This window comes from Loxodonta africana, chromosome X (assembly GCF_030014295.1).
Source record: "Loxodonta africana isolate mLoxAfr1 chromosome X, mLoxAfr1.hap2, whole genome shotgun sequence".
NCBI lineage: Eukaryota > Metazoa > Chordata > Mammalia > Proboscidea > Elephantidae > Loxodonta > Loxodonta africana.
The window spans coordinates 119,901,579-119,973,667 of NC_087369.1; the positions used below are offsets into that span (position 1 = coordinate 119,901,579).

The window sequence follows — 72,089 nt, forward strand, 5'->3', positions numbered from 1 at the left end:
ATTTGAACTGCCGACCTTTTGATTAGCAACCTAGCTCTTAACCACTGTGCTACCAGGGCTCCATGTTAGTGGATATTTCTACAAAATTCAGCTTAACAGGCTTTACCTGACTGTGTACTATGGACCAAGCACCATGCTTGGCTCTAGGAATATAATGGGAAATGAAGCAGTTAATAATACACTATCCTAGCCCTGGGGCATCTCCTACATGATCAATCCTCATCTTTTGATATTTTTTCTTTGAAGATTTCTCTCTGTCTCTTCCCCCCACCAAAGGTTTGTTCTGTTTTTCTCAACAGCCTCAGCCTCACTCAAAGCCCTGCCAACATCCTCATCACCTTAATGTGAACAGGAAGTTCCGTTTGTGCTACCGATATACTTCAGCCTCAATAGCACCTTTACACACTAGTGTGTACAATCAACCACATTTGTGGTCTAATAATAACCTTTAAAGGATGACAGTTTTACTGCTGATAGGTAGGGTACCATGATGGATTATTAGACACTGCTAGCCATCACTGCTGCTTGCAGTGCTTTAATGGATTGGTAGGGGCTTTGCCTTCATTTTTCTTCCTGAGCCACAACTTTAAGACCTACAAAACAAAACGCTTCAAGGGTTTGAAATTAATAATAAGGAGGGAAAAACATGATTGAGTCAATGAGCACAACCTATAGTCACCGAGTCCTATAAAACTCATTTATTTTATACAACACTGCTCCTGGAATTTTTTAACTGTGCTTATCACAGGACATTCAAGTTTATGGAGTCAGCTGTTTACTGGTGACAGTAAATTCTAACCAGGTACCTGAACTTCTCAAAGTCCTTCTGGGGAGTGTTGCTTTTTAACATATTTGAAAAAAAGTCTCTGGGTTTCTGGGTCTCATTGCTTTGTGTTACTGGGCCCAGGAGATGGGTGTCTATCCTACTGATGAACCATAATACCCCTTCCATCGTATGCCCATTCATGCAGGTTTTGATCAACTCTGCATGTTGAACACCTTAACTTTTTCCAGTTATTCAGGCAGAAAAATGCCTGCTTTCATCTTTCATGTAATAGAATGAATACTAAATATATTTGTCTGAGACTGGTTTGAAGGTATGATAATAATAATAATAATAGCTGACAATTAATAAGTACCCATTATATGCCATGTATCATTGTATCATTCTAGGTCCTTTATATGGGTTTTCCCACGTTAATCACCACAACAGCTCTATGAGGTAGGTAGACTCAAAAGAGATTGTATTTATTTCTCAAGATATTAGAGCTAGCTATTTTTTTTTTTTTATTGCAAAGGTGAGATTCAAGCCACAGCCCTTGGCCGAATCCAGTTTTTTCTCAGAGAGTCCTGCTGAAATAACAAAAATTATTAAGGGCCACCCAATCCCAGCTTGAATGTCAATTTGAGTTAATGTGGCCTCCTAATGATGCAAAGTTAAGGGCATCAGGAATGGTGAACAAAGCAATGAAACACATTCTGAGGTACCTGAGATTACTAAGATTTGAGAACTTTTTTCTCTGGGTAGACAAGCCAAGAACATCAGATGATTTTTCCTTTTTAGTAAGGGCTTGTTTGACCTGCTTATCTGAAGTTAGAACCAATTGTGCTGAAAGCTTTAAGTAATTCTTCATGTTTCATCATATTAAGACAAGGCCCATGGCTTCATCTGCAGATAAGACATGCCTATCTCCAAGTAGGCCAGTTACAGAATATAGACAATAAAAAGTTTGCATATACGTATTAGCAGGTACCTAAAGACAAATATATAAGAATAATTATCTGGACTGAACCAAAAAAAATTAGATTGAGTATTGTGTATGAATGATTATTGAGCCTTACAATAAAATTTGCAGAAAGGAAAATTCTATAATTTTTGTTAGCAATGGTACCTTTAGGGAGCTTATTAATACCATTAGACATCAAGGTCATACATTGGCTCTGAAGACGTGTTGATTTTGGGGGGAAATTACCTTCTAAATGACAGTCTTTCACATAAAACCACCAGCTTTATCTGAGGCATCTATTATTCTCCGGTTCTTTACTGTGGCTACAGGGAATATAGATGATACAGTTTCTAAAGAGTGAGAAGATTGCTACCTTGATAAGTATGTTGACATCAACCAAAAGCCATTGATTGCTCCTATACGATATAATAGCAAATTTCTTATATCTCCTTTTAGAATGAGCTAATAGTCATCTCTGTTTTTATCACTGGACATTATGAGTCACAAAAGTATTTTATTAAAGAAAAAACCTTCTTGGGGTGGAGGGAGAAGGATTATATTTAAAATTCTAGACCTCATTTTCGCAAAATATATCACTCATGAACCTCTCAGTGCTTATATGTAATTGTAAATTGTAAGGTGATGAAAATAGGGTAAATTGGTCAAGCTATCTGATTTTGATATAGAAATTATGGTGAAATTGGCCTCAGCATACAAAGAGGCAAAACATAACCAGTACAGAACCTCTAATCAAGCCTGACTGGCTCTCTCACCAAACTGAACATCATCACATAGACTTACGTATTTTCAAAAAAAACAAAATTTTAAATGGCCTCAATGCTCTTGCATATCAAGTCTTTGGGCTTTCATACAGGAAGAGAAGATAAGAATCTGCTATTTGCCAGTGTGCCCATTTTTCCTTTCCCCACCTCCCAAGGGCAACAGAGAAGTAAAGGAACTAGTATTAACTAATATTTACTGAGTTGCAATTTTGTGCTAGACATTGCCTCTTTTAATTCTCACAATAACGCTGTAAGGCAGGTGCTATTACTATCCATGTTTTACAGACAATGAAATACAGATAAAGAAAAATATATAAGGAAAGTAAGTAGCTACCTGGTTTACCTGAGATTACACAGCTAATAAATACCAGAGCCAGATTTTGAACTCAAGTCCAAATGATAGCGCATCTCAGAATGAAGTAAATAAAGGAATAAACATGTGCAGAATGAGGAGAGTAGCTGAGTTAGCACTCTTGTTGTTGTTGTTGTTAGGTGCCTTCGAGTCGGTTCTGACTCATAGCAACCCTATGCACAACAGAACGAAACACTACCTGCTCCTGCGCCATCCTTACAATCATCGTTATGCTTGAGCTCATTGTTGCAGCCACTGTGTCAGTCCACCTCGATGAGGGTCTTCCTCTTCTCCACTGACCCTGTGCTCTGGCAAGAATGATGTCCTCCAGGGACTGATCCCTCCTGACAACATGTCCAAACTATGTAAGACGCAGTATTGCCATCCTTGCCTCTGAGGAGCATTCTGGCCACACTTCTTCCAAGACAGATTTGTTTGTTCTTTTGGCAGTCCATGGTATATTCAGTATTCTTCACCAACACCACAATTCAAAGGCATCAACTCTTCTTCGGTCTTCCTTATTCATTGTCCAGCTTTGACATGTATATGATGTGATTGAAAATACCATGGCGTGGGTCAGGCGCACCTTAGGCTTCAGGGTGACATCTTTGCTCTTCAACACTTTGAAGAGATCCTTTGCAGCAGATTTGCCCAATGCAATGCATCTTTTGATTTCTTGTCTGCTGCTTCCATGGCTGTTGATTGTGGATCCAAGTAAAATGAAATCCTTGACAACTTCAATCTTTTCTCTGTTTGTCATGATGTTGTTCATTGGTCCCGTTGTGAGGATTTTTGTTTTCTTTATGTTGAGGTGTAATCCATACTGAAGGCTGTGGCCTTTGATCTTCATTAGTAAGTGCTTCAAGTCCTCTTCACTTTCAGCAACTAAGGTTGTGTCATCTGCATAACGCAGGTTGTTAATGAGTCTTCCTCCAATCCTGATGCCTCGTTTATGTTGGTGAAAGAAAGTATTTGCAATGAAGAAGTCGTTGGTCTTGCAAAATTCTATCATTTGATCTCCAGCATTGTTTCTATCACCAAGGCCATATTTTCCAACTACTGATCCTTCTTCTTTATTTCCAACTTTCGCATTCCAATCATCAGTAATTATCAATGCATGTTGATTGCATGTTCGATCAATTTCAGACTGCAGCAGCTGATAAAAATCTTCTATTTCTTCATCTTTGGCCCTAGTGGTTGGTGCATAAATTTGAATAATAGTTGTATTAACTGGTCTTCCTTGTAGGCACATGGTTATTATCCTATCACTGACAGCGTTGTACTTCGGGATAGATCTTGGAGTGTTCTTTTTGACGATGGATGCAACACCATTGCTCTTCAAGTTGTCATTCCCAGCATAGTAGACTATATGATTGTCTGATTCAAAATGGCCAATACCAGTCCATTTCAGCTCACTAATGCCTAGGATATTGATGTTTATGTGTTCCATTTCATTTTTGACGATTTCCAATATTCCTAGATTTATACTTCGTACATTCCAGGTTCTGATTATTAATGGATGTTTGCAGCTGTTTCTTCTCATTTTGAGTCGTACCACATCAGCAAACAAAGGTCCCAAAAGCTTTACTCCATCCACGTCATTAAGGTCGACTCTGCTTTGAGGAGGCAGCTCTTCCCTAGTCATCTTTTGAGTGCCTTCCAACCTGGGGGGCTCATCTTCCAGCATTATATCAGACAATGTTCCTCTGCTATTCATAAGGATTTCACTGGCTAATGCTTTTCAGAAGTAGACTGCTGGGTCCTTCTTCCTAGACTGTCTTAGTCTGGAAGCTCAGCTGAAACCTGTCCTCCATGGGTGACCCTGCTGGTATCTGAATACCAGTGGCATAGCTTCTAGCATCACAGCAACACACAAGCCCCCACAGTACGACAAACTGACAGACACATGGGGGGTAAATAGCACTCTTAGGTCAGTTTAAAACGGGAAAATGTTGAAATTAATTTTTGCATGGAAATTAAGTTGGCCCATGTGGTGTTTATTTAAAACCCTAGACTGTAAATCCATTTGTATTCCCAATGTCCATCTCAGTGCCTGTAATATAATAGATGCTCACAAAATATTTGCTAAATAAATGCCTAACAGCCTGATAATAAATGCCATAGTGATTTTTAAAAATTGCTATCTGGGCCCTTACAGGGACAGACTTCAAACTCTTGCTCCCAGGTTTGAGCAGGATAATTGAAGTAGAAACAACAACGGGGGTTTAGAGGAGTCTACAGGTAGGCTATGCAATTTCTGAAGACCCTTCGTCAAGATGTCAAAGATAAATACTGAAAATTTATTATTAAAATCCTCCATTTGCAATGCAGACCTAGAGCTGTTAGATGAGCCTGCAGCCTTCTTTGCCAGATTTCATTTCTGTGGTGGACAGCTGATCCCAGCTTTAGTTTAGAGGTGAACTGACCTTCCTAACTCTACCTATTGATTAAGATATTAAGGACAAACCCTTATGTTCAGCTGAGGATAGCATCGTTATTTCATAAAGTTTTTTTTTTCTTTTTGAGTTAAAGAAAAAACACAGTATAAACTGAACATTTACTGCGCGGAGATTTTCTTCTCATTATTCAAGGATAAAATGTGAGGAGGATGATGGGGTCAGGTATTCTGTAGCAATACAAAACAATTTCTTTAAGTAGATCAAATAGGCAGAAGGTATTCTGCAGCCTTTGCTAGGCATGTAGTCACATCCATGGCAGAAGAAAGACTGAGTATATGTTGCATTGCCACAACCCCCATTTCCTTTTGATCGAACAACAGGGGACACAGATATTTTGTCAAGGTAAAATCAGTCTCTTTTCAATCCCATACAATATTGGTGCCAAATTGACTGTCGTGGATACAATCTAGAGAAAAAAAATTCTCTTCAAATCAGCTGGCCCTGAATACTTGTTGCTCCCTCCTTTCTGGAGGTCCTGGGTGTCCCAATCCTGGAAAAGCTTACCCTACTGCTACCCCGACCAGGTGAAATAAAAAGGAGATAAATTTACTTGGACATGAATTTTTGGAAAAAGAATCATCTGAAAGCCTCTGTGCAATTTACACAAGAGCCACAGATTTGAGAGCCAAAGCAGAACAAAGCCATTAAACATGCTGAAAGTGTTGGAGGCTTTCATTAAACACATTGCCACACACACATACAAGGCCATTGAAGTCTGACCAACCTAAGCAAAACCACTTCATTTTCAGCTTGCTTTGTCCAATTTTGTGGCCTCCTATAAAAGAGAAATCATGCAAATAGAGTTTGAGTTGGGATATTTAGTTTGCTGTTAAAGCTCAAAACATCACACTAAGGCTGCTGTTGTCTAAAACAATTCAGAGATGCCACTTACCTCCTCAATAACTCAATACTTCCCAACTCCTAGGAATCTTGCTTTGACATCTCAGCTTCTGAGTTCTAAGAAAGGCACAGCATTTCCCAAATGAATCCATGGAACCAGTATTCAAACTCAACTAGCAGATAGCACTGTCATCGTACAGTCAGTAGAAACTGAAAGCTTTCAGTTTTTCTACCTCTGGTGAACACACTAACACTGCAGCTCTCCTTAACCCAGTTGGTACATTGAGCTTGTAACGACACAAATACAAAAACAAAAAAAACAAATCCACTGTCGTCAAGTCAATTCTGACTCATAGCACCCTTGTAGGACAAAGTAGATCTGCCCCATAGGGTTTCCAAGGCTGTAAATTTTCATGGAATCAGATTGCCACATCTTTCTCTTGTGGAGCGACTGGTGGACTTGAACAGCTGACCTTTTGGTTAGCAGCCAAACCCTCAACCACTGCTCCACCAGGGTTCCTCCAAGAAACCCAATCCAACCAAATTGTTAGTTGCCATTGAGTTGATTCTGACTCATAGCGACCTTATGTGTGCAGAATAGAACTGCTCCATAAAGTTTTCAATGCTGTGACCTTTCAAAAGTAGATTGCCAGGTCTGTCTTCTGACGTGCCTCTGGGTGGGTTCAAACCACAAACCTTTTGTTTAGTAATCAAGCGCTTAACCAATTGCACCACCCAGAGACCCCTCCCAACTACATACTTATATATAAACATGAACACAGGTGTGCATACACACCACAAATCTTCATAGTGTCTTTATACATTATAAAGTTAAAATATCCCTTGGAAGACCCAAGTCTTTTGGTACACTACAAATATTCTTGCTTCTCCACTTAAATATAGTGACTGCTTGGTTAATATTTATCAAAACAATTTAGTTATATTTCCCCCAAATCATCTCCCCTCATCTTTTTTTTTTCTATTTTCCTCAGTCACGCAGTCTTGAAACCTTTAAGTCATTCTTTATCCCTCTTTCTTTTTCCTCTATAACCAGTCCCCGAGGCACAGCGATTCTTTAATTGTGATACCTGATTGCCTGTGGCTTCCTTTCCAACTCACCGCCACCCTGGAACAGGACATTTCACCTCCTGCCTGCACTATAGCAATAGTCATTCTGTTTCCAGTTTCTGTCCTCTCCAGATCATGTTCCACACTATTAAAAGATTAATTTCCTAAAATGGCACTGTGCACATGTTATTCCCCTATTCAAAAACTTTCAGTGGTTCCCCATAGCCTAAAGGATAAAATCGTTAGCCTGGAAATCAAGGCCCACAACTATACCGCTCTCTCTTCTACACTTACTCCTACTGCAGCTAAAGCAGGTAAGAGGAGAAATGACATTCAAGTAAAGCCTACAGGTACCAAATACTGTGTGAAACACTTTTTACATATGTCATGTAATCTTCACATCAACTCTATAAAATGAGTACTATCGTCACTATTTTGATTAAGAGGTGAAGGGTTTTGGCCAAGATCATATAGTACCTATGTGGCCAATCCAGGATTTTAATTAACAACTGCTTAATTCCAAAATCAGTGCTCTTTTCATGGCACCTACAACCCAATCTAGCCTTTTCACTTTTTTTCCAAAATAGGACATGTACTTTTCACCTCTGCTCTTTTGTCCGTACTGATTTTTCTGTCAGGAATACCCTCTCTACCTCCTCCCAACTCTTACCCCAAACACAAACTCAGCCCATCTTTATTTGATCATTCCTTTGAAGCCCAGCCTGCCTGTACAGGGTCACATTTGTTCAACTCATTCTGTTCCTACCATATATGCTATTTATTATTATTATTTCCAAAAGTATCATAAGCTCCTTGTGGGCACAAACTTGTCACACTTATTTATGCCCCTAACATATACTAAGCACTTCATAAATACTTATATAGTTCTTGGGGATGATGATGATTATGTCTAATTTTATAATTTTCTTCATCCAGCTTTTCTGATGTGATCCTAAGTTGAATCTTAATAACCTTACTCACATATAACATCAAATTCCAAAGTCGATTCTTATAATGGAAAAGAAGAGCCTCATCAGAGGTTGGCAAGGACCACTACATTCTCAAGAATTCTCAGCACTGGACTGGGCACATAGAAGATGTTCACAAACACTTGCTGAATGAGTGATTAATGTCAAAAATGCCAGGCAGGAAAGTATCAGATCTCTGAACATTAAGGGTTTAAAATCTAGACTGTGTCTGAAAGCTGAGACCTTATTGTCTCTATTATTATAACTGAAAAATATAAAATAGTTGAAAAACTCAAGGTGGAAAGTCACAAAGTTCACTTAAAATTGAGATGTAGTCCAACTACATATAACATTCATTATGCCACTTAAAGGAGTTTTAAGGTAGAAATGATAATGGGATTAATTAGAATTTTACAGTTTCTTTAGAGAAGAGGGACAGCTTGTTAGCATGCTGATATGCTTTCCTTATGGACAAACTCGATTTTTTATATTTGTTCATTTTTTATAATTTTTATCTTCATTATAAATTCATGTAATAAGAAGTATGAAACCAAAGGACACTCAACATTTGAATCTGTTATGTTCATTTCATCATGAATATGTACAAGCTAATAAAAGGGACCTTTCAACCACTTGTTGTAACTGAAAGAGCACACTGAACTAGGAGTCAGAGATCTGGATTCTAGCACTAACTCTAGGTATGTGATTTGATGCAAGTTATTTCATCAATCCAGGAATTAATTTCTTCTCTACATAAAGTAAAACGGTATCTGAGAAAAATTCCAGCTCTGATATTCCATGAATGTTTATGATTCCAGGATTCTCTTACATCATTAAGGAAGGGACAGAATAAGAGGACATAGGAGACTTCCAATAGTCAAAATGATAGTTACATACATACATACATATAAAGCAATAGCTACAGACTTTTCTAGGTATAGATTGTTATACTCCAAGCCTTGTCTCCAGCGTCGATTGCATTATTTTACCAAATTATACCCTCCAGAAGATAGGCTTGGTGATCTGCTTCTGAAAGGCCACAGCCTCGAAAACCCTACTGAGCAGTTCTCCTCTACCCATGGAGTTGCCATGAGCTGGAATCAACTCAATGGCAACTAATGACAGCAACATATCCTTCTCTAAATCAAAACTCTGCTTGAGACTCATTTCTTCTACAACACTAACTCAGACTAACTCCCCCTGACATCACAACTCTAACTCTTCAGCCACCTTTCAGAGTTTCAACATAGGAAGCTGATAATATAATGGTAATTAGATGGATTGCTACATAGCATCTGCCTCATGTGCCACATGCACTATGGATGAGAACTATTTTCCTTCCCTTGGGAAAACAGTGTAGTTTTGCTGAAAGAGCATGGCCTTTCAATAACATGAAGAAGTTACATATAAAAGCACATAGAAATAATGCAAGAAAATATAAGCAAACATTTATTTGACCTAAGAAAACACTTTCTATGCATAAAACCAGTGGAAAAAAAAATAAAAGAAATCCAGAGATAGATGGATTGGTTTGACATTGTAAGAAATTTAGAAGGCAAACAAAATTAAATTAGCTACAGAAGAAAATATACAAATGATTAATAAACATATAAAAATATCTACTATTCCTTAGCAAAGAAATGCAAATTAAAATGAGGTACCAGGAGTGGGGAGGAGCCAACATTGAGCCCTAGACAGATGCATCACCCCAACCCTCTGCAGCAAAGACCTGAAAAACTAAGTAAAATAGATACAAACATCAGTTCTGGAACCCTAAGCATCAAATGGAGGGATAAAGAACTAGACCAAACACCGAAATGGAAGAAAAAATAGAAGGAAAACAGAGAATGAGAAGAGATACAGAGTAGAGGTCCCCTGCCAACTAACATGGCACAGCCTCGCCATCTTGGAACAAATCCAGCAAGGACCTTGGACAGGAAGAATGTGTAGGCAGCATCATGGAGCTCCTAACAGGAGACAGAGTACCCAGTAAACAGAGAAACACGCTTTCCCACCCCTCACCCTTCTGCTCCATACACCACCTTCACCCCTTCCTGATGGGTCATGCTGCACCACTAAATGAATAATTTCTTTTATAAGGATCAGCACAAAGTTGGTTCCTATGGGGCGGAAGTTAAAGATGTTCCAAATGTCCAACTTTTCCAAGCTGCTCTACCACTCCATCAGCTCACATGGTTGTGGAGGCTCAGGAGTCCCAAATTTGTGGGTCAGGCATAGGCTTCCCCCTGGCAAACAGTCTCTGCCCAAAGGCACTCAGCTTTCTCATTCTGTGGGCCCAGAAGCCCACTGACCCGTCTCCTGAAATTCTGTCCTGCAGATCTCTCCTGTGAGCCCCTCCTGTGGGTCTCTCCTGCCAGTCTCTGCTTCCTTGGTGGTGCTGGACTCTTCTCTCTGCTTTGAAACCGGTTTTCTTTTAAGGCAAAACTGACCAGTCATTTTGGTGGGCTACAATTATCTTGTTTGCACAGCCCCCCACCCAATCACCTAGGTGGGAGTTACAAGACTATGGCGAGAAAGGCCATCCTAAGTAATTACTCACACTGCAGCCACTCAGCTACACTGACTCATCGGCTGGCACCCACTGTGCGATATTTTTTCTTTTTCCTTTCTGCTTCTTTCCCCTAGCGCTGTATGTCACCTCTACCCTTTCCCACCAGGCCATGCTGAACCACCTCAGCTAGAGAGCCACTGGCCCACTGCCACCACAGGTCCACTCCACCCATACCTACTGGCTCCTGCCATGCCAGCATTTTTTTTTCTTTCTCTTCTTTCTTTCCTTTCTCACTCCCACCTAGCCATTTATGCCACTGTTGGTGCCGGTCCCAACCATAGTCCCCACCAAGCTGCCAATTTTTTTCTTTTTCTCTTCTACTTTTTCTTTCTCCCTTCTACTTATCCTAGTACATCACCTAACCTCCCTTCCACTGTCACCCAGGTTTGCCCCACCCCCATAGGCCAGTTTCCACCACACCACCATTTTTATTTCTTTTATCTTCCTTCCCTTTTCTTTCTCCTTCCCATCTAGCTTCATATGACACTCCCTTCCCACCAGCCCCTGCTGGCCCCCAACAGCCCCCACCATACCACCATGGCTAGAGTGTCCTTGGCACTCACACCCACCACTGCACCTGGCCTACAGAGCCCCTCCCTTCCCGCCCCTCCACTGGCTGCTGAGTGGTGGGAGGCAAGGCCATACCACTTCCCATCTGACATCCCTGTCTATATGGCAAGGGGCTGTGAATGCTCCCACACCACTGGACCAACATCAAGAGGCAGACAGTGCCCACCCAATCTTTCCTCAGCCACCTCCCCAAGCCAGTGTACAATGAAGTGGGCTTGACTCCCTGTTGCTGCCCTGCCTGCCTGGACAAGGTGGTGAGAGTTATCCTGCCCACAAATGAGCAAGCTGCAAAGCATACCTGGCCCACCCATCCTGACTTATCAAAACAAAACAAAGAAGCAGGATGAGACAAACGAGGATACAATCAATAAATGAAGAAAATAATACCTTAATGTCTCGGAGACAGCAGATAATATCAAAATGTATTAAAAAAAATCAGAACAAGGTGGCTCCAACAAGTGACCAAAATAAATAATCAGATGACCTTTTGATAGAAGAAAAGGCAGTGGAACTAACTGATATAGAGTTTAGAGACTAATATTTAGGGCTCTCCAGAGACTAGGAAAGAGATCAAGGAAAACACAGAGAAAGCCAAGGAAAAAAAATAGACAAAATCATGGAAAACACAGATAAAACCAAAGGATAAAACAGCCTAAATCAAGGAAAACACAGACAAAGCAATAGAAGAATTCAGGAAAATAATACAAGAACAAAACACCAAAATAACTAAACAATTAGAAATTATACAAAAACAACAACTAGAAATCCAAAAGATAACAAAATTTCAGAAGCAAATGACACGATAGAAGGTCTTAGGAGCAAATTTGAAACAATGGAAGACAGAATCAGGGAGATTGAAGACAAATGCATGAACACCACTTTATTTAAGGAATAATCAGAGAACAGAATGAAGAAAACCAAAGAACAATCAAAAGCAAAAATTTGTGAATGATCAACGTTCCAGAAAAGGGGGAGAAAATGGAAAACACAGAGAAGATTGTTGAAAATTCACTGGCAAAAAACTTCCCAAATATGAAAGATGAAAAACTGACCACCCAAGAAGCTCAACGAACACCATATAGGATAGACCCAAAAGAAAATCACCAGTTCGTGTAGTAATCACACTTGCCAAAACCGAGGACAAAGAAAGAATCCTGAGAGCAGTTGAGAAAATCAAAAGTCACTTACACAGGGGAAACAATAAGACTAAATTCTGATTACTCGACAGAAACTATGCAGGCAAGAAAGCGATGTGATGACATATATAAAACCTTGAAAGAAAAAAACTGCCAAACACGAATAATATATCCTGCAAAACTCTCTCTCAAATATGATGGTGAAATTAGGACATTTCCAGATAAAAAGAAATTAAGGGAATTTGTAAAAACCACACCTAACTTACAAGTAATATTAAAGGGAGTTCTTCAGTTATAGAACCAACAACACCAGACAAGAACTGAAGTCTAGGACACAGGACAGCATCAGCCAGATACTGACCTAGGTAAAACCAAAAAACCAAACCCATTGCTGTCGAGTTGATTCCAACCCACAGCAACCCTATAGGACAGAGTAGAACTGCTCCATAGGGTTTCCAAGGAGCCCCTGGTAGATTTGAACTGCTGACCCTTTGGTTAGCAGCCATAGCATTTAACCACTATGCCACCAGGTTTTCCAACCTAGGTAAAGAACTCTCAATAATAAAACAAAGCTAAAAGACTTAAAACAGGAAAACACAGGCTTCAATCTGTAAATGGCAACCACATCAAAACAATAAAAGGGGGAATAAATGGTGTAGATATAGAACTTTCAAATGGAGAGGAAGTCAAGGTAATACCAAGTGATAAAAGACTGGTTCAATCTTAGAAAGATAGAGGTAAATTTCAAGGTAACCACAAAGTAAGCTAACCAGTCTACTCATCAATGTTTCCCCAACAGTAGGTCCACTTTACTCATTTGCATTATCTGCCTGGTGTCTGTTGATATTTGTGTTTATGACTGTCCAATTTAATTCACCAAGCTAAAAACAACCAAGGGAGAAAAATATTTCCTCTATACTAAGAAATACGAGTGAAATTTTAGGTTTGGTATTATGATTTGTTATGTCCATGTTTTATATTATTTCTTGTGAATCCAATATAAATATATTAAAATATTTAACTAAAAATTCATTTACATGCCAATATAAACATCACAATGTTAACCAAATTCTCTTCCCCTATCTGGAAATTGTAATGGTTTTTCAACAACTAAATATAGCCTCTATTGTTGTTAAAATAAAACTCTTTTACCTTTAAATTTTCTCACTTTTGGGGGATCTCTGAATTACTTAACACCATACTCAGTTCCACTGAGTATCCCTCACAAAGCCTAAGTGAGAAATTAAACCAATATCAACAATGGTAAGGCTGGTTTGGTCCAGAAAGCAACATCCTTTTGTTGAAAGACGGAAGGAAGGAAAAAAAGAAAGAAGGAAAATAGGAAGAAAATGAGAGAAAAGGAAAAAAAAATATCTTGACCATAGAGGAAGGACAAAGAGAAATGGAGGACAGGGATGATGGAGAGTCAATGATTGTCACAGGAATGGCTTGCCCAACCCTATTAAGTAATTAAAATGTTGACGTAGATTTTATTTGTTGACATAGAAAGATATCTACTATAAAACATTGTACTGAGTGGAAAAGAAAGGTCACAACAACATGTATAGCATGATGTCATTTAAGTAAAAATTTCTATTAATATCTATGCATATACTTGCATGGAAGATGTCTGGAATGGTGGTCACTGAAATATTAGTGGTTATTCTGGGGTTGTGATTTAGGATTTTTTGGCTTTCTTCTTTGTATTATATTATTTGAATTATTATAACAAGCATTTACAGATTTTTACAAAATCAGTATATTTATTTTTTTAAGGTAGCAGGGAAACCGTCCAGTTGCTTGGTTAGTATAAACAATGCATCATTGAGTCACACAATAAAGGTGGAGAAAAATATCTTCCTGCCTTTATTTGAGTGACTAAGACTGCTGGTTCAGGAAATTCCAGAGAAGAGACCAGCTGCATTTTCTTTATAGTTACTAGAATTCTTCTTTAGCTCCAGCAATCTCTTTTCAGCCTGTCTTAGTTATCCAATTTTTGTGAGCTCCTATTAGTTTGTTTCTTCATGAGCATTTTAGTGGAAATTGGGAAAGGTGTCTTAAGTGCTGCTTAGCCAAGTGCCATTTTAAACTCAAAATCTCCGTGGCAATTATTAGAACCTTTTTTTTCCCCCTTTGAGCCAGAGGACAGAATAATTGTGGTTATGTTGATAGGAAAGATAGAAATATAATTACTTTTTTAAATTAGGCTGCTGGGGCAAGGATGTGTCAGCTGCAATTACATTGCCATTTACCAGACTAGGAGGCATTTTCCAGTCTCACCTGCTTTTTTCACTCAAACAGCAGTTCTCAGTGTCTACGAGTGGTAACCTGATCTGGGAGAGAGGAAGAGCAAAGACAATTTCCACAATCAGCCTTACCTAGGAGGTTGGTCTCTTAAAAGTTTACCCCAAAACTCTGATTGGTCTTTGTAGATCACTTAGCAAAACACTTGGCACCACATCATCTGACTCTGGGTCATGGGACAATAATTAGACACACAAAAAACAGGTTATTGTAGCCCTAGCTTAGAATGTATACAGCCAACCCACTCTCGGCCCTCCAGTCTTGCTTATTACAGCAGAGTCTGACATATTGCACCTCAATATAATTAGGCTAAATCGAAATGGAATCAATTAGGGCAAGAAGAAAAGCTATCAAAAACAGGAAAAAATCATTCTAATTGTTACTCACCTTCAAATCAATGATGAGAGAGAGAGAAGAGAAAGGATAAAAGTTATTTGTACTGGCAAAAAAAAGTCAGGTGAAAAGATTTTTTCAAATGATCTGTAAGAATGGTTCATTATATACTCATGGTCTACTAATAAAATTTGAAAAACTCACTAATTTGATTTTCCACCTAGAACTAAAAATACATTAGTATGCTTTCCAAAAGTATATGACATTCATTGATTAGTACAAAATTTGTCACTCATGACAAATATTAAAACAATTTGTTTTAGCTGTGTACCATCTACTCTGTATCCTGTATCACTCAAAATGAGGCTATTTGGTTGTATGCTGTCTGAGGGATGGAAGGGAATAAACTCTTTTGGCTTAACCAAAATATTTAATAAGACTACCATAATAAATTATAGAAATTTAACCAAAAAATGTACTACAAAATACATGGTTCATGTTCCTTATAAAAAGAATCAAATCCAAAATTCATGAAAAGAGCCAAAGCTTTGAAACACAATTACAGTTACCATGATTAGTTAGAAGCAAAATGCCCTTTGGGACTGTAACCAAATTCTGAAGGCCTCAATGATTTTTCCTGAAGGGATAGGATGCTACAAAGAGCAATAATAGGGTACTGGACTCCAACAAAGAGAAAACAGAAATAGGCTTGGATCCAGGACTATCCAGATAAAGATCCTTTTCCAGGGCTTTAGTCACAGTAGAAGCCTTGTGGAAAATCTGTTTAGTTTTTGAAAATGAGTTTGGTCTGTATTTTCTGAACAGTCTCTTGACACTAACATCTCTTTTAAGTGACATTCACATAAAATCACACCCCAGTTGCAGTTTAATAAAATAATTGGCAAAACCCTGAAGCCCCTAACCCATTGTGAATCATGAAAAAAAGTCAAAGTCAACTTGCCCTCATTCATGGTAACAGAAGGCATAGAAAAAAGTAATTCCAAATGCTTCTCTCACTAATCTGCCCACGAGCTGCTGAATTACCTGAGTTGATTTTAGCCCCACTGGGATAATTTTAATGATAATCAAAATAACAAAAATGAATAATAAACTCTGATCACATGAATGACTTTTTAATACACTAGGGAGAAATAGTGTGTATATATACATACGCACAAGCAAAAAAAAAAAAACCATGACATTAAGCAAAGAAAGTCTTGTTGGTAGTCTCAAAGGACGATTTCTCAGCAAGTCAGAGTGAGAGGATGTATGCCAATGTCCAACTTAAACATGGCCTTCAGTACTTTCCACGATATCAGATCTGTACTCTAAACACCAAACTCTTTTGACTTCTGCTTGTAAACTGAAACTGGACACCATGGGATACAAGAGTTAGAGGGAAGATGAGCAAGCTCACTGTTATGATTCTTCCTTACAACTTCATCCCCAGCAATATTCACAATTCACTATCCCCTACATCTTTGGGATGCTCTGAGTAACTCACAGTCCATGAACTACCCTATTCCTTGTCACATGGTTTGCCATAATGAAACACAAAGTGCAACAAGCTTGTGCACAGAAGATACAATTTTCCTATTAATAGCCTACACTTCATTAACAAATCCCATCAAGAAAAAAATTGGTCCTGAGCCTGATCTTATTTACCATTTAAATCTATGAGTTGGATGATAGGAAACACTTTGAGTTGTGGTTTCTGTTCACCCCAACAAACACGGTTAAAAAATATCCATCTTTTTGAACTGTAAATGACCTCAGGGATCTTGAAACTGGATCAGAGACCTGAAGATAAAGACTCACCAGAGATAAGTCATCAGGATGGCAGACCAAAAGAAGAAAAACGAACTTCCCAACACACTCTTGTTCCCTTTCCTCTGATCATCCTTTACCCTTCATATTTTCCATTCCTGTTTGCTTGCCTACTTTCCCAGTTTTCAATTTTATTTTAGATGTGTAATGTTCGATGGGCCATGTTTTAAGTTCTCTGTACATTGCCTTAAGCTTTTAGGAAGGAAAGCACTATATAAATCTAACAATAAATAAATAATAAATAAGAGAAATAACTGGCTATATGTGAGTGGGGCTAAAAAAGATCTATGAGGTGTGGTGATGAATAGAGGCTGAAAATAAGTCAACAATGTAGTACCACTGTTTGTAAAGTCAGCCTAGTGCTGGGAGGCACAAATGAAAATGGACTTGTAATGCACCAACCAAGACCTAAAGGCACCTTGCAAATGAGTCTGTAGCTAAAAGGTGACAGCTAATGGTTGGTATCCACTGGCTGAGCATCCTTCCACCATTACTACATATTTTTTTGCACCAAATAAATTGGACAACTCCAATGTGAAGCATAACAAATTACTGAAATTGAAATCACTGAATTTGCAGTTAAGGGGGAAGACAAGTAGCAAATTTAACATGCGTTGAATACCTGCTATGTACCAGAAGCTTTACAGTCATTATCTCGTTTAATTCTCACAACAATCCTACAAGGTGGGCATTATTATCCCCATTAAATAAATAAGAAAACTGAGAATCAGGGAGGATAAGTCACTTACCCAAGATCACACAATTAGCAAACAACTGAGTCAGGATTCAGTCTCTAATCTGTATAATTGCAGAGCTTAGAATTTTTTACTCAGACATGATGCCATAATACAATTCTTTATTTTAAATCTAGGAACAGGAGTTGTGCTTCCAAGAATCACTTCCAGAATGGTGGAATAAGGACTTTCAAAAGTTTACTCTTCCATAAATGCAAGAGAATACTGGCAAAAATTGTCAAAATCAAGTTTTTCAGAATACTGGAAATTAACCAAAGTTTTGCAACAATCTGAGGAGCATTTATTCAAGAAACATGGCTGCATCTCTAAGAACAATGAGCATTATAGCATTTTAATTTGCTCTTATCCCCAGCTCCACAGTAGCCTTGAAAACCAACAGCCTTGCAACTACTGTAGTTGTGAACAGCAGCAGCCCAGAAGGCACTGGAAAGGGAAAAAATGAGTTTAAAGCTCCTAAAGGTTCTATTCTCCAGTAATTGTTATAAGTTGACCTGACTAGTAACTCCATGAAAAGCTCTTTTCTGAAGGTTTGTATTTATTTGACCTGACTCAGAGCTTACTCTGTGTGAACAGCCTTATCCCCGGGGTGTTTATAAAAAATGATCAGTGGCAATTGTTTAACATTGCAGCTGTCTGAGGTAACAATGCTAGGTGGGACTAACAAGAGGATGAAAAAAAAAGGAAAATCTAGGAAATGAAATGTCATCCAGGGCCTTGAAAAGTTTCAACATATTCCTATGAATCTAGAAAGCCACATGCATGTTCAGAGCTATGTGAAACCCCAGGAAAGACATGAAGAGATCCTAATCTCTCAATTCTGGATGGCAATGGAGTTCTGTGCAAGCATGGAGCATGTCCCAAAACACTCATAGAGCCCCTTGGGAAAAGCAGGGCAACAAAAATGGTTTAAGGCACTTAAGGAAACCTCTGTCTCATCATTAGCTGGCAACTAAAATAAGCAAGGAGAAACTTCAGAAGTCACACATAACAAAGAATACAGACTATAAATAATTAATTCAGAAAAGTAACTGAACAACAAAACAACAACAAACAAACAAATGAAAAATCCTGGAAAAGCATGAATCAGATTTCCAGAATTGCTTCATTATATTAATTGAAATATTCAGTTTTCAACAAAATGTTATGAAACATGCAAATAAAAAAGAAAGTATGTCGCATACATACACATGGGAAAAAGCAGTCAATAAAAACTGTCCAATAGGAAGTCCAGACATTGGACTTACTAGACAAAAGACTTTAACTGTCTTAAATATGCTCGAAGAGGTAAAGGAGATCATGGACACAGAATTAAAGGACAGTCTGAGAACAATGTCTCACAAAATGAAAAATATTGATAAAGACAGATATTATAAAGAAGAACCAAGTATAAATTTTAAAATTAAAAAGCACAATAACTAAAATGGAAAATTCACTAGTGGGCTCAACATCAGATTTGAAGAGAAGAAAGAATAAGCAAACAAAGTAAATTGAGATTATACAGTCTGAGAAAGAAATAGAAAAAAGAATGAAGAAAAATTAAGAGACTCCGAGACCTGTGAGACATCATCAAGCATACCAATATTTGCATAGTGGGAGTTCCAGAAGGAAAGGAGAGAGAAGAGGGGAATAAAGAATATTTGAAGAAGTAATGTTCAATAAATTACAAAATTTGGTGAAAAAAGGAACATAGTTGGAAGACACATATTCCTCAATTTCAAAACTTACTAGACTAAATTTCTACAGTAATCAAGAGGGCACATCATTGCCATTAGTATAGGAATATATATCAATGGAAAAAAAATGGAGAGTTCAGAAATAAACCCACATGTTTATGGCCAATTGTTTTTTGACAAAGTTGCCAGGCCCATTCAATGGGAAAAGAATAGTCTCACCAACAAATGGTACTGAGACAAATGGGTTTCCACACGCAAAAGAATCTGGTTGGGCACCTATCTCACACCATATACAAAAGTTAACTCAAAACAGATCAAAGACATAAATATAAGAGCTAAAACTCTAAAACTCTTAAGGAAAAACATAGGAGTAAATCTTCATGACCATGGATTAGACAATGTTTTCTTGGATATAACACCAATATCACAAGGAACAAATGAAAAAATAGAGAAATTGGACTTCCTCAAGATTTTTTTTAAAAAATTGTGCTTCAAAAACACCATGATGAAAGTGAAAAGACAGCCCAAGGAAAGAGAGAAAACATTTGCAAATAACATACCTGATAATGGACAATTGTTGTTGTTGGCTGTCATCAAGTCATTTTCGACTTATGGCAACCCCATGTGTACAGAGTAGAACTACCTCAGAGGGTTCTCAAGGCTGTGATCTTTCAGAAGCAGACCACTAGGCCTGTATTCTAAGGGCACCTCTGGATGGGTTCAAACCACCAACTTTTCAGCTAGCACTTGAGTGCTTAACTGTTTGTGCCACCCAAGGACTTAGATGATGTACTAGTATCCAGAATAGATAAATAACGTTTACAATTCTTCAACAAAAAGACAAATAACCCAATTAAAAATAGGAAAAGATTTGAACATTTTTCCAAAGACGATAAACAAATGGTCAATAAGCACTTCAAAAAATGCTCAGCGTCATTAGTCACTAGGGAAATGCAAATCAAAACCACAATGGAATACCACATCACAATCAGTATGATGGCTACAATCCAAACAACAGATGATAACATGTGTTGGTGAGAATGTGAAGAAATTGGAACCCTCATGCACTTCTATCGGGAATGTAAAATGATGTATCCAATACGGGTAACAATTTGGAAGTTTTTCAAAATTTAAACGTAGATTAGCATATGACTCAGCAATTCCACCCCTAGGTATCTACCCTACAGAAATGAAAATATACGTGCACACAAGAATTTGTACACAAAGGTTCATTGAAGCATTACTTATAGTATACGAAAAGTGAAAACAACTCAAATGACCATCAACTAATGAATTGAAAAACAAAATGTGGTATATCCATACAATGGAATATTAGTTGGTTATTAAAAGAATGAAGTTCTGATACATACTACAACATGGATGAACTTTGAAAGCACTATGCTATGTTAAGAAGCCCAGCTACAAAAGGCCATATACCGTATGATTCCATTAATTTGAAATGTTCAGACGCAGTAAATCCATAGAGACAGAAAGTTAATTAGTGGTTGTCAAGGGCCAGCAGAAGGGGGAAATGGGGATTGACTCCCAGTGGGTATGGGATTTCTTTTGGGGTGATGAAAATATTTTAAAATTAGATAGTGATGATGGTTGCATAACTCTGTGAATACAATAAAAGCCACTAAAATGTACAATTTAAAGGAGTGAATTTTGTGATGTGTGAATTATACCTCAATAAAGCTTTTATAAAAAGAAAATAAGAATATACACTTTTCGATTTTAACCATAAAAACTCCAGAGTCAGGAGTGTAGGTAACAAGTCATAAATGTACGAACAGGACAAAGATAGTTGAGGTAATTTTGAGAACCTAGAATATGAAATGAAATAGGCACTGGAGTGAACTAGATAAAAGTCATTGGAACCTTGTGTTCAAGGTGAATTCAAGTGTCTGGAGCCAATTGTGAAGTTAGAATAAGGGCATTAATTATAACCAATAATGAAGATGGAGTCAGGGCTACCCACTAAGATTTTCTTTGCCCTGCTGCCAAGCTTTTTACTCAGAAGGTGAAAGAAGCAAAGAGGACTTGTTACTCTGAATCCGATTCCAACTAACAAAAATCGGTGAAATGAAAATGAAATCTTGGAAGTGAGTGATCTTATCATTTTGAGTTTTATGATAGACAAGGAAGTAATGGGTGAGCAGATTTCAACAAATCCCATGATCTGAAACTCTAAGTGAATATGGCACAACGTGTATAGGAGGCTATTGGAAATGAAATCAAGAGTATAATGAAGATATAACAGAATACAAAATAAGTGTGTTAATTGCCTGAATAACATGGTGTGACTTATTAGATTTTAAAGGACTTTCACCAAAGGAACAGTAACCAAAAAATGTACTAAGTAATGGGAACACAGACGAAAAAAAAAACAAAAAACTGTCCCTTGGAGGAAAGAAGGGGATGAGGCACACATGATTAGGAAAGTCTCAGAGAGACGGCATTTTTTTGAATGATAATTAGAATTCAATCAAGGCTGGCAAGAGGGAGCAATTAAGGAAGCATCTACGAAGGATTTCTTTAAGAAATACTGCATGTTCTCTAATACAAGATTTACAAAGTATTTGCACGTGCGTTATCCTATGTGATAATCATCATAAGCCTGGGTGATAGGTAAGGCCATTATTATAATCCACATTTCACAGCCAAGAAAACTGAGGCTAGGGTTAAGAGAGAAAGCAACTTCCATACAAATGGCAGAGTCAAGTCTCAACCCAAGTCTTCTTTCTACTTCTTCAAGAGGAAAAAAAAAAGTTATATTAACCTTTGAAAGCCGAGTCAGAAAGATAAAAATGGGAGTAACTTTGGGCTGAGAAAAAAGACTTTTTGAGTTTTTGTAGAACAAGATGAAGAAATGAGATAGGGTCTCTGCATAGAGCAAATGATAGAATAATGACAGATTAGAAAGAAGTGCCCACTCCTAGCTTTTCCAACAAGGATAATGATTTTCAAACAGAAACAGGATTAATACACTTATTTAAGAGGAAATTGGAGTCCATAATAACAGAGAAGAAAACACCCAGTTGCTCTAAAGGAGTTTAATCCCCTGGTCTAGTGGAGTTATAGCTGAGGGTCCTGAGTGACCATGTAACTTCCATATAATCAAGGAACTACTGCTATTAGTTTTGAAAAATTATGGAAACCTAGATAGATACATACTGGAAGCCTGGAGCAGGCAGCTATCCTAACTTTCAGGTTGTACAAGAAGGCATATATCAAATATGACAAATTATGAGCTTGACGTTTATTCCTGGCAAGACCCTAAAAAGGATTATTAAATGAGCAGTGTGGGTACTTAGAAAAGAAAGCTGTGATTGTTCAGAGCCAACAAAGATTCACCAAGAACAGGCCATGCCAAGTCTACACAGCTTCATTTTCACAAAATACTTTTCTGATTATAAAAATAATACATTTTAGGAAATACGAAACTATAAATAAGAACAATAAAACCAACCACAATTTTCCCCTACCCCAACCTGAGATAACTACTTAATAACATTTTGGTGTACTGAAGATTTTTTTAACTACTTATTTTTGCACGGTTGGTGTGATACAACTTGGCTTGCCAAAAATGAAGACAACTTGAAGCAATTTCTAATGAAGGTCAAAGACCACAGTCTTCAATCTGGATTACACCTGAACATAAAAAAGAAGACAAAAATCCTCACAATTAGACTCACAAACATCATCATAAATATTGAAGAAATTGAAGTCAAGGATTTCATTCTACTTGGAGCAACAATCAGCACCCATGAGAACAGCAGACAACAAAGAAAACCACTTATTGCATTGGGCAAATCAGCTGCAAAAGACCTTGTAAAAGTGTTAAAAAGAAAAGATGTCATTCTGATGACTAAGGTGTGCCTGACTCAAGCCTCATCTGTATGTGAAAGCTGGACAATGAAAAAAGAAAATCAAAGGTGAATTGATGCATTTAAATTGTGGTATTAGTGAGGAAAATTAAATATACCATGGACTGCCAGAAGAACATACAAATCAGTCTTGGAGAAAGTACAGCCATAACACTCTTTAGAAGCCAGGATGATGAGATTTCATCTTGCTTACTTTGGACTTATCATCAGGAAAAACCAATTGCTAGAAAAGGACACCATGTTTGGTAAAGTAGAGGGTCAGCGAAAAAAGGAAACCGTCCATGAGATGGATTGACATGGTGGCTGCAACAATGGGCTCAAACATACCAACTGTGAGGGTGGAAGAGGACGGGGAAATGTTTCATTCTGTTACATATAAAGTTACTATGAATCAGAGGCAATTAAACAGCAGCTGGCAACAACAACATATCATAAATTTACAATTCAATAGCCTGCTTTTTTAGTTAACATTATTTTTATCAGTATCTATGCAATAAATATTTAATTTCTACTATGTGTCAGATACTGTGTTGGGCTCTGAGCATAAAATGTTGAATTATAAGCTATTTCTCTGTTTATTAAAATTTATCTATAAAAAATTTTTTTTTATCTATCATCATAAATTTAATATTTTAATGATATTCTATCATGCATGTGTGTCATTATTCCTTCTACCCTCCCACTACTGATGCTTTTTGAAATAATTTCCTATTTTTTGCTGTCATAAACAATGTTGCAATAAATATCCTTATAATAAAACCTTTTCTGGGTTTTGAATATTTCCTTGAGATAGTTGTTTGGGAGTGTAATTATAAAGTCAAGGGATATGAGCATTTTAATACCCTTGATATATATTGTCAAATTGCTTTCCATGAAGCAGCACCAATTTCTATTCTCACCATTATGAAAGGGTATCAATCTCACTGAACCCTTGCCAACACTGAGTATTTATTTCTTAGATAATTTGATTGGTTTAAAGAAATGACACGTCAATTTTAAAGTTTGAAATTGTTCTAACAGCAGTAAAATTTACATCTTTTTATTTTATTTATTATGTATCATTCCTCATATTTGATATGTCTGATCATGTTCTTTGACCATTTTTATTGGGTCTTAATATTTTCTTATTGACTTACCTAAGTTCATAAAATATAAATGAAAATAACTATTTTCCAGTCATATTTGCTGTAAACATTTCCCCAACTTGTCTTTTTATTATGTTTCTGTTTTCAGCATATGAAACTTTAAAAAAGTTGTGGTCAAATCTATTGGTATTTTCATTTGATATTACTTTCATTGCCTTTGTGCTTTAAAAGTCCTTCCCCATTCAAAGATCAGAAAAAAAAATCCTTTCTATTTTTGTCTGTCATTTCATTTTTTTTATACTCCATTTCCTTTTAAATGGAGTTATTAGTCAGACAGCTCATAGAAGTGCTTTAGACATAATGTATCTATCTGGATTTCCAAAAGTCATTTGTGAAAGTCTTCAATACATGCCACCTCAATGGCTTCTTTCCCTGTGGCTAAAATTATGTTCAATTTGTCCCTAATCTGAAAATAAAAACATAAAAAAAAAAACAACTTTCTCAAAATACTCTTCTTCCTTGACTTTCATGACAACATCACCTTCTCTGGATTCTCATTATATCTTGCTTGACCATTCTTTCTCTGTCTTTATATGACCCCTCTTTTGTCCTTTTAAATGCTGGTGTCCTTCTAAACTCTTTCATTGGTGGTCTACACAACCTCTCTGATTGTCAGAGATATTAAATCAATTGTCAAGCCACACAGTAAAAGAGTAATAGAGGCAAGAGTTAAATCCAGATCTGTCAAATACCAAAGCCTACATTCTCAAACTGGAGGACAGAACCAGAATAAAAAACCATCTGAACAGAGTAGAACAATCAAATGATGCAAATGAGAACAAAATCAATAGGAGCGAGTATGAATTCTCAGTCTTAGTTTCAGAAAATCGACTACACAAACCTTAAAGACAAGAAAAGTAAAAGAAAAATTAAAGACAAAAATTCAATACTGGGAAAGCACATATGTTTATATGTTGCTAGTGGTACCATCAATTAATAAAACTATTTTGGTGGGCAATTTGGCCTGTATACTTTATGAAACACTAAAATAGTCATATATAAATATGTTATCATTATAGTGCAATCCAATTTTTGTTTAAAAAATAATATATGGAGAGTTCCAGTTAAGATGGAAGCTTTGATAGACACAGCATAATGTCCTGCTACAACAAAGACTCAAGAAACTAAGTGAAAAGATACAAACAATGACCTGGCATACCTGAACATCAAACAGAAGGTTGAAGAATTGGACTGAGCACCAACCGGAAAGAGAGCTAGAATGAAAACAACAGGAATGAGGAGATTCTCAGATTGCGCTCAGCTTGCCAGCCCAGTGTAGTGTGTTCATTTTGAGACAGAAGCAAACAACACCCCCGGGAAAACACAGGGATGTACCACTGGAGCAAAATAAGATGAACGAGTTGTCAGAGCCTCAGGACGGGGGATTGACAAGACAGGGAGTGAACATCTATGGACAGACAAGGGCTATTCCTGCATACACAGGAGGTCCTCTCCCTCCCTCCTCCACTGGGATGCCAAGTCACCTAAGCAGAGGGCCTGCCTTGCTCATTTAAGTAGCACTGCCTCCCTGTGACTGCAAAGCTGACCCAACCTGCTCTCCAGAGGCTGTGTTAACAGTTCATACCAACATAGAAGACCCACGTTGCCATACAAAAGCTGCAGAAGGATCTTAGCCACCAGACACCTGGCGCCCCTCATCGGGGAAGGGACCTGCTCTTGCACCTCATCCTATGAGGGAATATATGTGTGCCAAACTTCCGAAAATTCCCAAACCCAAAATAACATCCACCCAACCAGCAGCACCAAAATCATACACAGACCAATATTACAAAACAACAATTAAAACAGTACAAAGGAAGATAGACAATCTAAAGGAAAAGTGAAGATATATCAAAGCAAAATCAAACAAACGAAAAATAAATAAAGACAAACATACAATTGATGAAGAAATATATAACTAAGTAAAATAAAATCTTACTGTCTCAAAGATAGCAGTCAATTACAAATCAGAAGACAAAAGCCATCATATTACTCTGCATGACCAAAAAAAAAAAGACTAAAGAAAAATGAAGAAAGCCTATAGGTTATGTGGGACACCATCAAGAGGAACAATATACCCATACTAGCAATCCCAGAAGAGGAAGAGAGGAAGAAAAGTACACAGAGAATTTTCAAAGAAATAATGGCAGAAAACTTCCAAGTATCATGATAGATGACAAGATTTTCATCCAAAACTCAACAAATGAGAAATTCACCAAGTCATATCATAATCAAACTTTCCAGATCCAAAGACAAGGAAAGAATTTTGAGAACAGCATGTGAAAAGTGAAATATCACCTACAAAGGGGCCTCAATAAGAATAAGTGCCAATTTCTCATCAGAACGTACACACCAAGAAGGTAATGGAATTACATATGCAAAGCCCCAAAAGAAGGCAAAAAAAAACTGCCAACCAAGATTTATATATCCAGCAAAATTGTAATTCAAAAATGAAGACAAAATTAGGATAGTCCCAGATAAGCAAAAATTAAGGGAATTTGTAACCACCAGACCAGTCTTACAATAATTATTAAAGGGAGTCCTTCAGATAGAAAACTAACATCAGACAACAACACAAGGCAAAGACAATAGCATCACTCTGTTACCATCCCAAGTAAAGATATCACAACAGTAATGTAAAGTTAAAAAATGGTTACAGGTTTCCATTGTTATCTGAAAGTTTCCCTTACACCTCTTTGCTTTTGTGAAAGATTTATATTAGTACCTATTTTCGCTAACCGAGAAACACAGGAAGAGGATTTTTGCTTTTACAAAAAACTGAAAAGTAAATATAGCATTCCTATATGTAAACTGCTGGTTTGGGAGCACACGCACCCCACTGATGGTGGCCTCAATATGTGAAAACCAGGTCAGTGATGCTAGAAAGGCACCAGTTCTCAACGATATCTCGGTAACATCGGAGGTACAGTAGTCTGGGAGCTCAAAGTGCAATGTACCAAAAGAGTGTAGCAGGTCCAGGTTGTGGTCCAGGTCGGCAGGGCCAGGGGGCAGGCTGTCCAGAGACTAATGGAGCATACCCAGAGGCCATCGAGCAAGGGGGCAGCAGCTACTGCCACCTCTCCAACACCGTTGGAGGATGAGGAGGTGGAGGAAGAGGAGGGGGTAGCAATGGACGAAGGTGAGGAGGAGATGGTGGCATTGGGGGAGGAGCTGCTGGGCTTTCTGACCAGGCTGCCCGCCCCACTGGAAACAGCCTCTACAGCTCTTGCTTGAATTTTATGTATTATTTGGTATAATTGTAAGTTATTTTCTGGGCCTTTGAATACTCAAAAAAATTTCCCATATAAATCACTTCTTCACTCTATGCCATTCATCTTATGAAAGGTTTCATAGGAATGCTCTACCTTTGACTATCAGGGGAAACCTGTACAGGGATTATAAGAAACAAAGATATAATCAATGACAACGCTAAAACAAAAAGGGAAATGAATGGTGTAACTATAGAACTTCCATATGGTGAGGTAGTTAAGGCAATTTCAAGATATAATAGATGGTTTTAAATGTAGGGTGTTAAATGTAAACTTCATGGTAACCACAAAGAAAAATAATAAATCTACCCATAAAAACAAAGAAGAAAATAAAAAAGACTCAGTAAACACAAAAACAGCAATAATAAATGAAAGAAAAAGAAAATCCATATACAAAAGGAACTAAGCACAGAAAAAAAGAGAACAAAAAACCATTAACACCACAAAAAAGTATAACAAAATGGCTGCAGTAAATTCTTACCTATTGATAAATCACACTGAATGTAAATGCATTAAATGCACAAATCAAGACAGAGAGTGGCAGAATGGTTTTAAAAAATGACTAGTCAATACGTTATCTACAAGAGATACATCTTAGACACAAAACATAGATAGATTAAAAATCAAAGAATGGAAAAAATATACCAAGCAAACAGTAACCAAACAAGAGCAGGAGTGGCAATATTAATATCTAACAAAATAGACTTTAACTCAAAATCCATTATAAGACACAAAGATGAATATTGTATAATGATAAAATGGCCAATTCACCAAGAAGACATAACAATTATAAATATTTATGCACCCAATATCATAGTACCAAAATTTATACAGCAAACGCTAACAGAAAAGAAGAGAAACAGACAGATCTACAACAATAGTAGGGAATTTTAATACAACACTTTCAATGACAGAACAACTAGAAAGAAAAACGGTAAGGATACAGAATATCTGAATAACGCTATTAAGCAACTGGACCTCACAGAAATAAATAGAACACACCACCCAACAGCAGAACAATACACATTTTTCTCCAATACACATTGAACATTCTCCAAAATAGACCATATTTTAGGCCACAAAGCAAACCTCAATAAATTTAAAAAGATTGAAGTCACACGAAGCATCCTCTCTGACCATAACAGTATGAAACTAGAAATCAATAGCAGGAAGAATAAGGAAAAATAAATAAATACCCCCCAAAATGGAAACTAAACACCACATTCCTAAAAAAAAACAAAAAACACCTACTGGGTCATAGAAGAAATCAAAAGTGAAATAAAAAAACTACTTAGAATCAAACGAGAATGAGAACACAGCATACTACAACCTTTGAGACACAAGAAAAGCAGTGCTCAGAGGTAAATTCATAACAATGAATGCATACATTAAAAAAGAAAAAAAGATACATGAGAAAATGCTCTCGATCATTAGCCATTAGAGAAATGCAAGTGAAAACTGCGATGAGATTCCATCTCACTCCAACAAGGCTGGCATTAATCCAAAAAACACAAAATAATAAATGTTGGAGAGGCTGCAGAGAGATTGGAACTCTTATACACTGCTGGTGGGAATGTAAAATGGTACAACCACTTTGGAAATCTATCTGGCGTTATCTTAAACAGTTAGAAATAGAACTACCATAAAACCCAGAAATCCCACTCCTTGGAATATACCCTAGAGAAATAAGAGCCTTCACACAAACAGATATATGCACACCCATGTTTATTGCAGCTCTGTTTACAATAGCAAAAAGCTGGAAGCAACCAAGGTGTTCATCAACGGATGAATGGTTAAATAAATTGTGGTATATTCACACAATGGTATACTACGCATCGATAAAGAACAGTGACGAATCTGTGAAACATTTCATAACATGGAGGAACCTGGAAGGCATTATGCTGAGCGAAATTAGTCAGAGGCAAAAGGACAAATATTGTATAAGACCACTATTATAAGATCTTGAGAAATAGTATAAACTGAGAAGAACACATACTTTTGTGGTTATGAGGGGAGGAGGGAGGGAGGGTGGGAGAGGGTTTTTTACTGATTAATTAGTAGATAAGAACTGTTTTAAGTGAAGGGAAGGACAATACTCAATACATGGAAGGTCAGCTCAATTGGACTGGACCAAAAGCAAAGAAGTTTCCGGGATAAACTGAATGCTTCAAAGGTCAGCGGAGCAAGGGCGGGGGTTTGGGGACCGTGGTTTAAGGGGACTTCTAAGTCAATTGGCAAAATAATTCTATTATGAAAACATTCTGCATCCCACTTTGAAATGTGGCGTCTGGGGTCTTAAATGCTAACAAGCGGCCATCTAAGATGCATCGATTGGTCTCAACCCACCTGGATCAAAGGAGAATGAAGAACACCAAGGTCACATGATAACTAAGAGCCCAAGAGACAGAAAGGGCCACATGAACCAGAGACCTACATCATCCTGAGACCAGAAGAACTAGTTGGTGCCCGGCCACAATCGATGACTGCCCTGACAGGGAGCAAAACAGAGAACCCCTGAGGGAGCAGGAGATCAGTGGGATGCAGACCCCAAATTCTCATAAAAAGACCATACTTAATGGTCTGACTGAGACTAGAGGAATCCCGGTGGTCATGGTCTCCAAACCTTCTGTTGGCACAGGACAGGAACCATTCCCGAAGACAACTCATCAGACTTGAAAGGGACTGGACAGTGGGTAGGAGAGAGATGCTGATGAAGAGTGAGCTAATTATATCAGGTGGACACTTGAGACTGTGTTGGCATCTCCTGTCTGGAGGGGGGATGGGAGGACAGAGAGAGTTGGAAGCTGGCAAAATTGTCACAAAAGGAGAGACTGGAAGGGCTGACTCATTAGGGGGCGAGCAAGTGGGTGTACGGAGTAAGGTGTATATAAACTTATATGTGACAGTCTGACTTGATTTGTAAACGTTCACTTGAAGCTCAATAGAAGTTAATAAAAAAAGAAAAAAAGGTCCAAAAGCAATAACTCAACCCAACAACTTGACCAAATACAAAAGGAAAAACAAAAGAAGACCAAAGCTACCAAAAGAAAGGGAATAATAAAGATCAGAGCAGAAATAAATTAAATAGAAAACAGAAAAACAATAGAAAGAGTCAAAAGACTGTAAGTCAGTTCTTTAAAAGGATCAATAAAATAGACAAACCACTGGCTAAAATGACAAAGGAAAAAAAAAAAAGATAAAAATAACCAAAATAAGAAATGAAACTGGAGACATTACAAGAGATCCAGCTGAGACAAGGAATACCATAATAGAATACTACAAAAATGGTACTGTAACAAATTTGAAAAGCTAGAAGAAACGGACGAATTCCTAGAAACACACTACCTACCTAAGCTAACACAAATAGGGGTAAATCTAAACAGAAGAGATTGAAGACGTCATAAAGAAACCTCCAGCCAAAAAAAAATTCTCCAGATAAGATGGTTTTACTGGGGAATTTTACAGAACATTCAGAAAAGAATTGATATTAATTCTATTCACACTCTTCCAAAACATAGAAGAGGGAGGAACACTCCCTAACTTATTCAATGAAGCCAGCATCACTCTAATACTAAAACCAGGTAAAGACATAACAAAAAAAGAAAATTACAGACCAATATCCCTCATGAATACAGCCACAAAATATTTTCAACAAAATTCTAGCAAACAGAATTCAACAGCATAGTAAGAAAATCATACATCACGATCAAGTGGGATTCATACCAGGATTGCACTGGTGATTCAGCATTGGAAATCAATGTAATTCACCACATAAGTGAAACAAAGGACAAGAATCACCTGATCATCTCAGCTGATACAGAAAAGGCATTTAATAAAATCCAATGCCTTTCCTGATAACAACTCTCAGTAAAATATGAACAGAGGGAAATTTCTCAACATAATTAAGGGCATATATACAAAACTAACAGCCAACATTATTCTCGAGAAAGACTGAGAGATTTCCCCTTGGGAATGGGAATGACACAAGGATGCCCATTATCACCACTTTTATTCAATATTGTACTGGAAGTCTTAGCCAGAGCAATAAGGTAAGAAAGGGAAATAAAGGGAATCCAAATTGGAAAGGAAGAAGTAAATCTACCTCTTTTCATAGATGAAATGATTCCACACATAGAAAACCCTAGAGATTCCACAAGGAAGTTACTGGATCTAATAGAAGAATTCAGCAAAGTTGCAGAGTATAAGATGAACACACAAAAATCAGTGGAGTTCCTCTACACTAACAAGGAGTACTCTGAAAAGGAAATCAAGAAAACAGTATCACTTACAATAGCCCCCCAAAAGATAAATACCTAGGAATAACCCTAACCAGGGATGCAAAAGACCTATGCAATGAAACCTATAAAACACTAAACCCACAAAAAAAAAAAAAAAAAAACACTACAAGAGACTAAAAGAGACCTACACAAACGGAAGAACATTCCATGCTCAGAACTGGTAGGCTTAACGCTGTGAAAATGTCAATACTACCCAAAGCGATCTACAATGTAATTCCAACCCAAATTCCAACAACATTCTTTACTGAAACGAAAAAACTAATCACCACCTTTATATGGAATTGTAAGAGGCTCCAAATAGTCAAAGCAATATTGAAGGAAAACAAAGTAGGAGAGCTCACACTCCTCAATCTCAAAACACACTATACAGTCGCAGTAATCAAGATGGCCTAGTATTGTTTCAATCACAGACATATAGACCAGTGGAAAATAATTCAGAACTCAGGAATGAATCCATCCATGAACAACAGATTTTAGACAAAGTGTCAAAGTCCATTCAATGGGGAAGAAACAGTCCCTTTAGAAAATAGTGCTGAGAAAACGAGATATTCATTTGCAGAAAAATGAAACAGGATCCACGTCTCATACCGTACAAAAAAACTAACTCAAAATGGATCAAAGACCTAAAAGTATAAAGTTCCTAGAAGATAACATAGGGACAAAACTATGTGACCCAATTTTTGTCAAAAATAGATTTTCAAAGACAACTGCAAATGCACAAACAGCAGAGACAAATTACATAACTGGGAGCTCATAAAAATTAAATACTTAAGCTCATCAAAAACACTTTTTCAAAAGAGTGAAAAGACAACTTACAGACTGAAAAAGTCTTCAGGAATGACATATCCAATGAGGGTGTAACCTCTAAAATATATGTTGTTGTTAGGTGCCGTCAAGTCGGTTCCGACCCATAGCTACCCTATGCACAACAGAATGAAACACTGCCCGGTCCTGCGCCATCCTCACAATTGTTGTTAAGCTTAAGCTCATTGCTGCAGCCACTGTGTGAATCCACCTCGTTGAGGGTCTTCCTCTTTTCCAGTGACCCTGCACTCTGCCAAACATGATGTCCTTCTCCAGGGACTGATCCCTCCCAACAACACATCCAGAGTATGTAAGATGCAGTCTCACCATCCTTGCTTCTAAGGAGCATTCTGGCTGTACTTCTTCTAAGACAGATTTGTTCATTCTTTGGGTAGTCCATGGTATATTTAATATTCTCCGCCAACACCACAATTCAAAGGCATCAATTCTTCTTCGGTCTTATTCAGCGTCCAGCTTTCACATGCATATGATGCGATTGAAAATACCACGGCTTGGGTCAGGCGCACCTTAGTCTTCAAGGTGACATCTTTGCTCTTCAACACTTTCAAGAGGACCTTTGCAGCACTTTTACCCAAAGCAATGCGTCTTTTGATTTCTTGACTGCTGCTTCCATGGGCATTGATTATGGATCCAAGTAAAATGAAATCCTTGACAACTTCAATCTTTTCTCCATTTATCATGATGGTGCTCATTGGTCCAGCTGTGAGGATTTTGGTTTTCTTTATGTTGAGGTGCAATCCATACTGAAGGCTGTGGTCTTTGATCTTCATTGGTAAGTGCTTCAAGTCCTCTTCACTTTCAGCAAGCAAGGTTGTGTCATCTGCATAATGCAGGTTGTTAATGAGTCTTCCTCCAATCCTGATGCCCTGTTCTCTTTCATATAGTCTGGCTTCTCATATTCTTTGCTCAGCATACAGATTGAATAGGTATGGTGAAAGAATACAACCAGGATGCATACATTTCCTGACTTTAAACCAATCAGTATCCCCTTGTCCTGTGCAAACAACTGCCTCTTGATCTATGTAACGGTTCCTCAAGAGCACAATTCGGTGTTCTGGAATTCCCATTCTTCACAATGTTATCCATAATTCGTTATGATCCACACAGTCGAACGCCTTTGCATAGTCAATAAAACACAGGTAAACATCCTTTCGGTATTCTCTGCTTTCAGCCAGGATCCACCTGACATCAGCAATGATATCCCTGGTTCCACCTCCTCTTCAGCAAAATTTTGCTTGCATGTGATATTAATGATATTGTTCTATAATTTCCACATTCGTTTGGATCACCTTTCTTGGGAATAGGCATGAATATGGATCTCTTCCAGTCAGTTGGCCAGGAAGCTGTCTTCCATATTTCTTGCCATAGACGAGTGAGCACCTCCAGCGCTGCATCTGTTTGTTGAAATATCTCAATTGATATTCCATCAATTCCTGGAGCCATGTTTTTCACCAATTCCTTGAGAGCAGCTTGGACTTCTTCCTTCAGTACCATCGGTTCCTGATCATATTCCACCTCTTGAAATGGTTGAACATCGACTAATTCTTTTTGGTATAATGACTCTGTGTATTCCTTCCACCTTCTTTTGATGCTTCCTGCATCATTTAATATTTTCCCCATAGAATCCTTCACTATTGCAACTCGAGGCTTGAATTTTTCTTCAGTTCTTTCAGCTTGAGAAACGCCGAGCGTGTTCTTCCCTTTTGGTTTTCCATTTCCAGCTCTTTGCACATGTCATTATAATATTTTACTTTGTCTTCTCTAGAAGCCCTTTGAAATCTTCTGTTCAGTTCTTTTACTTCATCAATTCTTCCTTTTGCTTTAGCTGCTCGACGTTTGAGAGCAAGTTTCAGAGTCTCCTCTGACATCCATCTTGGTCTTTTTTTTCTTTCCTGTCTTTTCAATGACCTCTTGCGTTCTTCATGGATGATGTCCTTGATGTCATTCCACAACTCATCTGGTCCTCGTTCACTAGTGTCCAATGCGTCAAATCTATTCTTCAGATGGTCTCTAAATTCAGGTGGGATATACTCAAGGTCATATTTTGGCTCTCGTGGACTTGCTCTGATTTTCTTCAGTTTCAGCTTGAACTTGCATATGAGCAATTGATGATCGGTTCCACAGTCGGCCCCTGGCCTTGTTCTGACTGATGATATTGAGTTTTCCATCGTCTCTTTAGACGTAGATAATTTGATTTCTGTGTGTTTCATCTGGCAAGGTCCACGTGTATAGTCACCATTTATGTTGGTGAAAGAAGTTATTTGCAATGAGGAAGTCGTTGGTCTTTCAAATTCCATCATTCGATTTCTGGCATTGTTTCTGTCACCAAGGCCATATTTTCCAACTACTGATCCTTTTTCGTTGTTTCCAACTTTCACATTCCAATCACCAGTAATTATCAATGCATCTTGATTGCATGTTCAATCAATTTCAGACTGCAGCAGCTGATACAAATCTTCTATTTCTTCATCTTTGGCCCTAGTGGTTGGTGCGTACATTTGAATAATAGTCGTATTAACTGGTCTTCCTTGTAGGTGTGTGGATATTATCCTATCACTGACAGTGTTGCACTTCAGGATAGATCTTGAAAAGTTCTTTTTGATGATGCATGCAACACCATTCCTCTTCAAGTTGTCATTCCCAGCGTAGTAGATTATATGATTATCTGATTCAAAATGGCCAATACCAGTCCATTTCAGTCCACTAATGCCTAGGATATCAATGTTTATGTGCTCCATTTCATTTTTGACGATTTCTAATTTTCCTGGATTCATACTTGGTACATTCCAAAACTCAAAACAGAAAGAAAAACAATTCTATTAAAAAATGGGCAAAGGACGTGAATAGATACTTCACCAAGCAGGCCAAGTGACCAATAAAGACATGAAAAAATGCTCATGGTCACTAGCCAGTAAAGTAGAGATGCAAATCAAAACTACCATGGGATACCATCTCACACCTGCAGAAATGGCACTGATTAAAAACAAAAACAACAGCCAATACTGGTGAGGATGTAGGGAGAATGGAACTCTTACCCACTGCTGATGGGATTGTAAAATGGTACAACCACTTTGGAAAACAATATGGCACTTCCTCAATAAACTAGAAATAGAAATGACTTATGATCCAATATTCCCACTCATAGGTATATACCCCAGAAATCTAATAAAAGAGACATGAACAGACATACACATACCTACGTTCATTGCAGCACTATTCACAATAGCCAAAAGATGGAAGAAACCTAAGTGCCCATCAACGGATGAATGGATAAATAAAATGTGGCACATACATACAATGGAGTACTACCCAGCCATAAGGAATTATGATGAGTTCTAGAAACATAACATGGATGAATCTGTAGGATATTATGCAGAGTGAAATAAGTCAGTCACAAAAGGACAAACATTGAATAACCGCACTTTTATAAGACAGGAATAGGTATATATACAAAGATCAACGTTTATTGGTGGTTACCAGAGATGTGTGGGGGGAGGCGGTGTTACATCCTAGATAGTAGACACTTATTGTTTTAGGAGATGGGAAAGGTAACACTCAATGTGGGTGAAGTGCAAAGAGCTTGACCAAGGTAAATGATGCCACTAAGAAATACACAAGACAAAAAGACATTTTTGGTAACCCAAATCAAACCAAACCCATTGCTGTCAAGTCAATTTTGACTCATAGCGATGCTACAAGTCAGAGTAAAACTGCCCCATAGAGTTCCCAAGGAGTACCTGGTAGATTTGAACTGCTGACCTTTTGATTAGCAGCGGTAGCTCTTAACCACTATACCACCACAGTTTCCATTTTTGGTAAGGGACATATATAATTTTGCGATAACACCAACAACCAAAAAATGTGTGTGGTTACATATCTATGCATATATGCATATATGTGTATGGTTATCTATATATACGTGTGTGTATACATGCATATATATTCATATATATAAAAAATCACACAGGGGGCACTGTTACAGATACTTCTTAGACATAACTAAAACACCTTGCGAATTTAGTTGTCTGGGTTTGAGGACTTAGAACCATAGTCTTATGGAATGACTCAGTCAATCGATATCATAAAGTTTATGTTCTACATCCTAGTTTGGTAAGTAGTGTCTAGAGTCTTAAAAGTTTGTGAGCAGCCATCTAAGATACAACTACTGGTCTCTACTCATCTGGAGCAAAAGAGAAAGACTCAAAGAAGAAAATAGTCTACAGGACAAATAGTCTACATGAACCATGGCCTCATCTACCCTGAGATCAGAACTAGATGGTGTTATGCTACCACTACCAACCATTCTGGTTAGGGCAACAATAGGTGGATCTTAACAGAATGGGAAACAAATGTGGAACAGAACTCAAATTCTTAAAAAGTCCAGACTTGCTGGACCACTTGATGCTTGGGAACTCCCCGAGACTATCACCCTGAGATACCCTTTAGACTTTAAACTGAACCTATCCCCGGAGGCTACCTTTTAGCTAAATAACAAAGTGGCTCTTAAAGAATATAACCCATGAGTACTGCACTCTTTTCAAAAAATCATCTATATGAGACCAAATGGTCAACAATAACTCCAAAGCAAAGATAAGAAGATAAGTGGGCAGGGAAACTAGATTACTGGAAATGGGGTAACCAGAATAAAATTAATGGGAATTTTGACACATTTTGAAATATGTAACCAATGCCACGGAATAATTTGTGTAGAAATTGTTAAATGGGAAACTAATTTGCTGTGTAAACTCTCACGGAAAACACAATAAAATATTTAAACAAATAAAACTTAGATGGGTAGGTAGATAGATGGACAGAAGAAAACAGACAGATAAATAGATAGATGGATTGACACAATAGCTGCAACAATGGGCTCAAGCAAGACAATGACTGTGAGTATGGTACAGGACTGGACAGTGTTTCGTTCTGTTGTACATAGGGTTTCTATGAGTCAGAACCCACTCAATGGCACCTAACAACAACAACAGGCATTAGTGAGCTGAAATGGACTGCTTTGACCATTTTGAATCAGACAATCATATGGTTTACTATGCCAGAAATGACAAATTACATTCATCATAAAAAACAACATTTCAAGGTCTATCCCGAAGTACGATGCTGTCAGTGATAGGATAATAAGCACATGCCTACAATGAAGACCAGTTAATATGACTACTATTCAAATTTATGCACAACTAATGACAAAGAGGAAGAAAGTGAATATTTTAACCAAATTCTGCAGTCTGAAATTGATCAAACATGCAATCAAGATGCATTGCTAATTACTGGTGATTGGAAGGTGAAAGTTGGAAACAAAGAAGAAGGATCAGTAGTTGAAAAATATGACCTTGGTAATAGAAAGGACACCAGAGATCACATGATAGAATTTTGCAAGACCAATGACTTCTTCATTGCAAATACCTGTTTGCACCAACATAAACAGTGACTATACACGTGGACCTCACCAGACGGAATACACAGGAATCGAATCGACTACATCTGTGGAAAGAAACAGTGGAGAAACTCAATATCATCAGTCAGAACAAGGCCAGTGCTAACTGTGAAACAGACCATCAATTGCTCATTTAAGTTCAAATTGAAGCTAAAGAAAATTAAAGCAAGCTCAGGAGAGTCAAGATACAACCTTGAGTACATCTCACTTGAATTTATAGACCATCTCAAGAATAGATTTGACACAGGCCATGGAAGCTTCATAAACACATCAATACTCCCTGAGAAACTGAATTATGGGGCTGAAGGCTGGGGACCATGGTCTAGAGGGACATCTAACTCAACTGGCATAACCTAGTTTATAAAGAAAATGTTCTACATCCTACTTTAGTGAGTAGTGTCTGGGGTCTTAAAAGTTTTGTGAACTGCCATCTAAGATACTCCACTTGTCCCACTCCATCTGAAGCAAGGGAGAATGAAGAAAACCAAAGACACAAGGGAAAGACTAGTCCTAAGGATTAATGGACCACAACTACCATACCCTCCACCAGACTGAGTCCTTTTACAACTAGATGGCACCCGGCTACCACCACCAACTGCTCTGACAGGAATCACAATGGAGGGTCCTGGACAAAGCTGGAGAAAAATGTAGGACAAAATTCTAACTCACAAAAAAAGACCAGACTTATTGCTCTGACAGACTGGAGAAATTTCGAGAATAAGGCCCCCAGACACCCTTTTAACTCAGTACTGAAGTCATTCCTGAGGCTCACCCTTCAGCCAAATATTAGACAGGCACATGAAACTAAATGGGCACTCCAGCCCAGGGGCAAGGAGGGGACAGTAAAGCTGATTATGGGGAACTCAACGTCAAGAAGGGTATAGTGTTGACACATCGTGGGGTTGGCAACTAATGTTGCAAAACAATATGTGTATAAATTGTTTAACGAGAAACCAATTTGCTCTGTAAACCTTTATCTAAAGCATGATTTAAAAGGAAATAGATTTGATGCATCGAACACTAATGACTGAAGACCAGACGAGTTGTGGAATGACATCAAAGACATGATACATGAAGAAAGCAAAAGATCACTAAAAAAAACTTGAAAGAAAGGAAAAAAACAAATTGGATGTGCCAGATGTGTGGGGGAGGTATTTTTAGGATTTAGCAATGTCTGGCACATAACAATAATACTCAAACTTATAGTGTGCCTATCGTGGTCTGGGTATATTCTGTGTGATTTATATATCACATTTGCCCCTCAAAACAATCCTATAAAGTAAATACTGTTCTTATACCCATTTTACAGATAAGGAAACTGAGGAACAGAGTCATAAGAAACTTGTTCAAGTCACATATCCAGTAACTAGTATAAAAAAAAAAAAACCACTGCCGTAGAGTCGATTCTGACTCATAGCAACCCTATAGGACAGAGTAGAACTGCCCCATAGAGTTTCCAAGGAGCACCTGGAGGATTCGAATGGCCGGCCTCTTGTTTAGCAGCTGTAGCACTTAACCACTATGCCACCAGGGTTTCCAATAACTAGTATAGCCAGGAATTAATCCCAGGCTAGCCTGACTCAATAATCCATACTCTTAACCATTATGCTGAACTGTGAGTTATCCACAAGTGAGAGCTCAAAAATTTTTAAGGGTCAGACATTCTTTGCAGAGAGTCGCTGAGATTCCCTGCTTCAAAAGCGCTTAGAGGGACTTGGTGCTTGACCAGGCCTGCCACTCAAAGCCAGCCCTTGCCATCTCCTCATAGTGCCTTCCAACCACCCATGGCACCCAGCTGCCACTCAAGTACTGGGCAGCCTCCAATGCCTCCCCACAGCCAGCTGCGTCCTCCTCATAGGTGCATGAGAAGTACAACCAGGACTCGGAGGCCACCATCAACCACCAGATTATCCTGAAGCTCTAAACTGCCTAGGTCTATCTGTCCATAACTTACTACTTTGACCGGATGATGTGGCTTTGAAGGCTTTTGCCAAATATTTTCTTCACCAATCTCGTAAGGATAGGGAAGATGCCAAAAAACTGACAAAGCTGCAGAACCAATAAAGAGGAAGAATCTTCCTTCAGCATATCCAGAAACAAGACCGTGATGACTAGGAGAGTAGGCTGACTGCAACTGAGTGTGCTTTACACTTGGAAAAATGCACGAATCAGTCACCACTGGAACTGCACATACTGGCCACTGACAAAAATAGCCCCCATTTCTGTGACTTCACCAAGATACGTTACCCGAATGAGCAGGTGAAATCCATCAAAGAATTGGGTGACTACTTAACCAACTTGTACAAGATAGGGGACTGGAAGGTGGCCTGGCAGACTATCTTTTTACCAAGCACACCCTGGAAGACAGGGATCAAGAGAGCCAAGCTTTAGCCACATAGCCACAAGGGTAACTTCCATGGCCAAGAAGACAGTTCAAGCATGTTGAGCTTACCTTTAACTTTTCTATAAATAATGCCAAACATTCACTTAAGTTCTTTGATTTGTATTGTTCTTTCAAATAAAGTAAGTCATTACCAAAACAGTAACAATTATTAGGTATTATTTTTTAACATAGCCAATAAAAACAAATGAGATTTAAATGTTCTTTCAATATTGTTTAAATAATTTTAAAACTAAAGTAAAAAAAAAAAAGACCTGTTGCCATCGAGTCAATTCCAACTCAAAGCAACCCTATTGAACAGAGCAGAATGGCCTTATAGGGTTTCCAAGGAGCAGCCGATGGATTCGAATTGCCAACCTTTTGCTTAGCAGCTGTAGCTCTTAACCACTGTGCCACCAAAGACCAAAGATTAACTGTGAAATTAAAAGGCAAAACTATACAATTAGAAAAATATGGCTTAATTCTAGCTAGAGTTTTTTTTTCTTTTTTTACTGTACTTTAGATCAAGGTTTACAGAGCAAACTAGCTCCTCATTAAAAAGTTAGTACAGAATTAAAGGAAGAGCCAAGATGGCAGAATAGACAGAAGCTTCCGGCGAGCCCTCTTTACAACAAAGACCCTCAAAAACAAGTGAAAGAGTATATTTGCGACAATCTGGGAGCCCTGAGCATCAAAGACAAGCTTAGACAACAAACTGAGGGGCAGGGGGAGGAAGAGACCATTCAGAAGTAGAGAGGAGTTACCAGACCTGAATCATGGGAAGCCCTCAGTCAACATTCCCCGAGCTGTGGCGGGCTGGTACTAGTGTTCGGTCACAGTTTCCTCAGGGAGAAACAGCCAGCCACACAGCCCACTCACATCTCCAGAACCTGAGGAAAATGGCGTTCTTGGCAAAAGCTAAGTACTTGCATATATTTTACCGTGCCCCCCCCACCCTCAAGCAGGCTTCAGTGACTCAATCCCTGGGCCTGAGATAGACCCTGGCGAGCACCTAGACCCATCCTCCCACCCTTGGGGAAGGAAAAAATTTGCAACTGTGGGGAAAACATAATTTGCTAGCTCCATTAACCAGGACAGCTCAGGACAGAAGCGGCTCCTGTCTAGGCATAAACAATCCATGGACGTTGAGCACCTTTCCCTTCTGCATGGACCTGTGTGGGCCTGTTTCAGGAGAATAGGCCCTTGTTGGCAGACTACAACTGTTTCAGCTGTGCAGTGGAGAGGTGGGTGCTTGATGTTTGACACCGCTTTGCCTATTAAAAGTGTCCTTACCTACCCACATCAGGGACCTCAGGACTGGTAGCTCCACTCAGGTCACCCAGCAACCCATGACAGGGGTCCAAAGATAACTGATACCTCCCAGTCCTTGCAACCAAAAATTTTGGGTGCCCATCTCCCTCTGCAGAACCCACCCACCAGCACACTCTAGAGAACAGAGATGCATTCTCCTCAGAGACACTTGGGGGTCAGTTCTCAGCACCCTGCCTTCCTCAGAGCATGACCCCCTGCTGCAATCAGATACCGGTATATATGCCAATCACCCCTGCCCCTCTAAGACTGTAGGACACAGCCTGTACCACACACTTGATGATCAACTACCTGGAAACCTGAGCTGAATTCATACAATAAAACTGAATGGACTCCTAGACTGATATACCTGATACCAAATCTAACCAGCTGGGGACAGGACACCAGAGCTCCAAAGGTGAAAATAATCAACCTAGCTCACTCAAGCAACCACTTTGGGTATATCAAAACAAAAAAAGAAAGAAGCTATGACACAGTAAGCAAGCATAAACTAATACAATAACTTATAGATGGTTCGGAGACAACAGTCAATATCAAGTCACATAAAGAAACAGACCATGATCACCTCAACAGGCTCTCAAAACAAAGAATCCAGGGATCTTTTAGATGAAAGTGCATTCCTGGCATTACCAGATGCAGAATACAAAAGTTTAATATACAGAACCCTTCAAGACATCAGGAAGGAAATGAAGCAATACGCAGAACAAGCCAAGGAACACACAGATAAAGCAACTGAAGAAATTAGAAAGATTATTCAGGAACATAATGAAAAGTTTAATAAAAAAAATTTTTTTAGATGGAAAAATCCATAGACAGACAGCAATCAGAAATTCAGAAGGTTAACAATAAAATTATAGAATTAGACAACTCAATAGAAAGTCAGAGGAGCAGAATTGAGCAAGTAGAAGCTAGAATTTCTGAACTCGAAGATAAATCACTTGGCACTAATATATTTGAAGAAAAATCAGATAAAAGAATTTTTAAAAATGAAGAAAACTTAAGAATCATGTGGGACTCTATCAAGAGAAATAACCTATGAGTGATTGGAGTACCAGAACAGGGAGGGATAACAGAAAATACAGAGAAAATTGTTGAAGATTTGTTGGCAGAAAACTTTCCTGATATTGTGAAAGATGAGAAGATATCTATCCAAGATGTTCATCGAATTCCACATAAGGTAGGTGTTAAAAGAAAGTCACCAAGATGTATTATAATCAAACTTGCCAAAACCAAAGATAAAGAGAGAATTATAAGAGCAGCGAGGGATAAAAGAAAAGTCACCTACAAAGGAGAGCCAATAAGCTCGGACTACTCGGCAGAAAACATGCAGGCAAGAAACCAATGGGATGACGTATTTAAAAAATTGAAGGAAAAAAATTGCCTGCCAAGAATCATGTACCCATCAAAACTGTCTCTTAAATATGAAGGTGAAATTGAGATATTTCCAGATAAACACAAATTCAGGAAATTCGTAAAAACCAAACCAAAACTAGAAGAAAAACTTGAGGGAGTTCTTTGCTTAGAAAATCAATAATATCAGGTATCGACCCAAGACTAGAACACTGGGCAGAGCAATCAGAAGTCAACCCAGACAGGGAAACCAAAAAAAATAAATAAATAAAGCAAGATTATTTAAAAAAAAAAAAAGCTCAAAACAGGGTAACAGTGATGTTATTACATAAAAGAAGACAACATTAAAATAATAAAGATGGACTAAGAAATGTAATCATACACGTTCCATATGCAGAGGTGATACAAAGAAATAAAAGTTAGTTTTAAATTTAGAAAAATAGGGGTAAATAAGTAGGTAACCACAAAGGAGACAAACTATCCTACTGATCAAAATAAAATACACGGGAAAAATACAGACTCCTCACAAACAAAATCAACAACAACAAATATGAGGAAAGGGCAATATATAAAGAAAATCTACCCAGCACATAAAATAAAGTGGGAAAAAGAAACTATCAACACACAAAAAAAGACATCAAAATGTTAGCACTAAATTCATACCTATCCATAATTACCCTGAATGTAAATGGACGAAATGCACAAGTAAAGAGACAGAGAGTGCCAGAATGGATTAAAAAACAAGATCCGTCTATATGCTGCCTACAAGAGACACACCTTAGACTTAGAGACACAAACAAACTAAAACTCAAAGGATGGAAAAAATGTATCAAGCAAAGAAAAATCAAAAAAGAGCAGGAGTGGCAATATTAATTTCTGACACAATAGACTTTAAGTTAAATCCATCATAAAGGATATGGAAGGACACTATATGATGATCAAAGGGACAATACACCAAGATTATAACTGTATTAAATATTTGTGCACCCAACGACAGGGCTGCAATATTCATAAAACAAACTCTTTCGGCATTGAAAAATGACATAGACTGCTGTACAACAATAGTAGGAGACTTCAACACACCGCTTTCGGTGAAGGACAGGACATCCAGAAAGAAGCTCAATAAAGACAGTGAAGATCTAAATGCCACAATCAACCAAATTGACCTCGTAGACATTTAAAGAACACTCCACCCAACAGCAACCAAATATACTTTCTTTTCTAGTGCACATGGAACATTCTGTTGAATAGACCACATACTAGGTCATAAAGCAAGCTTTAGCAGAATCCAAAACATTGAAATATTACAAAGCATCTTCTCTGACCATAAGGCCATAAAACTGGAAATCAATAACAGGAAAAGCAGGGAAAAGAAATCAAACACTTGGAAACTGAATAATACCCTGCTCAAAAAAGACTGGATTATACAAGTCATTAACGATGGAATAAAGAAATTCATAGAATCTAATAAGAATGAAAACACTTCCCATCAGAACCATTCGGACACAGTAAAAGTGGTGTTCAGAGGCCAATTTATATCAATAAATGCACACATCCTAAAAGAAAAAAGGGCCAAATTCAAAGAATTATCCCTACAACTTGAACAAATAGAAAGAGAGCACCAAAAGAAACCCACAGGCACCAGAAGAAAACAAATAATAAAAATTAGAGCTGAAATAAATGAATAGAAAACAGAAAAACAATTGAAAGAATTAACAAGACCAAAAGGTTTTTTGGAAAAATCAACAAAATTGATAAACCACTGGCCAAACTGACAAAAGAAAAACAGGAGAGGAAGCAAATAACCTGAATAAGAAATGAGAGGGGTGATATTACAACAGACCCAACTGAAATTAAAAGAATCATATTAGATTACTATGAAAAACTGTACTCAAACAAATTTGAAAACCTAGAAAAAATGGATGAATTCGTAGAAACTCACTACCTACCTAAACTAACACAAACAGAGGAAGAACAACTAAATAGACCCATAACAAAAGAAGAGATTGAAAAGGTAATCAAAAAACTCCCAAGAAAAAAAAAAAAGCCCTGGTCCGGACAGCTTCACTGCAGAGTTCTACCAAACATTCAGAGAAGAGTTAACACCACTACTACTAAAGGTATCTCAGAGCATAGAAAAGGAAAGAATACTACCAAACTCATTCTATGGAGCCACCATATCCCTGATACCAAAACCAGGTAAAGACACAACAAGAAAAGAAAATTATAGAAATATATTCCTAATGAATGTAGATGCAAACATCCTCAACAAAATTTTAGCCAATAGAATTCAACAACATATGAAAAAAATAATTCACCGTGACCAAGTGGGATTCATACCAGGTATGCAGGGATGGTTCTACATTAGAAAAACGATTAATGTAATCCACCACATAAATAAAACAAAAGACAAGAATCACATGATTTTACCAATTGATGCAGAAAAGGCATTTGACAAAGTTCAACACTCATTCATGATAAAAACTCTCAGCAAAATAGGAATAGAAGGAAAATCCCGCAACATAATAAAGGGCATTCATACAAAACCAACAGCCAACATCACCCTAAATGGAGAGAGCCTGAAAACATTCCCACTGAGATCAGGAACCAGACAAGGATGCCCTTTATCACCACTCTCATTCAACATTGTGCTGGAAGTCCTATCCAGAGCAATTAGGCTAGATAAAGAAATAAAGGGCATCTAGATTGGCAAGGAAGAAGTAAAATTATCTCTATTTGCAGATGACATGATCTTATATACAGAAAACCCTAAGGAATCCTCCAGAAAACTACTGAAACTAATAGAAGAGTTCAGCACAGTATTGGGATACAAGATAGACATACAAAAATCAGTCGGATTCCTCTACACCAGCAAAAAGAACATCGAAGAGGAAATCACCAAATCAATGCCATTTCTAGTAGCCCCCCCCACAACAAGAAGATAAAATACTTAAGGATAAATCTTACCAGAGAATGTAAAAAACGTATACAAAGAAAACTACAGTACACTTCTGCAAGAAACCAAAAGAGACATAAGTGGAAGAACATATCTTGCTCGTGCATAGGAGGACTTAACATTATAAAAATGTCTATTCTACCAAAAGCGATCTATACATTTAATGCAATTCCAATCCAATACCCAAGGACATTCTTTAATGAGATGGAGAAACAAATCACCAGCTTCATATGGAAGGGAAAGAGGCCCTGGATAAATAAGGCATTACTGAAAAAGAAGAACAAAGTGGGAGGCCTTACTCTACCTGATTTTAGAACCTATTATACCAGCACAGTAGTCAAAACAGCCTGGTACTGGTACAACAACAGATACATGGACCAGTGGAACAGAACTGAGAATCCAGACATAAATCCATCCACATATGATCAGTTGATATTTGACAAAGGCCCCAAAACAGTTAAATGGGGAAAAGACAGTCTTTTTAACAAATGGTGCTTGCATAACTGGATATCCATCTGCAAAAAATTAAACAAGACCCATACTTCACTCCATGCACAAAAACTAACTCAAAGTGGATCAAAGACCTAAATATAAAATCTACAACAATAAAGATCATGGAATAAAAAATAGAGACAACGTTAGGAGCCCTAATACATGGCATAAACAGTATATAAAACATTATAAAGAATGTAGAAGAAAAACTAGATAACTGGAAGCTCCTAAAAATCGAACACCTATGCTCATCCAAAGACTTCACCAAAAGAGCGAAGACTATCTTCAGACTGGAAAAAATTTTTTATCTACGACATTTCTGATTGGTGCCTGATCTCTAAAATCTACATGATGCTGCAAAAACTCAACTACAAAAAGACAAATAACCCAATTAAAAAGGGGGCAAAAGGTATGAATAGACACTTCACTAAAGAAGACATTCAGGTGGCTAACAGATATATGAGGAAATGTTCACAATCATTAGCCATTAGAGAAATGCAGATGAAAACTACAATGAGATTTCATCTCACTCCAACAAGGCTGGCATTAATCCAAAAAACACAAAATAATAAATGTTGGAGAGGATGTGGAGAGATTGGAACACTTCTACACTGCTGACGGGAATGTCAAATGGTACAGCCACTTTGGAAATCGATTCGGTGCTTCCTTAAAAAGCTAGAAATAGAACTACCATATGATCCAGCAATCCCACTCCTGGGAATATATCCTAGAGAAATAAGAGCCTTTACACGAACAGATATACGCAGACCCATGTTTCTTGCAGCACTGTTTACAATAGCAAAAAGATGGAAGCAACCAAGGTGCCCATCAACGGAAGAATGGATAAATTATGGTATATTCACACAATGGAATACTACGCATCACTAAAGAACAGTGATGAATCTGTGAAACATTTCATAACATGGAGGAACCTGGAAGGCATTATGCTGAGTGAAATTAGTCAGTTGCAAAAGGACAAACATTGTATAAAAGCACTATTATAAGAACTTGAGAAATAGTTTAAACTGAGAAGAAAACATTCTTTTGTGGTTACAGGTGGGGGAGGGAGGGAGGGTGGGAAAGGGGCATTCGCTAATTAGTAGATAAGAACTACTTTAGGTGAAGGGAAAGACAGCACACAATATAGGCAAGGTCAGCACAACTGGACTAAACCAAAAGCAAAGAAGTTTCCTGAATAAACTGAATGCTTCGAAGTCCATTGTAGCAGGCGCAGTGGTCTGGGGACCATGGTTTCAGGGAACATCTAAGTCAATTGGCATAATAAAATCTATGAAGAAAACATTCTGCATCCCACTTTGAAGAGTGGCATCTGGGGTCTTAAACGTTAGCACACAGCCATCTAAGATGCATCAATTGGTCTCAACCCACCTGGAATAAAGGAGAATGAAGAACATCAAGGACACAAGATGATTACGAGCCCAGGATTACTAGCCCAGAAGACAGAAAGGGCCACATGAACCAGCGACTACATCGTCCCGAGACCAGAAGAACTAGACGGTGCCCGGCTACAACCGATGACTACCCTGATAGCGAACACAACAGAGAACCCCTGAAGGAGCAGGAGAGCGGTGGGTTGCAGGCCTCAAATTCTCATAAGACCAGACTTAATGGTCTGACTGAGACTAGAAGGACCCCTGTGGTCATGGCCCCCAGACCTTCTCTTGGCCCAGGATAGGAACCATTCCCAAAGCCAACTCTTCAGACATGGATTAGACAGGACGATGGGTTGCAGAAGGATGCTTGTGAGGAATGAGCTTCTTGGATCAGGTGGACACTTGAGACTATGTTGGCATCTCCTGCCTGGAGGGGAGATGAGAGGGTGGAGGGGGTTAGAAGCTGGTGAAATGGACACGAAAAGAGAGAGTGGAGGGAGGGAGCGGGCTGCCTCATTAGGGGGAGAGTAATTGGGCATGTGTAGCAGGGTGTATATGGTTTTTTGTGTGAGAGACTGATTTGATTTGTAAACTTTTGCTTAAAGTACAATAAAAATTATTAAAAAACGTTAGTACACAAATTTTTTTTTTTTTTTTTACACATAACATTGGTTTACAACCCCACATGTCAACACTCTCTCGTCTCGACCTTGGGCTCCCTATCACCAGCTTTCCTGGTCCTTCCTGCCTTCTAGTCCTTGCCTCTGGGCTGGTGTGCTCCTTTAGTCTCGTTTGGTCTTACGGGCTTGTCTAATCTTTGGCTGAAGGGTGAACCTCGGGAGCGACTTCATTACTAAACTAAAAGGGTGTTAGGGGGCCATATTCTCAGGGTTTCTCTAGTCTCGGGCAGGCTAGTAAGTCTGGTCTTTTTTTGTGAGTTAGAATTTTGTTCTACATTTTTCTCCAGCTCTGTCCTGGACCCTCTATTGTTAGAATTTTTTTTAATTAAAAAGATAACTAAATTTGTTCCAACTCTTTAAAAATAATGTGCAGTCCTTTTCTGTAACTACATTTTTTGGGGTAATTAGTTATTTCTGTAAAGAAGCACTTCCTTCTTGTCTCAGTTTCCTTTATTCCTGCTTCAAAGGCATTCCAAAAATTTACAAACAAGTCTGGCCTTACATTCCCCATCCTATTTAGATTTGTCACGTCCCCTCTCAGGGTTCACCACTTCAGCAGAGTATTTTAGAAACTTTTTGTGGCATTTACTCTTGTCTTTTTGTATTTGGCTTCCAATACTCAATTTACCAACTGAAACCTGCCGCAGTACCTTCTTGCACAATTGGTGATACAACATTCAAATTTAATGTGCTCAGAGAGTCTTATTTAATCAGAGTTGTTTCTTCAACCCTCTGTTGTAATGCTCTAGGGCACATTCAACAATTATTTTATTCATTCTGGAACCCTTTTACTTTTAACTTTCAACAAAAATCCACCATCCTATTGGATTCAAGCTAGTAGGAGCCATAGGATCACTTCTCTATTAAAAATCACATTCCCCAAAGTGCCTCATCACCTATCAACCCCGTCAATTAAGAAGGAAAAAAAAAGTCATCACAAAATCCTTTGCCAAGCAATACTACTTGCCTCCTAGTCTTCACACCTATGTACTAGTGTTTAATTGCTTCTTCTTTCCACCTAGCTTGAAAACCTGAGGTAGGTGGTTTTTCTTTCCCTTTTTTTCCCCCTCTCTTTTTAGCCTAAGTAGCAACGTGTCTGCCTATCTGCTGCTTGCTTTCTAGCCTTCAGGTTTTACCGCACCTGCATTAGCCCATACAACTGCCATCCTGATTCTACCCTGCCATACTTGACCCTCACCTTCCTCCACCAAAATCTAATGGCTTCTGGAAGCAGGCACAGTGACATTATGGGGGCTAACGAGAATCTAGTGGACCCATGCTCTTCCTTCGGGTCTGAACCCAGGTATTCTTTCCCCAGGGAAACTTTGATTCCCTTCCTTGATAAGTCAGTTCCCACTACCACATGCTCTTGTGACATCTTATATCTCTCCTTCGCACCATTTACATTCTAGCAATTTTACATTCACTTGTGTGATTCTCTGATTAATGTCTGTCTCCTCCACTAGAATAAAAGCTTCATGAGGGAAGATATCATGTGTGTTTTTGTTCATCATTGAATCCCAGCATCTTGAACATAATATATCCTTAATTAGTATTTGCTGAACAAATGATGAATAAACTGATGAATGAATGATACTCTGCTTTTCATATATAGAGATTCAGAAAAATAGAGTGTTGCCTCTGTATAAGTACCCTCAGATCCCCAGAATGGCAGATAATCACACAGCAGGTTTGCCTCAAGATTTGCCAAGACTAGAAGCCAAACTGAAGCCATGAGGTGGCCATACAATTTAAGCCAGTGTAGGGATGCACTCAGAACAGTGCCATACATGTAGTTTTGAGTTTAATAAATCTTTGTTGAATCACTGACTTGGCAGGCAAGTGAAGACTCATTTGAATATTGTAGAAAATGGGATAAGTGAGGCAAATGTGCAGAGCAACTTTTCTGGGTTTTAAAAATATGGAAATAAAAAAATGGCCCATATCCAGACTTGGAATTTAGGAAGACTGAAACAAGCAGTGGTATTGGCAGAAACTTTTGTTTTCTCCATATAATTGGATTGCAACAATTTGGCGATGGTCTAAGTGGAAAAGTGCTTTGGGGAATTGAGATTTTGAGATTGTATTTATTCCCACCCAATACACATTTTTAAAGAGATATAAAAAACAAAGATATGCATCTGGAAAAGATTGACAAATGTGACTGAAATATATGCAAGTAAGGAATAGAGGAGAGGAATTGGAACTCTTTAGCCCAGAAGAGAGAGGGCTAAGAGTGGCTTCATAATTGTTTTCAGGGTTTTTGTTTTGTTTTATTTTCCCCCTGGAAAGTAACAATTCCCATATCTACTAAGGGCAGATTAAAAGGATCCGGTCTTAACAGCAACTTGACAAGCTTGTTCAACATAAAGAAGAATTTCCTGACAGTAAGGATTGTTAGTTACATCAGTGGGTGATTTATGGAGGTCAGGAATCTCCTTTCCAAAGATCTTTAAGAAAACAGACCAGCTCCTTGTACGTTAGAAGTCTTTGTGGTGCTTTGTAAAGCCAGGAGCTGAACTGGTGTGGCTGCTGTGAGGACTATATGACCTCTCAAGTCCCTACCAGCCCTGAAAATCTATAAGTAATGAAAAGTTAATCAAAGCATATGGTGCATTAAAATGCTTAAAAAACACAGCCATTCAGACAAAATCATCACGCTGGTTTTATGAAATACCTAGACATTAACTCTCAGTATCAATCAGTAGAAGCAAATATTTGTTGCAACCTTATGGGGATAGAAGTTACATTTAACTACAGATTGCTATGGAGTGTAGCTGCACTCCATTAAAGCTGCACTACCATTAAAGAAATGGTATTGAATATAAACTCAACAGGTTGAGCTTAAAAAAATGTGGGGCATTTCTACAACTCAGGAATGGTGCAAAGACGAAAAGGAATATGTGATATTGTATCAGGTATCTTATCCTAAACAAGATAAGATAATTAGACTAAAACACCTCAGAAGAAAAAGTAAATGGCTATAGGGTTGCTGTGCAACAGTGAGGCCCAACATAGATTCAATGGCTGCTTGGACAAACCATCACCAACGAAAAAGAAAAAAGACTCCAAATCGTCTCCCTAATGCAGTATTGATGGGTTCTTCACAGCATCCTCAATTCACATGCATAACTTGTTTCTATGTACACTGAGGTTCTGCCCATGTTAACTGTAGACAGCATATAACCCTTAGTATTCATGTTTCAATATAATTGAAGATGTTCATATTGTATTAACTACACTGTATAAAAACCTACAGCTCCAAGTTAAATTGCAAAAGTAAGTTTGTTACTGTAGCACTGAAATATATATATCACCACCACCACCCGGTGCCATCGAGTCGATTATATATATATATATCTTTCAAGACCCAATTATTTTCTGCTATGATTTTTTTTGTTGATACTCTATATTTTCATTAGTGGAAGCATGCTGAATAATTAAGTGTTGTTGAATTTTTGGTAGATAGTATGGATTTTTTTTCTCACCCTATCCCAAAAGCCTACTCTTAGAGTCCAGAGGTACATATCATTTCCCACTAATTCTACCCCCAGAGACACTCCCCCCGAGCCCACTGGGACATATATGCCCCCAAATTTTCTTGAAAATTTCTATTTTTCCTACCAATAATGCACACACCTCATCCAACACCTTGTAGAAACAATAATTTGCAGCACACGCTTGTTTTTTTCAGTTTCAAACAGTGACAAAGGCTCCTGCCTTGCAGCATGCATTGTCAATGGAAAAGAAGATTTCCAATGAACCTGAGAGGCAGAAAACATTGGTGGGTAACTGTCTTAGTTATTTAGTGCTGCTGTAACAGAAATACCACAAGTGGATGACTTTCACAAAGATAAATTTATTTTCTCACAGTCTAGTAGGCTAGAAGTCCAATTTCAGGGCATCAGCTCCAGGGGAAGCCTTTCTCTCTCTGTTGGCTCTGGAGGAAGGCCCTTCTCATCAATCCTCCCCTGGACTAGGAGCTTTTTGGTGCAGGGGCCCTGAATCCAAATGACAGGCTTTGCTCCCAGAGCTGCTTTCCTGTTGGTATGAGGTCCCCCTGTCTCTCTGCTTGCTTCTCTCTTTTACATCTCAAAAGAGATTGGCTCAAGACACAATCCAATCTTGTAGATTGAGTCCTGCCTCATTAACATAACTGCCACCTATCCCACTTCATTAATGTCAAAGAGGTAGGATTTACAACACACAAGAAAATCACATCAAATGACAAAATGGTGGACAATCACACAATACTGGGAATCATGGCCTAACCAAATTGATACACATATTTTTGGGGGACATAATTCAATGCATTACAGTAACCATATATCCCAATGGTCATGAAAAGAGTATATATATGTTAATAAATCTGATACTTATATATTAGATTCATTAACCATTTTTGTTCCATAGCTTTATACATAATAATATAACGATATGTATAATCAAACAGAAAAAAATTGAATTAACCCCGAGGGACTCACGGAATGTTGCCAAATTTTAAGCATCAGCTCTGGGGGTGGGAGGGGCTCCACAGCTAGTCAGCTTAAATTTCAGGGTGTTTTCTCACACCTTTTTAGCCAGAGAGTAATATTATAAAAAATCTTTATAAATCTGTGTTTGAAAATTCTCCATTTGCTTATCTTTGGTCATTTGACTCATAACATCTCATTTTCCTGGGGTCAAAGAGATTGCACAGACTGGTGAGTGAAAAATGAAAGTAAGTTTTAAAAAAAAAATCTCCAAGTCTTATTTTAAGCTCTGTCAGCATTGTACCAGATGCATCTACAGTAGTTTCCTCCAAAAGACTAAGTAAGCCTTAGGAAAATGTGTCTATCTTATTGGTTCTTTACCTCTAGATGCCTCATGTCAAAAAGAGAATTTTCAATGAGGGTGGTCTGTGAACAAAAATAATATAGAGGTTAAAGGTAAATTTTCTAGATTTCAGATTTGCTTTATCTCTGAGGGAAACACCCACACACACATCCTGACTTCCTAATCTGGTGATATACCATTTAACAAGAACTTCCAAGACTTCATTAAGTATTTCCGTCTGAGGTCTCAACAATCTGGATCCATCTGGAGAGCTCTAACTATAGACAATTAGGAACAAGTCAAAGAGCCACCAACCAGTAGAAAAAGGCCTCTGACCGTCCCTCACCAGAAAAACCTTAAGGCAGATCTACGGTGACCTAAAGCTCTGGAGCCTTCTCCTGGGATAAGAATCAGCCCTGTGATGCTCAAGGACATAAATATGATTTCCAACATCATTTATCTTCCATACATAGAGTAATTAATATGCTAAGAGAAATCATTAACAATATAAAAGCAAGCGACGTAAACCTACAGAACTGCCTCATCTAAACTTTCAGAAACAAAGATAATTTTAAACAAGAGAGACACAAATGTTGGTTTAATTTAGATACTGAGGCATTCAGTCTCTGCTATCCTTTGTTGGCAGCAGAGAAACCGAAATCAAAAGCAAGAGTTCTCCAAGATTTCATTCTCCTCATACAAAAAAACACATGTACACAACTCTTGCAAAGGCAGATTTGGCTTACCATTTTTTGGAAATGTAGCCCAGCATATCAAAGACAAATTGCTCTAGTAAGCTAACGTTATCGATCAAAATATATGAAAGAGAAGGAAACAGAGGGGAGGGTGCCAGGTTACTAAATTTATAAATGTATAACTCAGTGAGATTATCCCAATTCTCACTAGATACTCTTAGTATTGAATAGACCTGTGAGGCTCTGATTGCCTTTGCACAGATTTTGTTCCAGCTGTCTTCTGATATTTGAACACTCAGGTCTTGATCCCATGCTGTGCAAACAGTCAGCCTCCCACATATTCTGTACACCAGGAGTAATTTATGAATCTGTCTATAAATGCAACCACAGTGCATGCAATAAAGGGTTATGGAAAGCTTTAAGATTGAAAGGAGTAGCTCCAGTAAACTTAGTACAAATTCCAAACATCACTATTATGTTTGAGCTGATTTACAAATCCCACAGATCTTTGTCTGGTAGTCCATATCATTTGTGAATTTGTAAGAGGGAACAAAAGCTTTGATGACACAGTTCTACATAAATCTTAAGCTGCTGAAATTCCTTTATCTTGCTGCCTCATATTCATTAGACAACCTTGCAATTTGGGAATCTGAGAGAAGCAGCAAAGAAAGATAGGCACTGTGAGATTCAGTCAGTGCCAACCAGGTGGAGCACAAGATGAAACCTCCTAAATGCCTTTGCAATTTGTTCTCAATTGTACGTCTGAGGGATTTCCCTCAAAGCTGGCCCTAAAGGCCCGTTCAATTGAAAATGGCTGCAATTTTAAGAAGAAACTCCCTGAAACGGTTCAGAATGCCCTTTGAGTTTTGTAGCCAGCCCTTACCTGAGCCTTTTTTCACTTGGCTTTATCTTCATCCTCCTGCCATCGATGGTAGCTCAGCTTATTCCTCTTATATGCAATCCTGCTTTTAACAGGGAAAGATTTCACCTTGAGTTCCTACAGCTCTTTTCTCTCTTTTGCCTCTGTCTGCATCTTTTTCTCTCCTTTCCTCTTCCATTCCCACTTTCAAGTCCCTCCTTAAACAATTCTCCTTTTTCTTCTCATATTCTGGAAACTCAATGCACTCTACTCTTAAACAAGGTTATTGTGTTTACTCTGATTTTACAATTTGCAAGATCAGTACTTTGGGAACGATTTCCACCTAAGTAGACTGCCATCAATTCAGACATACTCTGCTCCTGGATCTTCTTGCTTAGTGGTAATGATGACCTTCTCTCTTTCTGCTTACTTCTTTCTTTATATCTCAAAAGAGATTGAGTCAAGATATAACAGAATCCTATAGATTTGGTCCTGCCTTATTAACATAACTGCCTCTAATCCTACCTCATTAACATCAGAGAGGTTAGGATATAGCATAATTACATCAGATCACAAAATGGAGGACAACCACGCAATACTAGGAATCATGGCCTAGCCAAGTTGACACACATTTTGGGGGACACAATTCAATCCATAACATTGTACTCTTTGGCCCTTCAAAATTCATGTCCTTGCCACATATAAAATACATCTACCCAATCATATCGTCCAAAAAGTCTTAAATCAACTCCAAGGCCAAAATCTCATCTTTTGCAAAATTTTTCTTCATCTGTGAAATCTAGAATACAAGTTAACTGCTTCCAAAGTACAATGGTGGAATAGGCACAAGGTAGACATTTTCATTACAAATGGGAGTAATTGGAAGGAAGGAAGAGATAACGGGCATCAGGCAAGTCCAAAACTCAGCAGAACAATTTACATTAGCTCTCAAGGCTTGAAAATAATCCTCTGTTCTCTGAGACCATTTAGGCGATGGCTCTGCCCTCCAGACTCTGGGTGTTGGGCACCCTCTTAGGATTCTGGGTGGAGGCCTCTTGGCCCTGGGCTTTAGCTTCACCTTCCAAGCCCACTGACCAGCAACTCTGTTCCCTCAGATTTCAGGGGCCCCATTCTCCTAGTCTGAGTGGTGACTCTACCCTCTCAACCCAGCAGGCCCCATTCTTCTGCCCTATGGGCATGGTAGCCCTGCCCCCTCAGCTTTGGGCAGAGGTTCCAGCCCCATCCTGCTTGCACTCGTGAAATGCAGCCGCACACTCCAAAACTGAGTTGGTGAAGATCTGACTCTTCGAAACCTAGAAGGCTGTGGTCCCACCCTTTGAGACTCCTGAGGTTGTGGCCCTGCCCTTTGAGACCAAGGTAGCTCTGCTTCCTATGCTCCTTGTCTCTTCAGCTTCTGCTTGCTGGTTCCTTGGCCTCTTGGCCCCTCGGGCCCTTGGACACTCAGACTTCTTGGGCTGGCCTGGTGTCTGCCCTGCTCAAGCAAGGGTTCCAAAGCTCTTTAGCTCTACCAATAAGTGCCTGAAGGCACCCGCTCCACCATTAAATCTAACCCAGAAGGCACTCAGCTCTCTTGCTTCGTGGGTTGGCAAGCCTTACTCCACCGATAAGTGCCTGGAGGCACACCACTCAGTCAGGAAGCCTCTTGCCCTAAAGGCATTCAGCTGTCTTGCTCCATGGGTTGGCTCCTGCACCATCTCACACTGGTCTCCTGGCTCTGTTGCTGCCATTTTTCTGATGCTACTTTTCACCCACCTGTGCCATCTCTAGTGTTACAGCTCTCCTTACTTCCTTCTGACCTCCCACAAGAATTGTGTTTGATGTCCATAATTCCACCAATAGTCTCTTAAGGGCAATCTAGGCTTTTACTATTAGGCACATTAAAACTCTTCCAGCTTCTACCCATTACTCAATTCCAAAACCGCTTCCACATTGTATCTGTTAGAGCAGCACCCCACTCTTCTTACCAAATTCTGTTTTAGTTATCTATTGCTGCTATAAGAGAAATACCACAAGTGGATGGCTTTAACAAACAGAAATGTATTCCTTCACATTATAGGAGGCTATAAGTCTGAATTCAGGGTGCAGGGGAAGGCTTTCTCTCTCTGCTGACTCTAGAGGAAGGCCCTTATCATCAATATTCCCCTGGTCTAGAAGCTTCTTAGTTCAGGGACCCCAGGATCAAAGTACATGCTCTACTCCTGTCTCTTCTTGCTTGGTGGTAACGAGGTCCCCCTGTCTCTCTGCTGGCTTCTCTCATTTATATCTCAGAAGAGACTGACTCAAAATACAACCTAACCCTGTAGATTGTGTCCTGTCTTATTAACATAGCTGCCTCTAATCCTGCCTCATTAACATAATAGACATTAGTATTTACAACACAGAGTATAATTGCATCAGATCACAAAAATGGATGACAATTGTGAAATATTGGGAATCATGACCTAGCCAACTTGACACACAATTTTGGGGGACACAATTCAATCCATAAAAATGATGTTCAAAAAAATTTTACCTTCCATTTTAAATCATCACACCTCTAAATTTGCCTCAATCTACTCCAGACCAGGTTTCGAGATGACAACATACAACTTGGGATCATCCCAAGATGTTAATGATTTTAACTCTTGGTAAATACAACATTGTTTGCTTAAATGTCTGGTATAGTAGACAAAGAGTCTTTACTCAATTGGCATTTTGTTTTAATTTAATTAAGTAATTTTTTATTTTCCCCCTTCTAGGGACCTGCACCATCCTCCCTTCCCTTTCTCCTCCCTTTAGTCTGGAAAGAAATAGAAGTATTACCAGTTTTCCATTTGTCCCTTACTCTGCGTGCACATGTATCTTTTTAATTTTCTTCCTTTTTCCCCAAGCTCTCCCCTGAAGCAAATAGCCCCAACTCTGTCCTCCATCTCATTACAAACATATCCCAAATGTCAAGATTATTCCCAGGAGTGACTATTTCCTTCCTCTCTCTCTTTCTCTCCCTCACCTCCTTCACTCTCTCTCTCCCTCCCGCCATCCCTATCTCTCTGTTTCCAGCAGTCTGTATCCTTGAATTTGAGTTTACAAATACTCATCTACTTTATCCATAGCCTCATTCCATTTGAAGCTCTCTTTTTTCCTCCTATGTGCTGCAAGCACTGGAAATACACACTTTCTGTCTCTCAACAATCCTGATATCCATCATCTAGGAATTTCGTCATCATCTCTAGAAACTGGCTTCAGGATACTTGCCATTAGTCAATCTTCTACTGCATATTGACAAACTGAATAACTCAGATGTGGTTCAGATAAAGTGACAATTATGACATGTGCAAAGTTTATGTCCCATGGTCTATTTCTTTTGAAAACATCCTTACTATTTCCCTTTTTAAACAAAACTTCTATTTTGCAATAATTTTAGATTTACAAAAAAGTTGCAAGGGTAGTACAGAGAATTCCTGTATACTCCTCATCCAGTTTTCCATATTGCTAGCATCTTGGGTTTGGGTAACATCTTATATAACCATGGTACATTTCTCATAACTAAGAAAATGAAGTTGATACATTGCTATTGACTAAATTACAGATTTTACTAATTTTTTCACTCACGTCCTTTATGCATTCCAGGATCCCACATTGCATTTAGTAATTATGTCTTCTTAGCTTCCACTGGTCTGGACAGTTTTCAGCTTTTGCTTGTTTTTCTTTATGACCTTGACAGTTTTAAGATGTATTGATCTAGTGTTTTGTAGTATGTCCATCAATTTAGACATGTCTCATGTTTTTCTTGTGGTTAGACTTGGGTTATGGGTTTGGGGAGGCATATCACAGAGGTGAAGTGTTATTTTCATCACATCATATGAGGGGTACCTGTTTTCAACATGACTTATCCCTGATGTTAACCTTAATCGCCTAGCTGAAGTAGTATTTGCCAGGATTCTTCACTGTAAAATTACTCTTTGTCCCCCTCCTTTCATACTCTATTCTTTGGAAATGAGTCACTAAGTAAAGCCCATACTCAGGGAGATTGGATTAAGCTGGACATCCTGGAAAGGGTAGTGTGTACATAAATTATTTTGAATTCTTTTGAATGGGAGATCTGTCTATGTTCCTTTATTTATTTATTTGTTTATTTACTCATCATGTTCGTATCTATTTATTTATTCGACTATCTATTTATATCAGTATGGGCTCACATATATTTATTTTATTCGTAGGGTTATAACTCAATCCTATGTTATTTATTTTGTTCCAGCTTTGGCCAACGGGAACCCTTACACTTGGCACCTGTGTCCCTTGACATACCCCCATTGTTTTGTTTTTTTTTTTTAGGGGGGGGCACTTCCTTACTTTCTAGCACTACAAGATAGTCCAGGCTCCTCTAATATATTCCTTGCCCAGACCTTAGAATAACCCATTTTTCCCAGGAATCCTAGTTCCCTTTATGGGAGAATGGTACTAAAAACCAAGATCCAGCCTACCATTGACTTTGCTCCCTTACTCAGATATACTCCATGACACAGGCCTTTCCCACCCCTCATAAGCCCAGGACTTTCATATTGATTCCGCATTAGCCACAACTCTACCAACTCTGTTGGAAAAGTGTGCCACTTCCAGCCTCAGCCATGACACTCTTATAATCAGTTTGAGTACTGCTGTGTCTAAAAGTGACAAAAGGCCATGAAGGAAAAGCAAGAAAGACTGGAAATAGAAAGATAGCACACTCCTGGATAAAACACAATTTATAGCTAAAGAGATGGATCGGAGATAAAATTAAATACCCTTTGTGGAAGAATTTTGATTACTTCTTAAAAGTATCATCTCTCACAACACAAATGATACAGAAACAAGTTAAGCCTGAGGAGTCAACTAACACAATCATATCAGCCAAAGTATTCAAATGATATAGGTGTGAAAACTGATAAGCAGAAAAAAATTTTAGACTTTCACTTTTTGGCAGAGATATTTTCAGAATATCCTTGTCCAATTTTTTTTTCTTTTTTTAATCTCCTTAAAATATGGATATTTTTGAGAGACTAGATAGCCAGTAATCTGTGGTTTTAAAAAAGGCATAACTTAGGTGTCACTGCCGGGAATACTAAGAGTCATGAATTAATGGTTATTCGAACTCCTTAAAGAGGTGCGGCTATTTAGCAAGCCTTTCAAAGTATAATTGCCATATATTTGCTAGAAGAGAACCAAATCTCATCAGAAGCCTTTCTTAAAAAATTGTTCTCATGTGGAAAGACTATTTCGACTGTGAAAGTCAAATCTCTTTATGGAAAATCCAAGCTTTCTCTATGTAATTCAACATACTTTGATTTTGAAACAAAGGAAGATGTTTTTGGAGGAAAAAGTTCTCTTCTTTGAAAATATTTTTTCTTATACATTTGCTGTCTGAGTTTTAACAAATATTCACTAATTTGCACCTTGTGTTAAAGCCAAAATGAATTTTGATTTGTTTCAAGTATCTTGATAAATCCTATAAACCTATTTTTACTTGTCATAACCAAAAAAGTAGAAACTTAAAGGAAGTCAGATCTGTTCTTAGCTCAGTTCCAGATTGGCACAATTCATTATTTCTTGGTTAAAGAAACCATGAAGGCACATTTTAAAGTTATTTAAAAGAAAGAAAGAAAACAGATTTGTTTTTATTTCAGTCTTCCTGTAGATGAAGTAGACTTGAATCAAAAAGGGATTTTACTTGAAACCTTGTGTTCCAGGACAAGAAATAAAGCTAACAAGGTGTCCCCTGCTAAAAACCAGAGAGGTAACATACAGACTTTCTTTAAAGACAAAGAAAAGGGAATTAAAAAAAAATCTTATCTGTTTTGTTATGTCCTTTTCTTAAACTAAATAAAGCTAAGTTAAAGATGGGTTTCATTTCCTCTTTGAAACTGTACATGATGAACAAGAGATGCATACTACACAGCATGTGTTTCAAATGGCATGCTGTAAACTAATCCAAGCCAGAAAGATTGAGACAAAAAGAATAATCACGCTTGCATTGAAACCTTCTCTCTGCATGACTGACCAAAATCATGAATAGTGTTTCTTTCTTTGGAGGGAAAAAGATCCAAACATCTTCAGGCTCTGATACTAATAGTGACTCTCTGAAATTGCAAAGAGAGTATAACATAAAGAAAACAAACATGTCAGAGAAGGAAGATGCACTGAACCTGGTGAGGCAGGAAAGCAAGTAAATAGGGAAGGACAAGCTGAGTCTCAGAAACAGTGTCCTCTTCCAAACAATGAAGAATGAACCCAAAGAAATGATGGCTTCAGGAATCCAAAGAAATGACAGTGAGAGGCAATCCCACGTGCAACTGGTGCATACTGAGAGAAAAACTGGGAAGTAAATCCAAGAGATTCCAACATGTTTTATTCATAATTTAGGTAGCATGAGAATGAGGTGGACATCTGTGATAAAGCTGCAAAAATTGAAGAGAAAAACACTTGATAGCTTTAAGAATGAAATTAACCTCTATATGTAATTGCTCACAATATACACGTCCTGATAAATACCTAATAATGTGTTGCATATTATGAATTCCTCCAGTATTGTTATTCCAGTTTTATAGCAATTTTTAAAATTTATTTGATGTCATTTAGAGTTCTTACTATATCTCCCCCCCAAAAAGTACATTTACAATTAGCCTTAGAAGCAAAGAAATAAGTGTAGATAGAACACTTCACTTTCCGAGAATTAACATCTATACAGTTTAGATACTCTAAGGCCTTTTGATAAGAATAGAAAAACTATTACTAAAATAAGACATTATACTCAGGAAGTGTTAGCATGGGCAATGCTTATTCATTTCATGAACACCTACATAAATGTCTTAATTCTCTTCTATTGTTTTTCCCAATTCCCTCCCTTACACATACCAAAAATATTTTGAGGCTAAATCTTTCCACCTTGAAGCCAAAGGTTCTCTCTTTGAATGCTGATTTTGAAAGATAAATCTTATCTAACATGCCTCATTTACAAAGATGTGTTCATTTGCAGACACACACACCCATCTGCAAATAAGCAAATTTGAACTAACTACTTCTAATTCTGTGGACTCCTTAGAGTCTATGTGAGGTAATGTTAACTTAAAAATCTATATTGAAAAGATATCTTAAATAGTTCATAAAAAGTTGGAGACATTTATTTGTAAATCAGAACTTCTCAAATGCTCCATAATGTTTTAAACTTATCTATGTAACATGTGTGTGTAAATATACACATCTATTATAGCCAATGTTCAATGACTGATTAATGGCTAATATTAACTAAAGAGACTGGTTAATGTTCAGTGTAATCTGAAACTCATAAAATAACTCCTTCCCTTTGATGTAAAAACCAGTCCAATTTATAGGATCAGTCATAAAAAGTACAACCGTAAAAATTCTCTAGGGATGTTTTTCTGTTGGTTCAGTTTCTATTAAATATAAGACAGCCATCTAGCAATTGTTGGAATTTAACCTGGGCTGAATATTAGCTGTGATGTTTTCTGTAAAAAAATACTGTATTAGTACATATATCTGCTACACACACACACACACACGAAGCAGGGTGATATAATGAAAAAAATCACTGAAACAGAAGGAAAAAGTTACTAAATTCTCTGCTACAATCTGACTCCATTTTAAGTGTGACTTGGGGAAATCATTTAACCTCTCTGAGACTTCTTATTTGGGAAAGGAGAAGGATGGACTACATTATTTCACTAAAGTTCCTTCCTGTTTTAATATTTTTGTTATTTTCTGATTCTATATTCATATAAGATTATTAATAATTAATTTGAGTTCATTAAATGAGTTGTGAATCCAGGAGAGAACTTGGCGTGAATAAACAGAACGAAAAAAACCAAACCCAGTGCCGTGGAGTCGATTCCGACTCAGAGCAACCCTATAGGACAGAGTAGAACTGCCCCGTAGAGTTTCCAGGAAGCGCCTGGTGGGTTCAAACTACCGATCCTTTGATTAGCAGCGGTAGCACTTAACCACTACACCACCAGGATTTCCTTGGCATGAATAGAGAGCTCCAACTGATAAACTAATTTAGGAATTTGTGGGATGGTGAGGGAAAAGATAGGGAAGTTCCAGAGGCACCTCAGTGCAGCATTCCCAAAATGAAATTCACTATCTTCTGCCTACTCGGTATTGCCTCTCTCCAGTCTATTATCCCATATGGTTTTTAAAGTACCTTTATAAAATACAAAACAAATCATGTCACTCCATGTTTAAACATACAGTACAATCTGTGAAAGCCGAACTTGTGTAAGGCAGAAACCTGTCAGAGAAGAAAAACTCAAATATTTTCCACCAAAAAAAAAATGATAGGAAAGTGGTAAGACTGCACCCTGTCAAAGGTGGTAAACTTTCCAGACCCGGAAAAACAAGGCAGTCCTATTGAACTCTGGCTCTCACAGGTTTCACTTTAGCTTACTATGGCTGTCAGGGTAAAGCCCAAACTTATTAGCATAGAATACAAGTCTCCACTCACCTCTCCAGCCCCAAATCCCACCAGCCCTGGTGGCGCAGTGGTTGAGAGTTCAGCTGCTAACCAAAAGCTCGGCAGTTCGGATTCATCAGCCCCTCCTTGGAAACCCTATGGGGCAGTTCTACTCTGTCCTATAGGGCCGCTATCTACTGGAGAGCAACCGTACAGGTAATATAGAAAGGCCATTGCTGTGGAGTCGATTCCGACTCATAGTGACCCTATAGGACAGAGTAGAACTGCCCCACAGGGTTTTGAAGGAGTGGATGGTGGATTCGAACTGCCAACCTTTTGGTTGGCAGCCACCTCTTAACCACTGTGCCACTACAGTGGTGTTAAATTACTTGCCTAAAAAACACCTCTCTCTCTTTCATGCCTTTGTGTAACATGTAGCAGACCCAGGGAGAAATAAGGCTCACTACTACAGAATTATTCTGTAAGGGAGGCTGCTTACCTGATTTTAACCCAAGCCATAATATTTTCAATTATTTCATATGCATGTGAAAGCTGGACAATGAATTAGGAAGACTGAAGAAGAATTGTTGCCTTTGAATTATGGTGTTGGCTAAGAATATAGAATATACCATGGACTGCCAGAAGAACAAACAAGTCTGTCTTGCAAGAAGTACAGCCAGAGTGCTCCTTGGAAGGGAAGATGGCGAGACTTGGTCTCACTTACTTCGGGCATGTTATCAGGAGGGACCAGTCCCTAGAGAAGGACATCATGCTTGGTAAGGTAGAGGGTTAGTGAAAAAGAGGAAGACCCTCGATAAGATGGGTTGACACGGTGGCTAAAATGATGGGCTCAAACACAGCAATAATAGGATTGTGAGGATGGTGCAGAACTGTACAGTGTATCATTCTGTTTTACATAGGGTTGCAATGAGTCGGAACCAACTTGAGGGCACCACAACAACAATGACTGGTAACACTGAGCATCTTTTCATGTGCTTATTGCTCATTTGTATTTCTTCTTTAGTGAAATGTCTATTCAAGTTCTTTGCCGATTTTTAATTGGGCTATTTGTCTTTTTGTTGTTGTGTTGTAGGAGTTCTTTATATATTCTGGGTATTAAACCCTTATCAGATATATGGTTCCCAAATATTTTATTCTGTAGGCTGTCTCTTCACTTTGTAGATAAAATCCTTTAATGAATAAAACCTTTAATTTTGATGAAGTTGCATTTACTTACCTTTTGTTGCTTGTACTCTTGATATCATATTTAAGAATCCATTGTTGAATATTAGGTCCAAATGCATCACTCCTATTTTCTTGTAGGAGTTTTATGGTTTTAGCTTTACATTCAGGCCCCTGATCCATTTTGTGTCAACTTTCTTATATGGTGTCAGGTATGGGTTCATCTTCATTTTTTTGCATGGGGAGATTCAGTTGTTTCAGCACCGTTTATTTGAAGAGACTATGCTTTCCCCTACTGAATGTACTTAGCAAGCTTGCCAGCTTTCTTTGTCACATCTACGATGAGAATGAACACCATTCTCAGCAATCAGACTGTCAACATTCCAGAAAATGTCGACATCACTCTGAAGGGATGCACGGCTATTATTGTGAAGGGCCCCAGAAGAAACTTGTGGAGGGGCTTCAATCAGATCAATGTAGAACTCAGCCACCTTGCAAAGAAAAAGAAGAGGCTTTAAGTCGTCAAAAGGTGGGGAAATAGAAAGGAACTGGCTACAGTTTGCACTATCTGTGGTCATGTACAAAACATAATCAAGGGTGTTACACTGGGCTTTTGTTTCAAGATGAGGTCTAAGTATGCTCACTTCCCCATCAACATTGTTCTTCAGAAGAGGAGTCGCTTGTTGAAATCTAAAACTTCTTGGGTGAAAAATACATTCATAAGTTTTGGATGAGGCCAGATGTTGCTTATTCAGTATCTCAAGCCCAGAAAAATGAGTTAAGTATTGAAGGAAACGATATTGAACTTATATCAGACTGAACTGCTTTAATTCAGCAAGTCAGGATAGTTAGAAACAACGATGCATAAAAATTTTTAGATGGTCTCTATATCTCTGAAAAAGGAACAGTTCAACAGGCTAATGAATAAGATCTAAAAGTTGTCCAGCTACAGAAACGAGGCCAGATGAATCCTAAGGCTTAGGGGAGATATTTTTGAGACTCAATAAAATTCGTCTATTAAAAAAAAAATCAATTGGCCGTAGATGTATGGGTTTGCTTCTGGAATCTCAATTCTACTTCATTGGTCTATGTGTCTATTAAAAACAAGGCTCTAGGAATTGATTGAATACCAGTTGAGATGTTTCAATGAATGGATGCAGCGCTAGAAGCACTCACTTATTTATGCCAAGAAATGTGGAAGACAGCTACCTGGCCAACCGACTGGAAGAGATTCATATTTTTACCCATTCCAAAAAAAGGTGATCCAACAGAATGTGCAAATTATCGAACAATATCATTAATATCACACAGAAGAAAAATTTTACTGAAGATCATTCAAAAGTGATTGCAGCAATACATCCACAGGAACTGCCAGAAATTCAAGCCAGACTCAGAAAAGAGCATGGAACAAAGGATATCATTGCTTATGTTAGATGGATCATGGCTGAAAGTAAATACCAGAAGGATGTTTACCTGTGTTTTATTGGCAATGCAAAGGCATTTGACTGTGTGGATTATAATAAATTACAGATAATATTGTGAAGAATGGGAATTCCAGAACACTTAATTGTGCTCATGCGGAACCGGTACATAAACCAAGAGGCAGTCATTTGAACAGAACAAGGGGATACTGACTGGTTTAAAGTCAAGAAAGGTGTGTGTCAGCGTTGTGTCCTTTCACCATACTTATACAATCTGTATGCTTAGTAAATAATCCGAGAAATTGGACTATATGAAGAAGAATGCAGCATCAGGATTGGAGGAAGACTCATTAACAACCTGTAATATGCAGATGACACAGCTTTGCTTGCTGAAAGGGAGAGGACTTGAAGCCCTTACTGATGCAGATCCAAGACTACAGTCTTCATTATGGATTATAATACTTCAACATAAAGAAAACAAAAATCCTCACGACTGAACCAGTAAGCAACATCACGGTAAACAGAGAAAATATTGAAGGTGTCAAGAATTTCATTTTACTGGGATCCACAATCAACGCCCATGAAAGCAGCAGTCAAAAAGTCAAAAGACTCATTGCATTGGGCAAATCAGCTGCAAAAGACCTGTTTAAAGTGTTAAAAAAAAAAAAAAAAAAAAACAAAGATGTCACTTTAAGGACTATGGTGCACCTGACCCAAGCCATGGTGTTTTCAATTGCCTCATATGCATGGGGAAACTGGACAGTGAATAAGGAAGACTGAAGAATTGATGCCTTTGAATCAAGGTGTTGGCAAAGAATATTGAATGGACTGCCAGAAGACCTAACAAATCTGTCTTTGAAGAAGTACACCCAGAATGCTTATTAGAAGCAGAGATGGTGAGACATCATCTCACATACTTTGGACATGTTATCAGGAGGGACCAGTCCCTGGAGAAGGACATCATGCTTAGTAAATTAGAACTTCATTGAAAAAGAGTAAGACCCTCAAGGAGATGGATTGACATAGTGGCTGCAACAATGGCTCAAGCATACGATTGTGAGGATGGCTCAGGACCAGGCAGTGCTTTGTTCTGTGGTACATAGTGTCACTATGAGTCGAAAATGACTCGACGGCACCTAAAAATAACACCACCAGACTCTTTTTTTTTAATTTTTGTTGTGCTTTAAGTGAAAGTTTACAAATCAAGTCAGTCTCTCACACAAAAACCCATATACACCTTGCTAACCCAACAACAAAAAACACACCTTGCTGCATACTCCCAATTGCTCTCCCCCAATGAGACAGCCCACTCCCTCCCTCCACTCTCTCTTTTCCTGTCCATTTCGCCATTTCTAACCCCCTCTACCCTCTCATCTCCCCTCCAGGCAGGAGATGCCAACATAGTCTCAAGTGTCAGCCTGATCCAAGAAGCTCACTCCTCACCAGCATCCTTCTCCAACCCATTATCCAGTCTAATCCATGTCTGAAGAGTTGGCTTTGGGAATGGTTCCTGTCCTGGGCCAAAAGAAGGTCTGGGGGCCATCAACACCGGGGTCCTTCTAACCTCAGTCAGACCATTAAGTCTGGTCATATCAGAATTTGGGGTCTGCATCCCACTGCTCTCCTGCTCCCTCAGGGGTTCTCTTGTGTTCCCTGTCAGGGCAGTCATTGGTTGTAGCCAGGCACCATCTAGTTCTTCTGGTATCAGGCTGATGTAGTCTCTGGTTTATGTGGCCCTTTCTGCCTCTTGGGCTCATAATTACCTTGTGTTCTTGGTGTTCTTCATTCTCCTTTGCTCCGGGTGGGTTGAGACCAGTTGATGCATCTTAAATGGCCGCTTGCTAGAGTTTAAGACCCCAGACGCCAATCTCCAAAGTGGGATGCAGAATGTTTTCTTAATAGATTTTATTATGCCAGTTGACTTAGATGTCCCCTGAAACTATGGTCCCCAAACCCCCGCCCCTGCTACGCTGGCCTTCGAAGCGTTCAGTTTATTCAGGAAACTTCTTTGCTTTTGGTTTAGTCCAGTTGTGCTGACCTTGCCTGTATTGTGTGTTGTCTTTCCCGGCAAGTAAAGTAGTTCTTATCTACTGTCTAATTAGTGAATACCCCTCTCCCAACCTCCCCTCGTAACCATCAAAGAATATTTTCTTCTCTGTTTAAACTATTTCTCCAGTTCTTATAATAGTGGTCTTATATAATATTTGTCCTTTTGCAACTGACTAATTTCACTCAGCATAATATCTTACAGATTCATCCATGTTATGAAATGTTTCACAGATTCATCACTGTTCTTTATCAATGCGTAGTATTCCATTGTGTGTATACAACATAATTTATTTATCCATTCATCCATTGATGGGCACCTTAGTTACTTCCATCTTTTTGCTATTGTAAATAGTGATGCAATAAATATGGTTGTGCATAGATCTGTTCGCGTAAAGGCTCTTACTTCTATAAGATATATTCCAAGGAGTGAGTTTGCTGGATAATATGGTAGTTCTATTTCCAACTTTTTAAGGAAGCACCAAATCGATTTCCAAAGTGGTTGTACCTTTTTACATTCCCACCAGCAGTGTAGAAGTGTTCCAATCTCTCCACAGCCTCTCCAACATTCATGCTTTTTGGATTAATGCCAGCCTTGTTGGAGTGAGATGGAATCTCATTGTAGTTTTGATTTGGATTTCTATAATGGCTAATGATCGTGAGCATTTTCTCATGTATCTGTTCCCATTAAAATGTCTTCTTTGTTGAAGTGTCTGTTCATATTTTTTGCCTATTCTTTAATTGGGTTATTTGTCTTTTTGCAGTTGAGTTTTTGCAGTATCATGTAGATTTTAGAGATCAGGCACTGGTGGCAAATGTCATAGCTAAAAACTTTTTCCCTGTCTGTAGGTGATCTTTTTACTCTTTTGGTGAAGTCTTTGGATGAGCGTAAGTGTTTGATTTTTAGGAGCTCCCAGTTATCTAGTTTCTTTTCTGCATTGTTAGTAATGTTTTGTATACTGTTTATGCCATGTGTTAGGGCTCCTAACGTTGTCCCTAATTTTCTTCCATGATCTTTATCATTTTAGATTTTATGTTTAGGTTTTTGATCCATTTTGAGCTTGTTTTTGTGCATGGAGTGAGGTAAGGGTCTTGTTTCATTTTTTTTTTTTTTGTAGTTGGTTATCCAGTTATGCCAGCACCATTTGTTAAAAAGACTGCCTTTTACCCATTTAACTGTTCAGGAGCCTTTGTCAAATATCAACTGCTCATATGTGGATGGATTTATGTCTGGATTCTCAATTCTGTTCCATTGGTCTATGTGTCTATTGTTGTACCAGTACCAGGCTGTTTTGACTACTGTGCTGGTATAATAGTTTCTAAAATCAGGTAGAGTAAGGCCTCCCACTTTGTTCTTCTCTTTCAGTAATGCCTTATTTATCTGGGCCCTCTTTCCCTTTGGTATGAAATTGGTGATTTGTTTCTCCATCTCATTAAAGAATGTTGGATCAGAATTTCATTAAATGTATGGGTCACTTTTGGTAGAATAGACATTTTTATAATGTTAAGTCTTCCTATCCATGAGCAGGGCATGTTTTTCCACTCATGTAAGTCTCTTTTGGTTTCTTGCAGAAAGGTACTGTAGTTTTCTTTGTATAAGCCTTTTACATCTCTGGTAAGATTTATTCCTAAGTATTTTTTCTTCTTGGGGGCTACGGTAAATGGTATTGATTTGGTGATTTCCTCTTCGATGTTCTTTTTGTTGGTGTAGAGGAATCCAACTGATTTTTGTATGTTTTTCTTGTATCCCAATACTCTGCTGAACTCTTCTATTAGTTTCAGTAGTTTTCTGGAGGATTCCTTAGGGTTCTGTGTATAAGATCATGTCATCTGCAAATAGTGATAATTTTACTTCTTCCTTGCCAATCTGGATGCCCTTTATTTCTTTGAGTAGCCTAATTGCTCTGGCTAGGACTTCCAGCACAATGTTGAATGAGAGTGGTGATAAAGGGCATCCTTGTCTGGTTCCCATTCTCAAGGGGAATGCTTTCAGGCTCTCTCCATTCAGAGTGATGTTGGCCGTTGGCTTTGTATAAATGCCCTTTATTATCTTGACTTATTTTCCTTCTATTCCTATTTTGCTGAGAGTTTTTATAATGAATGAGTGTTGAACTTTGTTAAATGCCTTTTCTGCATCAATTGATAAAATCATGTGATTCTTGTCTTTTGTTTTATTTATATGGTGGATTACATTAATTGTTTTTCTAATGTCGAACCATCCCTGCATACCTGGTATGAATCCCACTTGGTCATGGTGAATTATTTTTTTAGTATGTTGTTTGATTCTATCGGCTAGAATTTTGTTGAGGATTTTTGATTCTAAGTTCATGAGGGCTATAGGTCTGTAATTTTCTTTTTTTGTGGTGTCTTTACCTGGTTTTGGTATCAGGGATATGCTGTCTTCATAGAATGAGTTTGGAAGTATTACATCCTTTTCTATGCACTGAAATACCTTTCATAGTAGTGAACACAACCAGACTTTTGATTACCAAAGTTTTTTTTTTTTAAATATATTTCGATATAGGAAGTGTGATTCCTCCTACTTTGTTCTTCTCAAGATTGCTTTGGCAGTAGGGCCCCTTGCAATTCTATATAAATTTGAAGATTGGCTTTTATATTTCTGTAAAGAAGGTTGTTGTAATTTTATAGGAATTGCCTTGAATCTGTATATCTCTTTGGGTAGTGCTGACATCTTAGCAATATTAAATCTTCCAATCCATGAACATAGAATGTCTTTCTGTGTATTTGTTGTTGTTAGCTGCCATTGAGTTGGCCCCCTACTCATGGCAACCCCATGCACAATGGAACAAAATACGGCACAGCCGTGCTCCATCCGCATGATTGTTTGTGAATCTGACCGTTGTGGTCCATCGGTTTTCATCGACTGGTTTTTGGAAGTAGATCACCAGGCCTTTCTTCTTAGCCTATCGTAGTTTGGAAACTCCACCAAAACCTGTTCAGCATCATAACAACATGCAAGAAGCCTCCACTAATGAATGAGTGGGGTCTTCTTTAATTTCTTCCAGCAGTGTTTATATTTTTCAGTGTTCAAGTTTTTCACATCCCGGGTTAAATTTATACCTAGGTATTTTATTCTTTTAGATGGTATTGTAAATGGAATTTTTTTTCTTAATTTCCTTTCAGATTATTCATTGTTGATGTAAGGTAACCCAACTGAATTTTGTTTGTTGATCTTGTACCTTGCAACTTTGATGAATTCATTTATTAGCTCTAGTAGCTTTCTTGTGGATTCTTTGGTATTTTTTATCTGTGAGATCATGTCATCTGTGAAAAGGGATATTTTTACTACTTTCTTCCCGATTTGGATACCTTTATATCTTTTTAATACCTAATTGCTGTGGCTAGGACTTCTAGTACAATATTGGATAGCAATGGTGAGACCATGCATCCTTGTCTTGTTCCTGATCTTAAGGAGAAAGAAAGCTTTCAGTCATTCTCCACTGAGTATGATGTTGGTTGTGAATTTTTCATAAACACCCTTTATCATATTGAGAAATTTCCCTCCTATGTCTACTTTGTTGCATGCTTTTTATCATGAAAGTGTGTTGGATTTTGTCAAATGGTTTTTCTGTGTCAATTGAGATGATCATGTGGTTTGTTTCCTTTGTTCTATAATTTTATTTTTTAATGTGGTAATATATTTATTACGTAAGATTTGCCATGTAAGTGGGATCATACAATATTTGTCCTTTTCTGTCTGGCTTATTTAACTCAGCATAGTGTTTTCAAGGTTCTTCCATGTTGTGGCATGTATTAGAATTTCATTCCTTTTTATGTCTGA

General features: G+C 38.2%; 2 pseudogenes; both read left to right on the forward strand.

Annotated features, from left to right (window-relative positions):
* Positions 1–27,428: 27,428 nt before the first annotated feature.
* LOC111747655 (ferritin heavy chain-like) lies at positions 27,429–40,701 on the forward strand (annotated as a pseudogene).
* Positions 40,702–64,253: 23,552 nt separating this feature from the next.
* LOC111747656 (large ribosomal subunit protein uL6-like) lies at positions 64,254–65,748 on the forward strand (annotated as a pseudogene).
* Positions 65,749–72,089: the final 6,341 nt, after the last annotated feature.